Source organism: Rhinopithecus roxellana, chromosome 7 (genome assembly GCF_007565055.1).
Source record: "Rhinopithecus roxellana isolate Shanxi Qingling chromosome 7, ASM756505v1, whole genome shotgun sequence".
NCBI classification, from domain to species: domain Eukaryota; kingdom Metazoa; phylum Chordata; class Mammalia; order Primates; family Cercopithecidae; genus Rhinopithecus; species Rhinopithecus roxellana.
This window is the reverse complement of record NC_044555.1, coordinates 18,120,423-18,192,511: the sequence shown is the minus strand read 5'-3', so window position 1 is coordinate 18,192,511 and position 72,089 is coordinate 18,120,423. Positions and strand designations below refer to the sequence as shown.

The 72,089-nt window shown below is 39.0% G+C and overlaps 1 protein-coding gene and 1 pseudogene across 1 annotated transcript; both read right to left on the bottom strand.

Annotated features, from left to right (window-relative positions):
* Positions 1 to 1,645: 1,645 nt before the first annotated feature.
* LOC104660729 lies at positions 1,646 to 2,349 on the bottom strand (annotated as a pseudogene).
* A 37,517-nt stretch (positions 2,350 to 39,866) lies between these two features.
* On the bottom strand, positions 39,867 to 44,884 carry LOC115898793 (zinc finger X-linked protein ZXDB-like). Its single transcript, XM_030934813.1, is given in 2 exon segments — positions 39,867 to 42,550; positions 42,552 to 44,884. Coding segments are annotated over 2 exon segments (2,397 nt in total). The 5' UTR covers positions 44,828 to 44,884; the 3' UTR covers positions 39,867 to 42,429.
* Between the last annotated feature and the right edge of the window lie 27,205 nt (positions 44,885 to 72,089).

Below are 72,089 nucleotides of genomic sequence, written 5' to 3'. Positions count from 1 at the left end.
ACCACGAACAAGTAGTCTTCATCCTTGGGATGCAATGCTGGTTCAACATATGCAAATCAATAAAAGTAATCCATCACATAAACGGAACCAAGGACAAAAACCAAATTTGAAACATCAAACGGAATCAGGAAATTCTTCATAAAGGAGCATTTTGTGATCTGGTTTGGTCAGATCCTGAAGATACGGATACTTGAGCTATCAGTCCCTGAAGAGCGGGTTGGCTTTTTGTAGCAAAAGTCACAAATGAGTCTGGTCATATGAACAACTTAAAACTCACCTCCAGAGCACATCTATTCGTTCATGAAGGCTATAATTTTGTGTTTGATGAGAAACTGGTGACAGTATGGTCTGCTCCTAATTACTGCTATCATTGTGGAAGTATTGGTTTGATCATGGTCTTCGAAGGTATAAGTACAAGAGAACCAATGTTATTCTGGGCAGTTCCAGATTCAGAATGTGTTATTCCTCCAGAATGACCAATGCTGTATTTCCTTTGAGGCCTTTGCTCATCCTGCTGACCCATTTTTCTGCCCTCTTCTTACTCCAGCTTTCTTGTATTACCCTCTACAATATACTTTTTATTGAGCACTTTGCTGCTGAAACGCTGCCTCTTGCCTTTTTTATATTTTAAATTATCTAAATTTATTGTTTGTTGTAGTGTCTATAGCAAAGTTTTTCTATCAATTTTCCCCCCATCCCATCCCCACCCTGGACTCATTTGAGAAGACTTGAGACATGTTAATACACTGCTGCATGTAGCTCTTGCTTATTTACTGGTCTGGGAAACAGGATGTGTTACTTTTTTCTATGCCATCCCACTACTGGGTATATACCCAAAGGATTATAAATTATTCTACTACAAAGACACATGTACACGTATGTTTATTGCGGCACTATTCACAATAGCAAAGAGTTGGAATCAACCCAAATGTCCATCTGTGACAGACTGGATTAAGAAAATGTGGCACATATACACCATGGAATACTATGCAGCCATAAAAAAGGATGAGTTTGCATCCTTTGTAGGGACATGGATGCAGCTGGAAACCATCATTCTTAGCAAACTATCACAAGAACAGAAAACCAAACACCGCATGTTCTCACTCATAGGTGGGAACTGAACAATGAGATCACTTGGACTCAGGAAGGGGAACATCACGCACTGGGGCCTATCATGGGGAGGGGGGAGGGGGGAGGAGGGAGGGATTGCATTGGGGAGTTATACATGATATAAATGATGAATTGATGGGTGCTGACGAGTTGATGGGTGTAGCACACCAACATGGCATAAGTATACATATGTAACAAACCTGCACGTTATGCACATGTACCCTAGAACTTAAAGTATAAAAAAAAAAAAAAGCCAATTGACAGATTACACCTAAATACTCCTCCTTTTGTATCATTCAGCCTTTTGTTTTAGTTTGGTAAGTTTTAAGAAATTTCAGCAGCCAAGTTGTTATTTGGTGGGGACGATGGACTCCAGATGCCTCAAGTTATGTATACCTGTCCCAGATGTAAACTTCATTGTCCTTTGTTGGATGATATTTTAAATGGATATAAAATAAATTAATCTAAATGGCTGCCCTCCTTTTTGTGTTTTGAAATTTTAGTTAAAACCTGCTACAGCTTATGACTTTGTACATTAAGATAATTGTATTGATCTTTTCTCAAGTCTTCTCAAATGAGTCCAGGGTGGGGATGGGATGGGGGAAAATTGATAGAAAAACATCGCTCTTCGGGGACTGATAGCCCAAGTATCCGTATCTTCAGTATCTGACCAAACCAGATCACAAAATGCTCCTTTATGAAGAATTTCCTGATTCCGTGCCATGGTTCGAATTTGATCCAGTGTTTTGAAATCAGGAGATAAACCACCATGAACACAAAAAATCTGCTCATCTATTAAAGTTGCTACTGTGAGCATGTCAAAAACTTTGGTACAGTATCTCTAGGCATTTCCATATTTGGCTTGGCACTCATCATAAAATCCATAAACCTGTGTTATCTGTCTACTTTCATGATTTCATCGCAAAAGTGTAATACGATCAGGCCGTTTAACCTTTAATGCAAGAAGGTAAGACTGCAGGAACCTCTGTCTACAAAATCACTCATAAATATGTAGTTTGTGTCAGGAACCTGACCTTCAGTTCTGAATAGTTCACAAAGGTCATAAAACTATCCATGTATAGCTCCACACACTGTTAGTTGTGCTGATACTGGCTGAACATTTGACTCGTCTAAAAGGAGTTCACAAACATAGTCACATAGCCACTTCATGTCATTCTCTGGCAGGTACTTGTACAGCCGCGCTATCTCCACACACTTATCCAGGTCTAGTGGCGCCATTTTAGGAATAACAAGCCACGGTGACAGTGGTGGTGGCAGTGGCTGTAGTAGTGGTGGCCGCAGCGGAGGAGGCCAAAGCCAGAACTCTCTGCCTGCTTTTTAATGGTGGTGTTTTTTTCTTGTAAATTTGTTTGAGTTTCTTATAGATGCTGGATATTAGACCTTCGTCAGATGCATAGTTCGCAAATATCTTTTCCCATTCTGTAGGTTGTCTGTTTACTCTTTTGGGAGTTTCTTTTGTAGCAGCTTTTTAGTTTAACTAGATCCCATTTGTTAATCTTTGCTTTTGTTGCAATTGCTTTTGTCATCTTCATCATGAAATACGTGGCTGTGCCTATGTCCTGAATGGGTATCACCTAGGTTGTTTTCCGGAGTTTTTATACTTTAGGGTTTTATATTTAAGCCTTTAATCCATCTTGAGTTAATTTTTGTATATGGTGTAAGGAAAGAGTCTAGTTTCAATTTTCTGAATATGGCTAGCCAATTATCTCTGTGCTATTTATTGAATAGTAAATGCTTTCCCCATTGCTTGTTTTTGTCAGCTTTGTCAAAGATCAGATAGCTGTAAGTGTGCAGTGTTATTTCTGGATTCTCTTTTCTGTTCTGTTGGCTTATGTGTCTATTTTTGTACCAGTACCATGCTGTTTTAGTTATTGTAGTCCTGAAATACAGTTTGCAGTTGGGTAGTGTGATGCCTCCAGCTTTGTTATTTTTGCTTAGTATTGTATTGGCTATTCAGTCACTTTTTTGGTTCCATATTAATTTAAAAATAGTGCTTTTATACTTCTGTGAAGTATCTCAATATTTAATAGAAATACTGTTGAATCTATAAATTGCTTTGGACACTATGGCCATTGTAACAATATTGTTTCTTCCTATCCATGAGCATGGAATATTTTTCCATTTGTTTGTGTCATCTCTGATTCATTTGAGCAGTGTTTTGTAGTTCTCCTGGTAGAGATCTTTCACCTCTACAGTTAGATTTATTCCTAGGTATTTTATTCATTTTGTGGAAATTTTGAATGGGAGTAATTTCCTGATTTGGCTCTTGGCTTGTGTGTTTTTGGTGTATAGAAATGTTATTGATTTTGGCACATTGATTTTGTATCCTGAGAATTTCTTGAAGTTGTTTATCAGCTTAAGAAGCTTTTGGGCTGATACTATAGGGTTTTCTAAATATAGGATCATATTATCTGCTAGAGGAAGCAGGGGTGCATGTTTCCCTGCAGGCGTTCACCACAGTGGCAGAGGCAATGCAGCTAGGGGAGATGGGGGTCCCCTGCTGGAGACTGCACAGTTGCACTGAAGATGGTGCTGGCTTTGGGCAGAGTGCTGGCTTGTGCAGATCTGGGTGCCTTTTCTGTGCCCCGCAAACAGGGGTGATCACTCAGGGTGTGGGAGGATCCATTATTCTCTGTGTATTGTTAGCACAAGGGTGGAGGACTGGCGTGGGCAGGGCTTGCTGGCTCTGTGCTCACCAAGGCTCCATATGCAATATCTGTTCTTGCATGACAATGGGGGCTAACTGTTCTCCTGTGTGCTGGCAGAACAAGTAAAGGAAAACCTGCCCATGCAGACACGTGGTAGCAAAGTAATGTGGGAGTGTTGCCCTGGGCCCAGGGAAAGCTGCAGTATGAGGAGTGAGCCTGTGGGCTGGTGCATGGCTATAGGGGCTGCCTTGTTAGAGTTCTGCACCAATCAGACACAGTCTGCCAGTGCAGAAGCTATGGTGTGGGCCTCCACAGCACTGGAGACTGGCCTGTAAGCACACATTACCAGGCTGGGTCCCAGAAGGGGCCATCAGACCAAAGGGTACTCAGGTATGACTAGCTCTGTCGGAAGTGCAAGATCACCCTGCACAGATCAGGTCTAACAGGTCTAACCTTTACCTAGGGCTAAGGTATCTTATGGAAGTAAGTTGAGCCTAGGGGGATCACCATCCCACCATCCCTGGGCATGCTTCACTACAGATGCTCCTGCACCACACACCCTCTTAGCTCCAAGTAAGCTGGCTTGCTGCCTCACCACTTCTCTAATCAGCTCTCTCTGTCATCTCAAGTGTCCCTGGTAGTCGAGGGGTTGCCCCTTTTGGGGTTCCAGAGGCCTCTGGCAAGAGTGGGTTTCTCCTTCCCAGTTAAAATTGCCCATTTCCTCAGAGGTGTAGTTAAAAAAATAAGTCCTGGAGCCCAATGAAGGGTTCCCAACTTTCTTCTCCATCAGCCAAGCTTCTGTGACTTCCCTCCATTCACTTTCAGTGTCTTCCCTCTGAAGATCTGTTGCAAGCATACCAGTAGTCTCAGTTCCTCCATCAATAGGGAGAGACTCTCCACTCAAATCATAGAAAGATAATTCAGACAAAAAAAATCAGCAAAAAAAAAAAAAAAAAAAAAATGTGGAAGGTAAGCTACACTGTAAATGAAACAGATCTAACTGACATTTACGGAACATTTTATCCAACTGCTGCAGAAAACACTTTCTGTATTTTTTTTAATTTTGAGGAATACATAGGTGTATACATTTATGGGGTATATGAGATATATTGATACATGCATGCAATGTGAAATAAGCACAGGGGAATGGGGTATCTATCCCCTCAAGCATTTATCCTGTAAGATACCAACAAGCCAATTACATTATTTGAGTTATTTAAAAATATACAATTAAGTTATTATTGACTACAGTCACCCTATTGTGCTATTAAATAGTAGGTCTTATTTATTTATTTATTTATTTATTTATTTATTTATTTATACCCACTAACCACCTCCACCTCCCTTCCAGTCTCACACTACCATTCCCAGCCTCTGGTAACCATCCTTCTACTCACTGTCCCTAAGTCCAACTGTGTTGATTTTTAGATCCCACAAACAAGTGAGACAATGCAATGTTTGTCTTTCTGTGCCTGGCTTATTTCACTTAACATGATCTCCAGTTCCATCCATGTTGTTGCAAATAATTGGATCTCATTTTTTATGGCTAAATAATATTCCATTGTGTATGTGTACCACATTTTCTTTATCCATTCATCTGTTGATGGAAAGTTAGGTTGCTTCCAAATCTTAGGTATTGTAAACAGTGCTGCAACAAACATTGGAGTGCAAATGTCTCTTGACTATACGGGTTTTCTTTCTTTTGGGTATATACCCCACAGTGAGATTTCTGGACCATATGGCAGTTAAATTTTAAGTTCTTTGAGGAACCTCCAAACTGTTCTCCATACTGGTTGCACTACTTTACATTACCACCAACAGTGTACAAGAGTTCTTTTTACTCCACATCTTCAACAGCATTTGTTATTGCCTGTCTTTTAAATACATACCATTTTAACTGGGTTGAGATGATAATCTCATAGTTTTGATTTGCATTACTCTGATAATCAATGATGCTGAGCATCTTTTCAAATGCCTGCTGCGCCACTTGCATGTCTTCTTATGAGAAATGTCTATTAAAATCTTTTGCCCAGTTTTTGATTGGATTGTTATATTTATTTCCTATAGAGTTGTTTGAGCTCCTTATATACTCTGGTTAATCCCATGTCAGATTGGTAGTTTGCAAATATTTTCTCCCATTCTGTAGGTTGTCTCTTCACTTTGTTCATTGTATCTTTTGCTATGCAGAAGCTTTTAAACTTAATGTCATCCAATTTGTCCATTTTTGCTTTGGTTGCCTGTGCTTTTGGGATATTGCTCAAGAAATATTTGCCCAAAACCAATATCCTGGAGATTGTCACCAAGGCAGTAATAGATTCATTGTTTAAGATCTTAGATTTAAATATGTAATCCATTTTGATTTGATTTTTGTATATGACAAGAGGGGTCTACTTTCATTTCACATTTTTTCTTCTTTTTTTTTTGTTTTGCTTATGGATATTCAGTTTTCCCAGCACCATTTACTGAAGAGACTGTCTTTTCCCCAGTGTATGTTCTTGGTACCTTTGTCAAAAGTGAGTTCACTGTAGGTGTGTGAAATTTTTTCTGAGTTCTCTATTCCCTTCCATTGGTCTATATGTCTTTTTTACGTCACTATCATGCTGTTTTAGTTACTATAGCTCTGTAGTATAATTTGAAATCAGGTAATGTAATTCTTCCAGTTTTGTTCCTTTTGTTTAAAATAGCTTTGGCTATTCTGGTTTTTTTTCTGGTTCCATGCACATTTTAGTATACCTTCTCTATTTCTGTGAAGAATATCATTGGTATTTTGATAAAGATTGCATTCAATCTGTAGATTGCTTTGCGTAGTATAAATATTTTAACAATATTGATTCTTCCAATCCATGAACATGGAATATCTTTCCATATTTTGGTGTCCTCTTCCGTTTCCTTCATTAGTGTTTTATAATTTTGATTATAGAGATCTTTCAATTCTTTGGTTAATTCTTAGGTGTTTAGTTTTATGGGCAGATACTGTAAATGGGATTTTAAATTTCTTTTTCATATTGTTCACTGTTTTTACATAGAAATGCTACTGATTTTTGTACGTTGATTTGGTATCCTGAAACTTTACTGAATTTGGTTATCAGTTTTAATAGTTTTTCCTGAAGTCTTTAGGTTTTTCCAAATATAAGATAACATCATCTGCAAACAAATATAATTTGAACTTCTTCCTTTCCAATTTGGATGCCCTTTGTTCTCTTGTCTAATTGCTCTAGCTAAAACTTCCAGTTCAATATTAAAGAGGTAACAGGGCGCATCCTTCTTATATTCCAGATCTTAGAAAACAGGGTTTCTTTACCATTCAGTATAATACTAGCTGTGTGTCTGTCATATATGGCTTTTATTATGTTGAGGTATGTTCCTCCTATACACAGTTTTTTGAGGGTTTTTATCATGAAGGGATGTTGAATTTTATCAAACCTTTTAGCATCAATTGAAATAATTATATGTATTTTATTCTTCATTCTGTTGATATAATGTATCATGTTAATTGATTTGTGTATGGGTAACCACCCTTGCATCCCAGGAATAAATCCCACCTGGTCATGATGATTGATCATTTTAATGTATTATTTTTATTCAGTTTGCTAGTATTTCATTAAGGAGTTTTAAAAAATCAATATTGATCAGAAATATTGGCCTGCAGTTTTCTCTTTTTTAATATATATATATATATATATATATATATATATATATATATACGTCTTTGGTTTTTGCATCTGGGTAACACTGACCTTGTAGAAATAGCATGGAAATTTTCCATCTTTCTCTATTTTTCAGAATAGTTTGAATAGGATTGGTATTAGTTCTTTTTTAATGTTTGGTAGAATTAGCCATGAAGCCATCAGGTCTCGGGCTTTTCTTTACTGGAAGACTTTTGATAATGGCTTCGATCATATTATTTGTTATTGGTCTGTTTAGGTTTTAGATTTATTCCTGGTTCAAACTTAGTAGGTTGTATGTATCTAAAAATTTGTCCACGTGTCAAATAGCTTCTCTTAGTAGCTAATAATGATCCTTTGAATTTCTGTCATATCATTTGTAATGTTTCCTTTTTTATTTGAATCTTTTCTCTTTTGTTCTTAGTCTGGCTAAAAGTTTGTCAATTTTGTTTAACTTTTCAAAAAAATCTTTTAGTTTCATTGACTTTTTGTATTTTTAAATTACAATTTCATTTTTTCTCTGCTCTGATATTATTTGTCATATACTAGTTTTGGGTTTGATTGCTCTGTATTTTTTTAAATTTCAATTTCATTTTTCTCTGCTCTGCTCTTTATTATTTATTGTATACTAGTCTTGGGTTTGGTTGCTCTTGTTTTTCTAATTCTTTAAGATGCATTACTACATTGTTTATTTGAAGTTTTTCCTCCTTTTTGATGTAGGCACTTGTAGCCATAACTTCCATCTGGATATAGGTTTTTCTGTATTCCCTAGGTTTTGGTGTGTTGTACTTCCATTATCATTTGTTTCAAGGAATTTTAAAATTTCCTTCTTAATTTATTCATTGACCCACTGGTCATTCAGGAGCACATTGTTTAATATCCATGTATTTTTATAGTTTCCAAAATTCCTGTTATTTACTTTTAGTTTTATTCTATTACAGTCAGAGATGTTTTAAGACTTCTTTTGTGACATAACACATGGTCTATCCTTGAGAATAATCCATATGCCAAGAGAAAAAAATGTGCATTCTGCAGCTCTTGGATAAAATGTTCTGTAAATACATTTAACTCCAGTTGGTCTATACTGTAGATTATGTCTCATATTTCTTTGTTGATTTTCTATCTAGAAGATTTGTCCAGTGCTTATAATGGGGCATTGAAGTTTCCAGCTATTATTGTGTTGGGGCCTATCTCTCTTTTAGTGCTAATAATATTTCCTTTATACGTCTGGGTGCTCCAGTATTTGGTGCATACATATTTAAAATTGCTATATTATCTTGCTTAATTGACCCTTTTATCATTATATAGTGAACTTATTTGTCTGTTCTTGTATTTTTTGTCTTAAAACATGTTTTGTCCAATATAAGTATAGTGACTTCTGACCTTTTTTGGTTTCCATTGGCATGGAATATGATTTTCACCTCTTTATTTTCAGTCTATGTATGTCTTTATAGATAAAGTGTGTTTGGGTTAGGCAGCAGATCAATGGGTTTTTCTTTTACATCCATTCAGCCAGTCTATGTTTTTAAATTAAAGAGATTAGTCCATTTACATTCAACGTTATTATTGATAAGTTAAGACTTACTCCTGCCATTTTGTTGCTTCTTTTCTGGTTCTTTTGTGGCCTTCTCCTCCTTGTTTCTTTCCTTCCTGTCTTCCTCTAGTGAAGGTAATTTTCTCTAGTGATATGATTTAGTTTCTTGCTTTTCTTTTTTTTTTTTTTTTTTTTTTTTGAGGCGGAGTCTCGCTCTGTCGCCCGGACTGGAGTGCAGTGGCCAGATCTCAGCTCACTGCAAGCTCCGCCTCCCGGGTTTACGCCATTCTCCTGCCTCAGCCTCCCGAGTAGCTGGGACTACAGGCGCCCGCCACCTCGCCCGGCTAGTTTTTGTATTTTTAGTAGAGACGGGGTTTCACCGTGTTAGCCAGGATGGTCTCGATCTCCTGACCTCGTGATCCGCCCGTCTCGGCCTCCCAAAGTGCTGGGATTACAGGCTTGAGCCACCGCGCCCGGCCAGTTTCTTGCTTTTCATTTTTGTGTGCATGTGTATCAAAAAATACATTCTTCTCATCAGTACATGGGACATTCTCCAAGATAGGTCATATGTTAAGCCAAAGAACAAGTCTGAACAAATTCAAAACATTTAAAATTATATCAAGTGTCTTTTGTGAATACAACGGACAAATACAATAAAATAATAATATAAACTTTTGATTCACAACAAATACATGAAAATTGCATAACATGCTTGCAAATGATAAATGAATTAATGAATAAATTAAGAAGAAAACTTAAAATGTTTTGAAACAAATAAAAATGGAAACAACAAATCCTATGGGATACAGTAAAAGTAGTATTAAAAAGGGTACTCTCTAGCAAAAAAAGATTATATTACAAAGTAAAACACTTTTAAATAAACAACCTAACAATGCACCTCCAAAAACTAGAAAAGTAAAAGCAAATGAATCCTAAATTACTAGAAGAAAATAAATAATAAAGTTCAGAGCAGAAATAAATGAAATTGAGTAAAAATAAATACAAAAGATTAAAGAAAAATGTTTTCTTTAAAAATATAAATAACAAACTATTAGCTAGACTAATTAAGAAAATGAGAGAAGATCCAAATAAATAAAATTAGAAATAAAAAAGGAGACATTATTACTAATACCAAATAAACATAGCGTATTATTAGGGACTATTATGAACAATTGTATGCCAATAAATTGGAAAACCTAGAAAATATGAATAAATCCCTACACACATACAACCTACCAAGATTGAACCATGAAGAAATAGTAGTCCAGAATAAACCAATAACAAGTAATAACATTGAAACAGTAATAATCATTCTCCCATTGAAGAAAAACTGAGAACCAGATTATTTCATTCCTGAATTTTTCCAAACATTAAAAAAGTACCAATCCCAATTCAACTCAACTATTCCAAATAACTGAAAACAAAATAATACTTTAAAACTCATTCTACATGTCAGCATTACCAGGATAACAAAACAAGATAAGGACACAACAAAAAATTACAGGCTAATATCCCTGATGAACATACACACAAAAATCCTCAGTAAAATACTTCCAAACTGAAACTAACAACACATGAAAAATTCATTCACCGTGGTGCAGTGAAATTCGTCCTATGGGTACAAGGATGGTTCAACATATGCAAATCAATAAACATGATGTATCACATTAATACAATCAAGGACAAAAATCATACCATATAAATTTCAATATGATGAAAAACCACATGATAAAATTTAACATTCCTTTATGATACAAACTCTTAACAAACCAGTAATAGAAGGAAAATACTGCAAAACAATAAAGGCTATATACGGCAAACCCACAGCTAATAGCCTACTGTATGGGAAAAAATTTAAATCCTTTCCTCTAAGATCAGGTAAAAGACAAGAATGCCCACTTTCACCACTTTTATTCAACACAGTATTAGAAGTCCTATCCAAAGTGATCCAGCAACAGAAAAAAAGAGCATCCAAATTGAAAAGAAATAAATCAAATTATCCTTGTTCACAAATGGCATAATCTTATAATTAGAAAAACCCTAAAGACTCAACCAAAAAACAATCAGGACTGGTAGATTCATTAAAGTTGCAGGATACAAAATCAAAACAAAATCTGGTCAAAAGAGAAAATCTCAAAAAGAAATCAGGAAACCATTCCATCTGCAATGGCTGCCAGATAAAATAAAATACCTAAGAACAAATTTAACCAAGGAATTGAACGATCTACACAAAGAAAATTATATAACATTAATGAAAAAACTGAGGTCTAAATAAAATATGGAAAGATATCCCATGCTCAAAGATTGAAATAATGTTATTATTTTTTCATGTGTCTGTTGGCTGTATGAATATCTTCTTTTGAGAAATGTCTGTTCATATCCTTTCCCCACTTTTTGATGGGGTTGTTTGTTTTTTTCTTGTATATTTGTTTGAGTTCTTTGTAGATTCTGGATATTAGCCCTTTGTCAGATGAGTAGGTTGCAAAAATTTTCTCCCATTCTGTAGGTTGCCTGTTCACTCTGATGGTAGTTTCTTTTGCTGTGCAAAAGCTCTTTAGTTTAATTAGATCCCATTTGTCAATTTTGGCTTTTGCTGCCGTTGCTTTTGGTGTTTTAGACATGAAGTCCTTGCCCATGCCTATGTCCTGAATGGTACTACCTAGATTTTCTTCTAGGGTTTTTATGGTATTAGGTCTAACATTTAAGTCTCTAATCCATCTTGAATTAATCTTCGTATAAGGGGTAAGGAAAGGATCCAGTTTCAGCTTTCTACTTATGGCTAGCCAATTTTCCCAGCACCATTTATTAAATAGGGAATCCTTTCCCCATTTCTTGTTTCTCTCAGGTTTGTCAAAGATCAGATGGCTGTAGATGTGCGGTATTATTTCTGAGGACTCTGTTCTGTTCCATTGGTCTATATCTCTGTTTTGGTACCAGTACCATGCTGTTTTGGTTACTGTAGCCTTGAAAAAATGCTCATCATCACTGGCCATCAGAGAAATGCAAATCAAAACCACAATGAGATACCATCTCACACCAGTTAGAATGGCAATCATTAAGAAGTCAGGAAACAACAGGTGTTGGAGAGGATGTGGAGAAATAGGAACACTTTTACACTGTTGGTGGGATTGTAAACTAGTTCAACCATTATGGAAAACAGTATGGCAATTCCTCAAGGATCTAGAACTAGATGTACCATATGACCCAGCCATCCCACTACTGGGTATATACCCAAAGGATTATAAATTATTCTACTACAAAGACACATGCACACGTATGTTTATTGCGGCACTATTCACAATAGCAAAGACTTGGAATCAACCCAAATGTCCATCTGTGACAGACTGGATTAAGAAAATGTGGCACATATACACCATGGAATACTATGCAGCCATAAAAAAGGATGAGTTTGCGTCCTTTGTAGGGACATGGATGCAGCTGGAAACCATCATTCTTAGCAAACTATCACAAGAAGAGAAAACCAAACACCGCATATTCTCACTCATAGGTGGGAACTGAACAATGAGATCACTTGGACTCGGGAAGGGGAACATCACACACTGGGGTCTATCATGGGGAGGGGGGAGGGGGGGAGGAGGGAGGGATTGCATTGGGGAGTTATACATGATATAAATGATGAATTGATGGGTGCTGACGAGTTGATGGGTGCAGCACAGCAACATGGCATAAGTATACATATGTAACAAACCTGCACGTTATGCACATGTACCCTAGAACTTAAAGTATAATAAAAAAAAAAAAAAAAAAAAAAAAAAAAGAATTTTTGTGTAGTAAATACCATCATGAAAAAAAAAAAAAAAAAGAAATAATGTTATTAAAATAACCATACTACCAAAAGGGATCTATAGATTTAATATAATTCCTATAAAAATATCAATAGCATTCTTCACAAGAAAAGAATAAAGAATCCTCTAATATGTATGGAACCACAAAAGATCCCAGATGGCCAAAGCAATCCTGAGAAAAAGAAGAAAGCTGGAAGCATCACACTACCTAACTTCAAAATACTCTACAAATCCATAGTAAACAAAGCATCATGGTACTGGCATAAAAACATACACATAGTCCAATGGAATAGAACAGAGAACACATAAATAAATCCATATATTTATAAAAAATTCATTTTTGACAAAGGAACCAGAAACATACATTGGGGAAAGAACAGTCTCTTCAATAAATAATTTTGTGAAAAATGAATGTCCACATACAGAAGAATAAAATTAGAACCCTATATCTCACCATATACAGAAAAAAGATAAAAATGAATTAATGACTTAAATGTAATATCTGAAACTCTAAAACTAGGCAAATAAAAGCATAATGCAAAAAAAGCAAAAAAAAAAAAAAAAAAAAGACAAATGGGATTACATCAAGCTACAAAGATTCTGTACGGCAAAGAAAACAATCAATGAGCGAAGAGACAAACCTAAAGCATTGTTGAAAATATTCACAAACTATCCACCCAAGAAGGTATTAATAACCTGAATGCATAAAAACTCAAACAACTCAGTAATAATAGTCATCAAATATAAATGGGCAAAGGTTCTGAATATATATTTATCACTAAAAAGAACCACAACATGTCAGCAATATGATCAAATAGCAGCCACTAGTGCTCATACTTTCTACAAAGGCAGCCAAAACAACAAATAAACAACTGTTAATGTAAATAACCAAATAAGAGTGCTGGAATACGTTAAAAGTGTATCAGAAACCTTAGTGGGCACATAAACTTAGGGTAGCCAGAATGGAAGGAAACATGTGGAGTTCACCACCCCATCCCTGAAATGGTATCAGCCAAGAATCAGAAGGAACTTCTCTCTATGCCAAAATGCCAGGCCAAAGGATCACAGCAACTGCAACCAACACCTTGGACACCTACACTTATCACTACTGGGATCCCTTGCAGTCCTCAAAGGCACTAAGACCAGCTGAAGATGCTGCCTAGAGACAACAGAGCTGAGCTCTCCCCAGAGAAGAAGATGAAACTATTCTTCCACCTGTGACCCATGTGGCTACTGTACTACAGCATACTAAAACTGCAAGTACTGAAAAAGTGTGTGTTGCTCTCGGGGCAAGTAGCCATGGCACCCCTTATCCTTGCAGCTAAGCCACTGCCAAACCACCCCCACTTGGTGGTCTGACATTCCCAAGCCATGCTGCTGGGAGATGCTTCACCCTTCCCCATGAGACCAAGCAGAAGTAAAACTGTTTCACCTACCTCTCATTCTGCCCCATCGGGAGAACTTGGAAACTACAGTCCTTACCACTGGGATCCTCTGCAATCCTCACAGACACTAAATAGAACAAAGAGAGTTGCCTATAGGCTACACAGCTGTCCCTACCCCAGAGAATGAGCCAATGCTGTGCATTGCACCTTGTCCACACAGCTACTATGTCAGGTAGGAATTAGAACATATTCTGGAGTGTCTATTGCTCTAGAGATAAGTAATCACAGCAGTGCTACATTTTGAAGCTAAATCATCATTAAGCCACCCCTGCCTGATGGCCTAACATCCCCAAGCTGAGGTGCAAGCAGCCATTACCCTTTTCCCATTAGGACCAAACAATGGTGGAACTGCTCAACCTATGTTTCTTCTCCCCACTCAGACCAAAGCTAAAATTTTCACTCCCTCCTATGAAAACAGTGCTTTGGCAGAACAACTCAATCGACCCCTCTCAGTCATAGCTGAATTTTGAACCTAGGTGCCTGAACAAAAACTGTGCGTTGCCACCAAAAGCTATGCTGCTGAATTTGGCCTTACAATTTAGTATATTGTCAAGTCTCACCATCCCAGGGTCAATAGCACCAAAGGATATGGTACTTTGACAAAGTCCTGCTTCACTGAAAAACAATGTCTGGGATTTCCAGAACAGTTACACAGCTGAGACTGAACTGAAGCAGCACAAAACTCCCCTGGGTAATTAGATGTAAGCCAAGATGAGCGGTTGTGCATCCCCAGGCTGGGCTGACATAGTACTCCATATCTCAGGAAAAGCGAGTAGTGTCTGAGCAGAGACACCCCATTGTACAGTCCAAACAATTCTAGTACTCTGCTTCACTGGAGCTGAAGTAGCCCTGTAGAGTGTAAGCTACTGAAACACCCCTCTCTCTGAGGAGTGGGATCATCTCTATATTGTTCCTCACTCCCAAGGGCCCAAAGGACAACTATGCTCAGCCAGTCTGGGGTACTTGCTGAGGCTGAGGCTGAATTTGGCCTTGCAATTTAGTATATTGTCAAGTCTTACTATTCCAGGGTCTACAGCACCCTACATGGTGCCTCATCCTCAAGTACCTGAGTTGCCCCGAGTCCTATTGGCCCACACGCCTTAATATAGCTGTATCCTGTGTCCCAGGCTCAAACCTCCAGAGCACCCTTTTTTCTATAGAGTCAGACCAGAGCTGTACCCTGCCCCCAGGTGTGAAATTACAGCTAAAATCCAACCTTCTAGACCCAAGCCACTAGGGTGTGCCTCAGAGTCACAGATCTTGGTTCTGTGGTCAACCGACATATAACCCTGCCACAGAGAGAAAACTCGAACTCTAAGACCCAGGTGCCACAATATGTTCAGGAGACCCTGAGCCTAGAACCTAATCCCACAGGCTGCCACAAGCATCTGCATCTGAACCCAGTTATGAGATATCTATATGTAGGCCATGTCAGACCTAATACCAAGAAAGATTCACTCAACTAAGTCTCAGCTTAGGCCACTGAATACAAAATTATTGCTGACATTGAACACAGCCAAAGAACCTACATGGGTACCATACCACTGCACCTACCCAAAAACAAAGTCACCAACACTTCCTAAACAGTACACAAAGACCCAACTGCAGGTGAAAGTCTCTGTCTATAAAAGCAACCCTAGAAATCTTGGAAGAGGCAATTATTCCACCAGATGCACAGGTATCAATGCAGGGGCACAAGATAAAACAGCAATAAAATATGATATCATCAATGGAAAAATAATGCTGTAGTAACAGACCTCAATGAAAAGTAAACAAATTGCCAGAAAAAAATTTGAAAATAATAATCTTAAGGAAACTCAATTAGTTACAATAAATGAAGATACTTCAACAAAATCAGAACCATTCAAAATATAAGTGAGAAATCAAACACAGAGATAGATATCATGAAAAAGAATCAAACACATCCCACAGCTGAATAATTCAATGAATGAAGTAAAAATGCAATTGCAAGATTCAACTTTGGGCTTAAATAGAAGAAAGAATCTCTGAACTTGAAGATAGATTGTTTGAAATTACCCAGTTAGGGATTTTTAAAAAATGGGAATAGGAAAGAATGAAGAAAAGCTACAAAATTATGGGACACAATTAAGTGAACAAATTAAGTTTTATATTATGAGAATTCCAGAGGAATAAGAGATGAAAAAGGGCATAGAAAACCAATTTTATAAAATAATACATGAAAACGTCCCATGTCTGGGAAGAGATATAAGCATCCAGATACAAGAAGCTTAATCATTGTGAAATTGATTCAACCAAAAAAAGTTCCTCCCTGAAGCACGTTATTTTCAAAATGTCAAAAGTAAAAGACTAAGAGATAGTTCTAAAAACAGAAAGAGAAAAATGTCAAGTCACATATGAGAGAATCCCCATCAGACTAATAGTGGCTTTCTGAGCAGAACCCTTGTATGGAAGAAGAGAATGGGATAATATATTCAAATAAACCAAAGAAAAAAATGCATTCAACAATACTATATCTGGCCTGGGTATCCTTACTATATGAGAGATAAATTGTTATTTAATGATAAGTAAAACCTGAGAGAATAGATCATAACTCAACTGGCCTTAAAATAAATGCTCAAGTGAGTCTTGCATATGGAATTGAAAAAATAATAATCATCACCATGAAAATATGATGAGGTATAAAATGCACTCATAGAACAGATACACAAAGGAGAAAAAGAAACAAACCTTATCACTATAGCAAACCACTAAACCATAATTACAAACAGTAAGGGAGGAACAAACAAAAAATATACCAAAAAAACACACACAAAAAAATTTATAAAATGATAGAAATAAGTCCTATCCTATCAATAATAACCTTGAATGTTAATGTATTATATTCCCCAATTAAAAGATATAGACTGGTTTAATGAATTAAAAACATGATCCAACTATATGCTGCTCACAAGAAAGTCATTTGACCTGTAAAGACACATATAGATTGAAACTGAAAAGATGGAAAAAGATATTACAGCACCCATGACGAGTTGATGGGTGCAGCACACCAACATGGCATAAGTATACATATGTAACAAACCTGCACGTTATGCACATGTACCCTAGAACTTAAAGTATAATAAAAAAAAAAAAGAAAAAAAAAAGATATTACATACAAACACAAAGTAAATGCAAGCAGAAGTAGCTATACTTATAGCACATAAAACAAATTTTAAGTTAAAAAACTGTAAAAAGAAATGTTATTATATAATGACAATGAACTTAATTCAGTAAGAGAACCTATTAATTTTAAATATATATGCACCCAACACAGGAACAGAAAGACATATAAAAATATTAGAGATCTAAAGGAAAAGATAAACTTCAATACAACAGTAGTTGGGGGCCTTACACCCCATTCTGAACATTGGACAGATCATCTAGACAAAAAAAAAAAAAAAAAAAAAAAAAAAAAAAAAAAAAACACCATAAAACATTGGATTTAAACAGAAATGTGGTCTAAAGAATCCTAACAGACATTTATAGAACATTTTTAGCATTTCATCTAACAGCTATAGGATACACATTATTTTCATCAGCACATGAAACAGTCTTCAAGATAAACCGAATGTTAGATGACAAAACGAGTGTGAACATATTTTTTTAAATGAAAACACAGCAAGTACCTTTCTGAACAAAATGGAATAAAACTAGAAATCAGTAACATGAGGTGTTTAAAACTGTACAAATACATGAAAATAAAACTACATGATTCTGAACTACCAATGGATCAACAAAGAAATTAAAAAGAAAATTTAAAATTTTATTAAAACAAATAAAAATAGAAACAAAATATAGCAAAAGCCACAGAATGCAGCAAAAGCAGTGTTAAGGGGGAATTTTATAGCAATAAATGCCTACATCAAAATATAGAGAAGGGAGACAAGATGGCTGACTAGACACAGCCAGGAAACACCTCTCTAAATGGGAGAAACCAAAATATTGAGTAACCCATCACACTTCAAAAATGTATTTTGAAAGAAAACACTGAAATACAATAAAGAGTTGACACAGACACCAAGGCGGAAGAGGTAGGAAGCTAGAAACCTTGCACCTAGAAAAGTTGCCAAGTGCGAGGACTAGCTCCTGGCCTTGAACAGGTACTAAGGAAGACATGAGTGAAGGAACTTCAGGGCAACATACGCCTGTCATGGTCCTCTGGGATCCTGACTACTATGGATCCCATGTCCCCATAGGCATTTGAATTGGCAAGGGGAACAGCCTGGAAAGTAGGCAGAGGCAGAATTCGAGCCCAGAAGGTTGGAGCACAGAACAGCTGCAGCAAAATGTAACCATAGATGCCCGTCTCCCAAGGCTCTCTATTTTGCTCTGAGTGGCTTTTGCCCCTGCTAACTGCTAGGCCGGGACAGAGAAAGACTGTCTTTCCCATGAGACTAGAGTGCATCTGATCTGAATTCCACCCACCTGCCCTCTGGCCCCTCTCAAGGCCATGCTGCCTGCTACTTCAAGAGCAGGCACAAATTACAGCCTCCACTGACTGCCCCACCTGAGTCCTTTGCTGGCAGCCTGGGAGGATTTTGCCCCCACCAGAACAGCCAGCCCTTGACCCTAAGTGGTTAAAGGAAAAAACTGACTGGGCCTGCTCCCAGGGCAGATGTCAGAGAAAGAACAGCCAAGTTACGGAAACATGAGCTGGGGGCCCCCAAAGCAGTCTGCTGGGCAAAAAATAAAATAAATAAATAAATAAATAAATAAATAAATAAATAAATAAATAAACAAACAAATTAAAAACAAACATAAAAACCTCGGAAGCATGGGTACTAAGCCAGTTCCACACCCATGGCAACACCACCCCATTCAGTAATCCTCCACCCTTGCCCCACTGCATCAACAGATCACCCACAGACATACCCATACACCACAACCCACTCTAACTCTGCCAATTACAAAGTACCAGTGAGTCACAGGTGACTTGTGTCTCCTGTTGATCTAACCTTCAGTTGGAACTGCTCCTAAGCAAGGGGGGAGTGCAGCCTTCGAGGCCCCTATTGGGTCTAAAACAAAGGCATGACACCAGCAACTGGAGGGGGTTCCATCAAGACCTGGGAATGGACTTGGTGAGGGATCATCTCTCCCTCACCAATCTCTTGCATCCCAGAGCACTACTATAAATGCACTGAAATACAAAAGAGGTGCACTGCTGAGTAACAACATTTCTATCAGACCTCACTTGTTAAGGAAATTCAGGATTGCAGCCTGAATTTCCCCACGTCCAAAAAATTATCTCAGTACACTTGGCCAGTAAAACCCAATGAAGGAACTAGCCACAAATGAAGATCCTGCACAGAGCCTTGGCCATCTGAAGGCACCCAGAAATGAAGCCAATCAAGTATACTTAACATCCACCACAGCCAAATCCTCAACGGAAATAAAAAAATATAAAAAGTAAAAGTCCCATCCAAACAGCAACAACTTCAAAAAAAATAAAAGGACAGCAGCCGTCTCAGATGAGAAAAAAATTAGCACACAAACCCTGGCAATTCAAAAACCCTCAGTCACCCTAGTTCCCCAGCAATGGTTCATAACCACATTGAAATGATTGAAATAAAATCGAACTCAGAATCTGGAAGGCAAGAAAGATCAAGATTCACAAAGAAGTTGAAACCCAATCTCAAAAGGCCAGAAAAATTATCAAAGAGTTAAAAGATGGGCCAGGCACGGTGGCTCATGTCTGTAATCCCAGCACTTTGGGAGGCCAAGGCGGGCGGATAACGAGGTTAGGAGTTCGACACCACTGTGACCAATATGGTGAAACCCCGTCTCTACTAAAAAATTCAAAAATTAGCCGTGCATGGTGGCGCATGCCTGTAGTCCCAGCTACTCAGGAGACTGAGGCAGGCGAATCGCTGGAACTCGGGAGGCGGAGGTTGTAGTGAGCCAAGATCTCGCCACTGCACTCCAGCCAGGTGACAGAGCGAGACTTCATCCCCAAAACAAAACAAAACAAAACAAAAAAACCTCACAGGCTCAAAGTGAAAAAATGGAGACAGATCTCTCTAGGAAATATAAATTTTTGAAAAGCAGAGGCCACGATCCTTGTATCAAATAAAACAATCTTTAAACCAACAACAATCAAAAACGTCAAAAAAAAAAAAAAAAAGTCATTACAGTCCGGGATCCCCCAACAAATGTGTCTGCAACTCAGGCAAGGCAGGAGGTCTGTACATACCCATAGGAAGAGGGTGGACTCCAGGAACCCAAGCAGCGTCCTTCTGCAAGCCCCACTTCTAAGAAACCTCACGAGAAAAGACCCACTGGCTTGGAATTCCAGCCAGCCACTGGCAACAGGATGGAGAGACCAGGTGGAGCCCCGGAATGAGGGGCAAGGACAATCTTTGCTGTTGGTTGACTCAGATGTTCCATCCTTGGGCTTCAGAGAATCCAAATGATCTGGACAAGGAAGGGCCCACCCCCCTGCCCTCAGCAGCGCAGCACAGTGGCTTTTCCACATCATGGCCAGATTGCTTCTTTAAGCAGGGCCCCGATCTATTCCTCCTCAATGGGTGGGACCTCCAGCTGGACCCTCCAGCCACATCTGCCTGCACATATTAGGGACAGAACTCTGACCTCTCTCTTGGGATACAGTGCCTGGGCGAGGGGAGGGCTACCACCTGGGTTAGTTAGAAAACAATCATTAGAGTAAAAAGACAATGTACAGAACAAGAGAAAAATTTTGCCATCTATCCATTTGACAAAGGTCTAATAACCAGCATCTACAAGGAACTTAAACAAATTTACAAAGAAACCACAAACAACCCCATTTAAAAGTGGGCAAAGGACATAAACAGACACTTCTTAAAGAAGACATACACGTGGCCAACACACATATGAAAAAAAGGTCAACATCACTGATCATTAGGAAATACAAGTCAAAACTACAATGAGATACCATCTCATACCAGTCAGAATGGCTATTAAAGAGTGAAAAAAAAACAACAGATGCTAGCGATGTTGTGGATAAAAAGGAATGCTTTTACACTGTTGGTGGAAATGTAAATTAGTTCAACCATTGTGGAAGAGACTGTGGTGACTCCTCAAATAGCTCGATGCAGAAATGCCATTTGACTCAGCAATCCCATTACTGAGTATATACCCAAAGCAATATAAATCATTTTATTATAAAGATACATGTACATGTATATTCCTTGCAGCACTATTCACAATAGCAAAGACATGGAATCAACCTAAATCCCATCAATGATAGACTGAATTACAAAATGTGGTAGATATACACCATGGAATACTATGCAGCCATAATAAGGAACAAGATCCCATCTATTGCAGGGACATAGATGGAGCTACAGGCCATTATCCTCAGCAAATTAATGCAGGAACAAAAATCAAATACCGCACATTTTCATGTACAAGTGGGAGCTGAATGATGAGAACACATGGACTCACAGAGGGGAACAACACACACTGGGGCCTGTCAGAGGGCAGAGGAGGAAGAGAAAGACCATCAGAAAGAATAGCTAATGAATGCTGGGCTTAATACCTGGGTGACTGAATGATCTGTGCAGCAAACCAACATGGCAAACTTTTACCTATATAATAAGCCTGCACATCCTGCACATGTACCCCTGAACTTAAAATTAAAAAAATAAAAATACACATCATTCCTAATGCTATAGGCTAGTGAAGCAACATTGAGGAAAAATAAAAGAAAGTCATTACGTACTGATAGATGGTTCAATTAAATAAGAACAATTAACTACCCTAAATATATGTACCCAATATTGTAAAACAAAGATTCATAAAAGAAATATTGTCAGACCTACAAAAAGATTTAGACAGCCACACAATAGTGGGGAACTTCAACATGACACTGACAATGTTGGAAAGATTATCAAGGTAGAACACTAACAAAAAATTCTGGACAAAAATGGGACAATGAATAAAAAAAACCTAATGGATATGTACAGAATACTCCATCCAATAACAACATAATGCACATTCTTCTTATCTACATACCCAACATACTCTGAGATTGAGTGCACACTTGGAAATTAACCACATATCAATAAATAAAATCAAAATTATATAAACTATATTCTCAGACCAAAGTGCAATAGCAATAAAAATCAACCAAAAAGAAACCACACTATAGCATGGAAATTAAGCAACTTACTGCTGTATGACCTTTGAGTAAACAATAAAATTCAGACAGAAATTAAAAAAAAAAACTTTGTTAATAAAAACAGAGACACAACATACCAAAACCTGTGGAATTATATGGAATGTTTATAGTGCTAAATACCTAAATCAGGAAGTTAGAATGATCACTTTTTTTTTTTTAAATTTCACAACTGTCTTTTTCTTTCTTTTCTTCTGCGTTCTTCTTATGGTTCTGCTTGCTGCGTTCTTTCTTAGAGGTGTCTGGGGAGTTGTGTTCTGATGTCTCGTTCGTTGCTAGGTAGGAGGGATTGAGGCGTGCTTCTTTATGGATTTCGGTCTTGCTGTCGGTGATTTCGTACATCCGATCCTCCTCATCCTCACTCCTCCTCCTCCTCTCCTCCTTCTTCTCTCCTTCTTCTTCTTTCTCTTCTTGTCTTCCTTCCTTCTTTCGTCTTATTTTTTTTTTTTTTTTGAGATTCCAACTTATAAGTTCAGGGGTACATGTGCAGGATGTGCAAGTTTGTTACATAGGTAAATGTGTGCCATGGTGGTTTACTGTACAGATCCTACCATCACCCAAGTATTAAGCCCAGCATCCATTAACTATTCTGCCTGATATTCTCCTTCTTCACACCCCTGCCCTTGACAGACCCCAGTGTGTGTTGTTGCCCCCAATGTGTCCATGTGTTCTCATCATTTAGCTCCCACTTATGAATGAAAACATTCAGCATTTGTTTTTCTGTTCCTGCATTCGTTTGCTAAGGATAATGGCCTCCAGCTCCATCCATATCTGTGCAAAGGATATTATCTTGTTCTTTTTATGTCTGCGTAATATTCCATGGTGTATATGTACCACATTTACTTTATCCAGTCTATCACTGATGGTCATTTAGGTTGATTCCATGTCTTTGCTATTGTGGATAGTGCTGCAATGAGCATAAACATGCATGTGTCTTTATAACAGAATGATTTATGTTCCTTTGGGTATATACCCAGTAATAGGATTGCTGGGTGGAATGATATTTCTGTCTTTAGGTCTTAGAGGAATCACCACACTGTCCTCCACAATGGTTGAACTAATTTACAATCCCACCAGCAGTGTGTAAGTGCTCCCTTTTCTCCACAATCCCACCAGCATCTGTAACTTTTTTGACATTTTAATAATAGCCATTCTGACTGATGTGAAATGGTATCTCATCATGGGTTCTATTTGCATTTCTCAAATGGTTAATGATGTTAAGCATTTTTTTCATGATTGTTGACCATATGTATGTCTTCCTTTGAAAAATGTCTGTTTATGTCCTTTGCCCACTTTTTAATGGTGTTTTTTTCTTGTAAGTTTGTTTAAGTTCCTTACAGATGCTGAACATTAGACCTTTGTCAGATGCAGAGTTTACAAATATTTTCTCCCATTCTGTAGGTTGTCTGCTTACTCTTTTGAGAGTTTCTTTTGCAGCAGCTCTTTAGTTTAATTAGATCCAATTTGTTAACTTTTCCTTTTGTCAAAATGGCTTTTGGTGTCTTCATCATGAAATCTTTGTCCATGCCTATATTCTAAATGGTGTTTCCTAGGTTTTCTTCTAGGGTTTTTATAGTTTTAGGTTTCACATTTTTTAATCCATCTTGAGATGATTTTTGTATAAGGTGCAAGGAAAGGTTCCAGTTTCAATTTTCTTCATATTCCTAGTCAGTTCTCCCAGCATTGGTTATTAAATAGGGAATCCTTTCCCTGTTGCTTGTTTTTGTCAGCTTTGTCAAAGGTCAGATGGCTCTAGGTATACAGTCTTATTTCTGGGTTCTGTATTCTGTTCCATTGGTCTATGTGTCTGTTTTGGGGCCAGTACCGTGCTGTTTTGGTTACTGTAGCCATGGAGCATAGTTTGAAGTCGACTAGCATGATGCATGCAGCTTTGTTCAGTTTTCTTAGTATTGTCTTGGCTATTCAGGCTCTTCTTTGGTTCCATATAAATTTCAAAATAGGTTTTTCTAATTCTATGAAGAATATCAATGGTAATATAATGGGAATCACATTGAATCTATAAATTACTTTTGGCAGTATGACCATTGTAATGGTCTTCCTATCTGTGAGCTTCTTCCTATCTGTAAGCATGGAATGTTTTTCCATTTGTTTGTGTAATCGCTGATTTCTTGAGCAGTGGTTTGTAGCTCTCCTTGAAAAGGTCCTTTACTTCCCTTGTTAGCTGTATTCCTAGAATTTTATTCCTTTTGTAGCAATTATCAATGGAAGTTCATTTGTGATTTGGCTCTTCGCTTGCCTGTTTTCTGTGTATAGAAATGCTAGTGATTTTTACACAATGAATTTGTATCCTGAGACTTTGCTGTAGTTGCTTATCAGCTTAAGAAGCTTTTGGGCTGAGACAGCAGGGTTTACTACATATAGGATCATGTCATCTACAAACAATGATAGTTTGACTTCCTCTCTTCCTATTGGAATACCTTTCTTTCTTTCTCTTGCCTCACTGCCCTGGCCAGAACTTCCAGTACTATGTTGAACAGGAGTGGTAAGAGAGGGCAACCTTATCTTGTGCCAGTTTTCAAGGGGGGTGCTTCCAGCTTTTGCCCATTCAGTATGATATTGGCTGTAGTTTGTCATACATGGCTCTTACTATTTGAGGTATGTTCCTTCAATACATAGTTTACTGAGAGTTTTTAAAATGAAGGGTGTTGAATTTTATCCAAGGCCTTTTCTGCATCTATTGAAATAATCATGTGGTTTTTGTCTTTAGATATGGTTATGTGATGAAACACATTTATTGATGTGTGTATGTTGAACCAACCTTGCATGTGGGGATGAAGCCTACTTGATCATGGTGGATGAGCTTTATAATGTGCTGCTGGACTTGGTTTACCAGTATTTTGCTAAGGATTCTTGCATTGATGTTCATTACGTATAAAATACTGATTTATTTCTTTCTTTTTTCTTTCTTTCTTTCTTTCTTTCTTTCTTTCTTTCTTTCTTTCTTTCTTTCTTTCTTTCTTTCTTTCTTCTTTTTCTTTCTTTCTTTTTCTTTCCTTCTTTCTTTTCCTTCTTCCTTCCTTCCTTCCATTATCTTTCTTTCTTTCTCTTTCTTTCTTTCTTTCTTTCTTTCTTTCTTTCTTTCTTTCTTTCTTTCTTTCTTTCTTTCTTTCTTTCTTTCTTTCTTTCTTTCTTTCTTTCTTTCTTTCTTTCTTTCTTTCTTTCTTTCTTTCTTTCTTTCTTCTCTCTCTCTCTCTCTCTCTTTCTTTTTTCTTTTATCTCTCCAGATTTGGGTATGAGGATGATGCATGGCCTCAGAATGAGTTAGAGAGAAGTCATTCATTTTCAATTATATGGAATAGTTTCAGTAGAAATGGTACCAGTTCTTTTTTGTACCTCTGGTAGAATTCAGCTGTGAATCCTTCTGGTCCTGAGCTTTTTTTTTGGATGATAGACTATTTATTACTGCTTCAATTTCAGAATTTGTTATTGATGTATTCAGTGATTGAAATTCTTTGTGGTTCAGTCTCGGGAAGATGTATGTTTCCAGAAGTTTATCCATTTCATCTAGATTTTCTAGTTAATGTGCATAGAGGTGTTCATAATATTTTCTCATGGTTTTTTGTATTTCTGTGGGGTCAGTGGTGACATACCCCCTTATCATTTCTGATTGTATTTATTTGACTCTTATCTCTTTTCCTCTATTAGTCTAGCTAGTGGTCTATCTATTTTATTATTTTATTAAAAAATCATCTCCTAGATTCATTGATTTTTTTGAAAGATTTTCATGTCTCTAGCTCCTTCAGTTCAGATCTGATCTTGGTTACTTCTTGTCTACTGCTAGCTTTGGGGTTTTTTTGCTCTTGGTTCTCTAGTTCTTTTAATTTGATGTAAGATTGTTCACTTGGGATCTTTCTACCTTTTTGATGTGGTCATTTAGTGTTATAAATTTCCTTCTTAACACTGCTGCAGCTGTGTCCCAGAGATCCTGGTATATTGTATGTTTGTTCTTATTAGTTTCAAAGAATTTGAATTCTACCTAAATTTCATTGTTTACCCAAAAGTAATTTAGGAGCACGTGTTCAGTTTCCATGTAGTTGTATGGTTTCAAGTGAACTTCTTAATCTTGAGCTCTAATTTGATTTTGCTGTGGTCTGAAATACTGTCTGTTGTGATTTCAGTTCTGTTGCATTTGCTCAGGTGTGTTTTACTTCCGATTATGGGACCAATATTTGGGTAAGTGGCATGTGGTGATGAGAAGAATGTATATTCTGTTGTTTTTACGTGGAGACTTTTGTAGATATCTATCAGATCCACTTGATCAAGAGCTGAGTTCAGGTCCCGCATATCTTTGTTAATTTTTTGACCCAATGATCTTAAGAACTTGCTTTATAAATGTGTGTGCTCTTGTATTGGGTGCATATATATTTAGGACAGTTAGCTCTTCTTGTTGAATTGAACTTTACCATTATGTAATTCCTTCTTTGTCTTTGAACTTTGTTGGTTTAAAGTCTGTTTTGTCAGAAACTAGGATTGCAACCCCTGCCTTTTTCCATTTTGCATTTGCATAGTAAATGGAATCCCTTTATTTTCAGCCTATGTGAGAAGGGTATCTTGAAGAATGCATACAGATGGGTCTTGATTCTGTATCTGTCTTGCTATTCTGTGTTCTTTAATTGGGGCATTTAGCCCATTTACATTTAAGGTTAGTATGTGGATTTGATCCTGTCATCATGACGTTGGTTATTTTTGCAGACTTGTTTAGGTAGTTGCTTCATAGTGTCACCAGTCTTTGTACTTAAGTGTGTTTTTGTAGTGGCTGGTCATCTTTTTTTTCTTTCCATATTCAGTGTTTCCTTCAGTAGTTCTAGTAAGGTAGGTCCGGTGGTAACTATTTCCCTCAGCATTTGCTTTTCTGTAAAGAATCTTCTTTCTCCTTCACATATGAAGCTTACTTTAGCCAGATGTGAAATTCTGGGTTGAAAAAAGTCTTATAAAAATGTTGAATATTGGCTCCGAATCTCTTCTGGCTTGTAGAGTTTCCACAGAGAGGTTCATTGTCACTGTGATGGGCTTCCCTTTGTAGGTTACCTGGGCTTTCTCTCTGACTGTCCTTTACATTTTTTCTTTCATCTGGACCTTGGATAATCTGATGAATATGTGTCTCAGTGATGATCTTCTCTGGGCATATCTTACTGGGATTCTCTGCCTTTCCTGAATTTGAATGTTGGCCTGTCTAGCTGAGTTGAAAAAGTTCTCCTGGATAATATCCTGAAATACGTTTTCCAAATTGGTTCCATTCTGCCCATCTTTTCAGGTACCCCAGTCAGTCTTAGGTTTTGTCTCTTTACATAATCTCATATTTCTTGGAGCTTTTGTGGATCCCTTTTCATTGCTTTTTCTCTATTCTTGTCTGTCTCTCTTGTTTCAAAAAGACAGTCTTCAAGCTCTGAGACTTTCCTCTGCTTGGTCTATTCTGGTATCAATACTTGTAATTGCACTGTGAGGTTCTTGTACTGCATTCTTCAGCTCTATCAGGTCATTTAGGTTTCTCTCTATTCTGGCTATTCTGGCTGTCTGCTCCTGTACTGTTTTATCATGATCCACCAAAGAAACATAATAATTGCCTATCAATAAAAAATAATTCTTCAAAATGCCAGATAAAGAATTTGAAATAGTGATTTTAAAGAAGCTCAATAAGATGCAAGAGAAATCTGAAATCAAATATAAAGAAATCAGACATAAAATTCAGGATATAAATGAGAAATTTACCAAGGAAATAGAGATATTTAAAAAAACAAGCAGAAATTCTGGAAACAAAAATGAATTGAAGAAAATACAAAACACATTTAAAAGCTTCAAAAACAGACTGAACCAAGCAGAGGAATCTCAGAGCTAGAAGACAGGCCTTTTGAAATAATGCAGTTAGACAACATTTTTTTTTTTTTTAAAAAAGGAATAAAAAATAATAAACAAAGTTTTTAAGGTGTTTGAACCTACATAAAATGACCAAGCTTGCAAATTATCTGTATTCCCAAGAGAGAAGAAAAATTAAAAGTTTAGAAAATATATTTAGGTTAATAATGTGTAAAAATGTCCCAAGTCTAGCAAGGGAGTTAGACATGAAGCTATAGGAGACCAAGTGATCCCCTAAGGCAAATATATTGCAAAAAGTATTTCATCATGGCATATTATATTCAGAATGTCTAAAGCCAATGTGAACAAAATGATTTTAAAATTAGTAAGATAAAAGCATCTAATCATCTATAAAAGAAAGCCCATCAGACTAACAGTGGACTTTAAAGCAGAAATCTTATGAGCCAGAAGAGAATAAGATGGTATTTACAAAGTGCTGGAAGAAAAAAAGTCAGCAAAAATGTTTATGTCTTTGCAGAATACACTTCATAAATGAGAGAGTAATAAAGACATTCTCAGACAAGCAAAAGCTGAGGTAATCCATCACCACTGGATCAGCCCTACAGCAAGTGCTGAAAGGAATATTAAACACAGAAGTGAAAGTTCAGTAGTCACTATCATGAAAATATATGGAAATATAAAACTCAAGTCGTATAAAACAACCACACAAAGGAAGAATAGAAAGGAATCAAATGGCAACATGACAGAATTTCATCAAATCACAAAGACAAAAAGAGAAAAATTTAAAAAACAAATATTTGCAAACAACAATATGGTGGGAACAAAGCCTTACACATCAATTTTAACTTTGAATGTAAATGGATTATGTCCTTTGCATAAAAGATACAGATCAGGAGAATGAATTTAAAAAATGCTGCCTAAAAGAAACTTGCCTTGCCCATAAAGACACATATAGACTGAAAATAAAGAAGTGGATAAAATATTCAACACAAACAGAAACTGAAAGTGAGCAGAAATAGTTACACTTTCTTAGATTAAAACAGACTTTCAATGAAAAATGGTAAAAAGTAGAAAGACAAAAAATGTCATCATAAATGATAAGTGGATCAGTTCAGCAAGAGGATATAACAATTCTAAACATATCCAGCACTGGACCACCGAGATTCATAAAACAATTACTAGACATAAGGAGAGATATACACAGCAATACAATAATACTGGGGACTTTAACACTTTACTTTCAGCATTAGACAGATCACCCAGACAGAAAATTAACGAAGAAACATTGGACTTAAATCAGACTTTTGACCAAATGGACTTAACAGACACGTACAGGACATTCTACCAAACACCTGCAGAATGTACATTTTTTTCATTAGCACGCAGAACATTCTCCAAGATAGATCACGTTAGGCCACAAAACACATCTCAACAAATTTTAAAATACTAAAATGAATATCAGCTATCTTTTCAGACTGCAGTAAAATAAAAATAAAATAAAAATACCAAGAGGAACTATACAAGTCATAAAAATTAAACAAAGTGTTCCTGAATGGTCATTTGATCAACAAAGAAATGAAGAAAAAAATTAAAAAATTTTGAAACAAACGAATATGGAAACCCAAGATAACAAAACCTGTAGGATGTAGAAAAGGCAGTGTTAAGATGGAAGTTTATAGCATTAATGGTCTACATCAAAAATATAGAAATATCTCAAATCAACAACCTAACATCATACCACAAAGAATGAGAAAAGCAAGAACAAACCAAAACCAAAATAAGCAGAAGAAAAGAAATAATGAAGATCAAAGGAGAACCGAATGAGAGACCAAAAAAAAAAAAAAAAAAAAAAAAAAAAGAAATCACAAACACAAAAAAAGAGAAGATCAACGATATGAATAGTTGAGTCTTCAAAAAGATAAAATTGATAAACCACTATCTAGAATGGCCATGAAAAGAAGAGAGAAGATCCAAATAAATAAATCTGATATGAAAAAGAAGACATTACAATTGATAATACAGAAATAAAATAGGTCATTAGAGACTATTATGAACAACTATATACTCACAAACTATAAAATCTATAGGAAATGGATACATTTCTAGACACATACAACCTTCCAAAAATGAAGGATAAAAAGTCTGAACAGACCAATAATAACTAGGATGAATGAATCTCCAATAAAACATATCCCACCAAGGAAAGGCCAAAGACTGTATGAATTAGCAGTTGAATACTACCAAATATACAAAGAAGAATTAATATCAATTCTCCTGAAACAGTTCCAAAAAATTATCCTTAACTCATTCCACAAGGCCCGTATCACCCTGACACCAAAACCAGACAAAAACAGAAGAAAAAGATTAAACTGCAGACCAATATCCCTGATTAACATAGACACATAAATTATCAACAAAATAATAGCAAATTGAATCCAACAGCACATCATTAAGATGAAACACCATTTTAAAAATGGGTTTTATACCAGGGATGCAAGGATGGTTCAACCTATGTAAATCAATAAATGTGATATATCACATAAACATAATTAAGGACAAAATACCTGTAATCATCTCAATAAAGTAAAGAAAAAGCATTCAATAAAATTCAGGATCTCTTCATGATAAAAAAAAAAAAAAAAACTGTTAACGAACTAGGCATAGAAGGAACAAACTTCAAAATAATAATAATGGCCATATATGACAAACCCATAGCTAACATCATACTGAATGGGGAAAAGTTGAAACATTTCATCTGGAACTGGAACAAGAGAAGGATGTCCACGCTCAACACTCCTAATCAGCATAGTACTAGAAACCCTAGACAGAGCAATCAGTCAAGGGAAAGAAATAAAAGGCAGCCGAATTGGAAAAGAGGAAGTTAAATGATCCCTGTTTTCTGATGACATGATCGCATATCCAGGCAAACCTAAAGATTCCACCCCAAAAACTCTTAAGTTTTATAAATGAATTTAGAAGAATTGCAGGATGCAAAATCAACATACAAAAATCAGTAACTTTTCTGTACATCAATAATGATCTAGCTGAGAAAAAAACAATAAGGCAATCCCATTTACAATAACTACAAAAAAAGTACCTAGGAATACATTTTAGAAAGAAGCAAATGATCTCTCCAAAAAAAAAAAAAAAAAAAAAAAAAAACCCTACAAACCACTGATGAAAGAAATTGAAGATGACACAAATAGAAAAACATTCCACGCTCACAGATCTCAAGAACCAATAGCATTAAAATTACCATACTGCCTAAAACAGTCTACAGATTCAATGCAACCCCTATCAAAATGACAATGTCATTTTTAACAGAATTAGCAAACATAATCCCAAATTTCATATGAGACCCCCCCTAAAAAGTCTGAAGAGCAAAAGCAATTCTAGCAAAAAGAACAAAGCTGGAGACATCACTTTACCTTACTTAAAAATATACTAGAAGGCTATAGTAACCCAAACAGCATGATACTCTTATTAAAATAGACACATGGATCAATGGGACAGGATAGAGAACCCAAAACAAAAAGCTATATATTTACAGACAAGTTATCTTTGAAAATATCAAAAAGAACACACATTGGAGAAACAACACTTTCAGCAAATGGTGCTGGGAAAATTTGATTTTCATAAGCATGGGAATGTAACTGGATACCTGTCTCTTACCATACAGAAAAATCAACTCAAGATGGATTGAAGATTTAAATGTAAGTCTGAAACAAATATTCTACAACAAAGCCTAGGGAAAACTCTTTTGGGCCTTCGTTTATGTCAATAATTTATGACTAAGATCTCAAAGGCAAAGGCAAGAAAAACTGAAATAGACAAATGAGACTTCAACTAAAAAGCTTCTGCACAGCACAGGAAATAATAAACAAAGTGAACAGACAACCTGTAGAATGGGAGCAAATATGTGTAAAGTATACATCCAACAGGGTACTAGTATTCAGAGTATACAATGAACTCAACCAACTCAACAAAGAAAGAAAATCCCATTAAAAAATGGATAAACAACATGTATGGAGATTTTTTAAAAGACCTACAAATGCCCAACAGATATGTGAAAAAGGTATGCAACATCACTAGTCATCAGAAAAAAATGCAAATTAAAATCACAATGAGATATTATCTTACCCCAGTCAGAATGGCATAATTAAAAAGTCAAAGAATAACAAATGTTGACAAGGATGTGGAGAAAAGGGAACTTTTATACATTGTTGATGAGAATTTAAATTAGTAAAACCTTTATGAAAAATGAAGTATGGAGATTTCCCGAAGAACTAAAAATAGAACTACCACTTTATCCAGCAATCTCACTACTGGATATCTACCCAAAGGGAAAAATAAATCATTATATTAAAAAGATAGCTGCACTTGTATGTTTATTTCAGCTCTATTCACAATAGCAAAAATATGGAATAAACCTAAGTGTTCATCAATAGATGATTGGATAAAGAAAATGTGGTATGCATACACAATGAAATACTATTCAGCCATAAAAAGAATGAAATCACATATTTTGTAGCAACATGGATGAAACTGGATGTCATTATCTTAAGTGAAACAAATCAGACACAGAAAGACAAATATTTCACATTTTCACTCATAAGAACTCTCGTATCTGATGGTGAATGTGTAAATTAGTACAAACACCTTGGAAAACTGTTTGGCAGTACTTACTAAAATTTAACATACCTAGTTACACTCCCATTTATTTATTAGATTGTTCATAGCAGCATAATTAGCACTTGCCAATAAATGGAAACAATCTAAATACCTATAAGTGGAATCTAAAAAATTATGGGTGAGGGATACACTATAATTCTACAACAAAAATAAATGAACAAGCCAGGTGTGGTGTCCTATGCCTGTAGTCCCAGATATTAGGTGGGAGGATACCTTGAGTGCAGAAGATCAAGGCTGCAATGAGCTATGATAGTGCCATTGCATTCTAGCCTGGATGACAAAGAGAGACCTTCTCTCTTAAAATAAAAATGAATAAATGAATTGTTTATACATACTAAATCATGGCTGAAGTTCACAAACAAAATGTTGAGTAAAAGAAGTCAAAAACGAAAAGAATATAAACTTTCCATAAAGTTTAAAAATAAAACTAATCTGTAGTTAAATATATTAACACAAAAACTTGTACACAAATATTGATAGCAAAAAGTAATCATATCTAAAGGTGGAAACAACTCAAATGTCCATTAATTAGTTAACAAATAAAGTGCAGTATATTTATATAATGCGATATATTTCAGCCACGAAAAGAGTGAAGTACTGATATGTGCTAAAACATGAACTTTAATAACATCATACTAAGAAAAGCCAGATACAAAAGCATATATTGTACAATTCCATTCATATGAAATATGCATAATAGATAAATTCATAGAAACAGAAACTAAATTAGTGGTTTCCTGGAGATGATGGAATGGAGAATGATTACGGGATTTCTTTTCAGAGTGGCAGAGGTGTTCCGGAATTATCCAGTTGTGATGACTCAGCAACATTATTAATGTTTTAAAAATGACTTGACTTGTATATTTTAAAATGGTGAATTTTATATTATGTGAATTTTATCTCAATAATAATAATAAATGAAGAGAAATAAGCAAATAAAAGCATCTAATTTTTGGTTTTGAAAGTCAAGTTATTTATTTTGGTACAGGATGGCAGTGACTAGCAGAGGATATGAGGGAGCTTTGAGGTTCTGGTAATCCTTTCATCTGAGTAGTGGCTTTATAGGTGTATTCATTTTTTGAAAATTAATAAAGCAATTTTGTAATGTAAGTTATATTTTTAAAGTATGTTATATTTCAATAAAAGTTATAAAAATAAAATTTACAAATAAAAAAATGTTTTAGGGCCAGTTAGAATTCAATACATGGTAACTTAAAATTACATCAAAGAATGATTAAAATACACAATATAGCCTCACAACTAACAATCTATAGGTTGCTATCTGGAAGTGTATTGGATAATTCAATAATCTTGAAAATAAAAATCAATTAGCAATTTTAAAGACATGAATCAAAGATTCACATTTAGTTTAAAAATACTTTATAAAATACTTGGAGTGTAAATACTTAAAAACACCAACTACTAAAATTATCATGTAAAATAATCAATAGCCTCCAATTTGATAACATTTTGGCATTTCATAGTCAGGGCCCAAATTTGTAACTTTTCTTCTTACTTTTTACTGTCTTCAAGAAACTTTCAAAAGATAGATTGTATTAGACAGACAGATTACCAATGTTGCAATAATAGCTCTTTGATTTTTTTTATGTCTAACTGTAACTGGAAAATTCTGGACATGCTTCAAAATTGTCATTGTGCTTTTATCCAGATGTTTTCAACCAAAGACACTTAGACTGAAACACTTGGCTAGAGATCAAACTTAAGTATTTGATTGTTTCAATTTTATTTTCTCATTTCTATTTTTGGGAAGAATCCTCAATAATTTTTATAAATATAGGCAACATTTTATCTTCAAGAATTTTTTAAAGAATCTATGGTGAATGACAACAAGAATCACTTTGCAAATAATTTTCTATCCAGTGTATTTTTGCAATATTCAGTAGATTTGTTACATAGATTTAGCAGTGAACATAACTATCCAGTGCCTGCTGTAAAAATGAAATATAATACAAGTTAGTCAAATTTTTAGATTTCACATAAGACTTACTGCTCTAGATAAACTATTCTAAAAATGAACTGAGTAAAAATATGCTGAATAATATACAAGAGTGGATTTATCAGCAAAATTTATAAATACAGAATTAATAAAAAATTAATCTCCTTTTTCCAATTGAATTTGCCTTTCATTCATTTTGATAAGTTTTCCCTGTTATTTAAAAAAGTAGTACAGCTAGTCCAGGTTTCTCCATTTTCAAAGTAGCCACATTTCTAAAGTTATAAACACTTATTTTAACAATGTTCTTAAATCCTATTGCTTCTTAAGTACATAAATAAAAGTGACATACCCAAATGGCAAAATGAGCCCACACATAAAAAAAAGAAAAGCAAGTTTTACTTAATCAACAATATTTTAGGAAGTGAGGCAAAAATAATGAATATTGGCTTATTCCCTCTTCTACTAGCATGTCATAACATTTGATGCAATTCCTATTATTATTAATAATTTAAAATAAAATACGCTCCAGAAAGCACAAGAACATAAAATGACTTTGAAGGGGAAGCTGTTGCATCTCTTTGGAAATATCAAGGGCCAAGTTTAGCATTAACCAACTAATGCCAACACAAATTGGGAGGAAAAATAGTTCTCACTCTGCCTAGCAGCACATTCTAAAATTGGACCTCGCCTGGAATGAACTGCTACTCTATTCACTGAGTCATTGCCTGTGGAATTTCCATTTAGCTCTCTAATTTGGCTAATTTCCCCACAAATAGACATGAGAGAAGCTTCCTTCTTCCACATGCAGTATTACATTGTTTCACACTACAGTTATATCCCTCTACTGTGTACACAGGAAAGGGAAATAAGTCTTGAAAAAGATTAATCATTTCTTGACTTTATTCCAAGGAAAGACTGGCTGAGAATTGAAATGTTTTCATTTTGGCTACCATTTGTAATTTTTATTGTTAAATGTACTTATTTTTTAAACTGACAAAAATTGTGTATATTTATCATGTACAATATGTTTGAAAATATGTACAACACTGTGGAATGACTAGATAGAGTTAATTAACAAATGCATTACCTCGTATACTTACTTTTTGTAGTGAGAACACAAAATATTATTTATCACTATAGTGAGCTTTATTTTTTTATAATGGGCTTTGTTTCCTTTCCAAATGTATTCAGTTAGTTATACTTTATTCAGAATGTGAGATACTTGCTTGATGATTAACCCTATACCTCACTACATGATTGGTGAAGTTTCAGGATTCTTCATGTTAAACTCCAGTAGTTGTCATTCCCAAGTATCAAAGTCTTTATAGCCTTACTTTCTTATTATGAAGTCTTTATAGCCTTATTTTCAGCTAGCATACCTATATAAAATACTTACCTTCTAATTAAAGTCTTTTTTTGTTTCAGAAAATTAAAATTTGCTTGTGTATCCGGTATAAGGAAAGTAAAAATTATTTCAAAAATTACAGGTGTAAAATCATTTATTTATATGCTATGGTTTTCTCATTTGGAAACAAAATGTTTGTTTTATATAATTTTCAAAAGATCACTCTCAGGTTTTATACTTAATATATCCGAGATTACAATCTAGAACAAATCAAAATATAACATAATTTACAAATTATTTTCCATAGTATTTTGCTATAATCAAAGCTACCAGTCACAATTCTGTTTAAATTTAAATTTAGGACACTTTATCGTAATTGCTGTATTACAGCTTAAATTTTAGATTCTTAGAACTTTTTGAAAAACCTTTTGATAATCTGCACATTGAAATGCTCCTCATTATAATTTTCTGTCCGTACTGTGAAAATAACAACCACCGTTATATTTGAATCTGTATAATTCTAATATATAACCATCTAGAAATTGATTATATATTATTTTTCATTGCTTGCTGAATTTTTGTTTCTGTCTAGCTTGTAATGTGTGTGCGTAAAGGGCAGAATTTGTCAAATATGTGCTGAAAATGTTTGTTTGAATAAAGTAATGCAAACATACTTTTGTGTTATACTTCATAGTGCCTCACACAGAGTAGGCACTCAATAACCACCAGCTGCTTAATAAGCTGGTAATGATAAGACGTAGTCTAAGGATTCACAGTTAGTGCTCATAAGAATAATTATCTCCTTTGTTTAAAATACTGAGTTAAGATATTTTCCATAGGCAGAATGATGTTTAATGTGTTTTGCATGTGCATAAATGTCAGTAGAAAAGTAGAATGAGATGTATTGTTCTGTTGACAATGCAGGACAGCAAAGTCACCATAGAACAAAATGTATTTGCTAGGTAACTATACTATTTATTTACTCTATTATTTTGCACTCCATGCTCATTGAGTTATCACCATTAGTAGTCAGGGTAACTATAAAATGTGTTACATTAGGGTGTAAAGAGAAAAGAGGATGTGACTTCTGTGACTGAGTTTCCATACAACATCACTTGCCATGTTAGCTAATGAAAGAGAGGATTATGAGTAAGAAGCCCCAAGAATCACACCAAAGTTGGTTTTTGGACAATCTTAGTCCTGTCTCTTCCAGTTTAAGAGAAATACAGTTAAAACTCAATCTAACACAGTTTATCATGAGAAACTATTGAAATTAACGACTAAGGAGTATCCTCCAAATTATGGAGATCTGATTAGTTATATTAATAAGCACCAAATAAAAAATACCTGTTGAATATCTGTAGTAGCAGAAAGTAGTAGTAAGAAAGAAATGGAAGCCAGAGATGACATACCTCATTTTGATACAGAGTGCTCTGGGCTTATATTGTACAAGGTTGAAGAGTCCTGCAAATTCTCAAAGGGAAATAACATCATAAACATCAAATATGAATCTAAGAACATATGAGGGAGCCAAACAAGATAAAGTCATCTCACTAACAGTGTGGACAATCTAGAATAAGCATGATTTATTCAGAGATAGCCATAGTTTATCACTTCCTGATAAATTAAGCATGTCCTAATCATCTTTCCATAAATAGTCCTGAAAATATTTTATTACACAACTTTGTTCATATTAATCAAGTGTAATTTTTATAGTATCCAAGAAATCCTTAGGGACATTTTTAATCTTCCTTTCTCTTTCTGATGGGTGTCCTATATATTCAATAAGTTACCAAATTATATTCATTTTCTCAATTAGGACACATCTCCTGTATCTCTGTTTCTTCTCGTCACCACTCCAGTCCAAGCCTTCATCACAACACTCCAGAATTACTACAACAGACTCCTAAGTGATTGCACTATTTCCCCCATCAAATCCATATTATGCATGTCCACTATATTAATATTTTTATATAATCACATTTGACTTCCCTTCTCAAATATCTTCACTGGCTGTCAATCATATCCATAATAAAGTCCTATCTACTCTGACTGGTTTGTATTGCCTTCCAGAATTTGGCTCCATACTGGCAGTCTAACTCTAACACCCAGCAGTTACCAAATATGAGCCCTGAATTTGAGTTAGGCTGTTTTTCACAGTGTTGTGTGGCTAATTCCATTTTGAGTTCTTTCTTTGTGCTTTTCTCCCAGGCTGGAATTCACCAACACTCTTCTTCATATAACTAAAAGTAACCACCCATTAAACTCCAGCTCCTGCCCCTCCTTTCACTCCAAGCCATTCATTTGGTGCCTGAAAACATGTTTGTTGATTTTGTTTAGTTGTAAAATGGCTAATAGGTGAAATTTTACGTCCTCTCCAAAATTAAGATATGGCTCATATTTTACTCCTCTTATCTATATCCCTAGTATTCTACCTTGCATTCTGTCAGGAGTCAGTAAATTAACTTGAAATATACAGAGGGGACCATAGCTTAAATATTGTTACCAAAGGTCCCATCTATTTAGATTTCATAAACATAAAATTCATTTTTAATGATTGCTTTTTATAGGTTGTTTTGTGCTTAAATAATCTGTTCTCTAAACACTTGGTCCCTAGCCATTTTGGCACCAGAGACCAGTTTAGTGGAAGACAATTTTTCCACGGATGGGGGGATAGTTTTGAATGATTCAGGCACATGACATTTATTGTGCACTTTATATTATTATTACATATTCACCATAATGTAGAATCAGTGGGAGCTCTGAGTTTGTTTTCCTGCAACTAGATGGTCCCATTTTGGGGTGATGGGATACAGCGACACATCATTAGGAATTAGATTCTCATCAGGAGTGTGCAATCTAGCTCCCTCTCATGTGCAGTTCACCATAGAATTTGTGCTCCTATATGAGAATCTAATGCCACTGCTGATCTGACAAGAGGTGGAGCTCACTTTTGCTCCCTGGCTGCCACTCACCTCCTGCTGTGCGGACCAGTTTCTAACAGGCCATGGACTAGTACCTGTCCGTGGCCTGGAGGTTGGGGACTCCTGCTTTAAACCCTAGCATACAATTTGACTTTTAAAAAATTATTAAGGAAATCTATCTTTCAAAAAAGTTACATATATATATATATATATATATATATATATATATATATAAATAAGTAAATATATAAATTTCAGTTACATATAAAATATATACAAATTTCAGATATATATATATATATATAAATTTTAGTTCAGCTTTACATTTCAATTGTCACATATTTTGAGTGAGTTGCATTTAATTTAGTTTTTATCATCATGAAGTTATCAAGTGGATCTGTTTGATACCAATAATTACCAAGGGATTATGAATATTTCCATCAGGGAATTAATCATTGCTTTATGTGGAATCAAGGAACAGTCAAAAATACCCTGTTATACTAATGTCTTATCTTATTTTTCCTGGATGGGAATATGAAGCATTTAATCCACAGAGAAAGATGATCTTTGTATTCTAACAAGTTTCACTTTTACTATTCAAGGCTTTAAATTATGTAACACTATAATGAGATAACTGGTAAAAATGTCAAGATTAACATATTTAAACTAATGATAAATATGCTCATCAGGATCCCCCAGAATCAAACCTTCTTGCAAGGCATTTTTTATTGTGTTTTCAATTGGCAAAATGTTAATAAATCAAGGACTGAAGATGAACAAAAGGCAAACGAGATAAAATTAAAGCATGTCCCATTGTTTAAACAAAAAGGTAAGCTTATGCCAACACTAACAGAAACACGAATATATTTACAGTCACACTTCTGTCTGTAATTACATGCCATGTCAACTATCATGCTGGGACAACAGCATTGAAAGAGAAATCTTTTGAAAAAATTGAACAAAAGAAACCATGTGAGCTCACGGACAATCATAAGATTTTTATCTTAAAAAAAAAAAATCTGTCCTTTGAAAATTCTATAGACCATAACAAAAGATAGCTTATGGTAGTTTTCATGGGGAGAAATAGGTCTAAGGGATTAAGGAAACAATGTGACAGAGTTTTAAAATATCTATATGGTTATATATCTTAATGGATGCCTATGACCCTTGTGTTCACCTCAGGCCTCTGCACTTTCTATAGGAAAACAAAAATAATCTATTTAAGAGGACTTAACTAATGACAACACATTCCTAAAATGGGCTTAAAATCTTTCTAAAATACTAAGGGAGAACTGTTAAACGGTTAGACACAAAATTCTATTTCTTTGAATTACAAATGTATGTGTATTTTTTGCTTTTTCATTGAATAAGTACAAACAACTTAAAAATTGTAAAGACAGTAAATCAAGGTGGTAAATATTAAAGTGTACTGTTAAAGTGCCATAATAATTGTTATCCCCAAGTATCCACATGTAAACAGTAGTTGGTTACAATGGTTGAAAGCAACCAATAGTGTTTGCTACCATGACCACATTGTAGAAAAGGAAAAGTAGAACTACTTCTCACTAACGCCTTATATAAAATATCTCCATTATTATCTGATTCATGTATAAACACATTGCCATCTAAATCAAGAAAATAACTTCTCAATGTACGCACATACTTGCAGCAATACTGTGACTGAAAAATGGGCCATAAGAAGAATGGTTGAGAGATGGTGACCGTGAAAGAGACCTGTCTAATTCAAACATAAATAAAAGAGATTCATGGCAAGGACTGGTGTACACCTACAAGGAAATAGGGTGGAGTACAAAGAATGTAAGAGAAATCAATTAAGGTGGGAGGTAGCAAACAGTTATAAACAAAATAGTCGTGAAACTCGAGTCAAATGGCAGAATGGGAAATAATTCCTCTTTGTTTTGAGCCACACACACAATTAATAGTTACTAAGTGAAATGTATTTGTAATCTGAGCTAGGTAAATTTTAATATGAATTGTAGTTCTGACTTTGCCATATTACCTCACAGGATTGTGAGGATCAAATATAATAGTTGTGAAAGTGCTAAACTGTAAAATGCTATACTCATGTAAGATAGATGGTATCTACTTAAAATGCAGACAAAACTCTCTTATTTCAACTCTAAGAGTGAGCCAGCAATGAGCTCTCTAGGGCACAGAGGGGAGAAAAATCTCCCTCTGGTCTATGTCCAGATTGTTTTGGAAGAATAGGCTGAATACTTATTGCATCAGCTTGCTTTGAATGCAGACCAAAGATAGTATGAAATTGATCTAATGGACATGTGGCCAATGCCACAAAAGAACAGTGTGGAGAAAAATCCTTCTTAATCTGTTGAAGAAATAACTTTCTTTTCCTCTTTCTTAACCTTCACAAATGTTTATTTCCTGCATAATCCTAATATTAATTTGTGCTAATTTCTCCCCTTTGAGGAGGGAAAACAAGGGGCAGGAAAGGGAATGAAGATTCACCAAAACATGCTGAAACATATATAACATTTTCCTTTCAATACAACCTACTGGGATAGAAAAAATAAGTCTAGGATGTAACACATATGTTCACATTGCTATGACCATTTTACAGATAGAAAACTGAAGCTAAGAGAGACTAACTTATTAAAGGCCAACTTATTCAAAACCACAAACATTTCACCTTGGGTCTGAGTGATAACAAAAGCCCTTTTATTTTCCACAACAAAAACACACCTTCATCATAAGAAAAAGGTTAGAATGATAAACAGCTAAGAAGAACCAACCCCCATTTTTAGCTCTTTTTTTTTTTTTTTTTTGGAGCTCTATCATTAGATTTTTGTACTGTGTAAAATTTCCATTAAATTTTTAATGTAAAACACCAGTTTCTCAATCTTTCATTATTTAGTGCTACAGGGCTCAAACCGCTTTTCATTACAAGTACAAACAATGATTAATAATTGCAAAACGCCGAAATTTTTCAAGAAAAAGCACAAAATCACACACACACACAAATGAAAAGACCTTATGAGCAATGAGTTCAAACCACCACAATTCATAAATAAGGAAATTAAGGCTCAGATAGGTTAAGTGACTTGCTCAGGGTCACACAACTTGTCAGTTCCAGACTCAAGATCAGCATTTAGATCTGCAAACTTGTAGTCCAGGGCTGTGCTCTGTTTGCAAACCAAAGAGAAATGACTGCACTTAAACATTTAGTCCAGAACATCTTCAAAATTGACTGCAATAAAAGTAAGCCACATGGCAAGGAATGAATAGAGTTGGTTCATACCAAAAATGAGCTGCCAGTCACAGTGATAAGATCTGTTTCTTTCTGAGAACCGTGGTTTCTTGCTGCACTGGGGAATCCAAACTGGGTTTCTCCCTCTTGTCCGAAGAAGTCAGTCAGGATGTACGTTCCACTCCGCTTTGGTTGGTGTCAGTAGTTCTGAGACACTGTTTTCACAAAGGGTGCTGGAAGGAGTCAGAGCATCTGTGTCCACTGTTAGCTTACTGCTGGGTGTCAAAGCCTGAGGCTCTGCACTGGAGTTTTTCATGGCCAAAGAGCCCAGAGATCCCAACGGCCCCACACTTACACTTGAGACCTCATCCATATCTAAGGGGCTCTGCTGAAAACCAGTGGCCGCCGTTCCAAAAAAGAGAGAGGTATCCAGAGTTTGAGGAGGGTCGCTAGTGGCCTTCAACGCCGCAGGGTCCACAGCCTGCCCTACGGAATTACTATTAGCAGGGAGGTGTCCTGCCAGAGTCGAGCTCACAGAAGCCACATCAATAGTCAAGATTCCAGAGTTCACCAATGCTGTGTCCAACACTGCAGCAGAAGTACTGTCTGGTACATCAGAAAACAGAGACACCATCTCTGCATCTCTGAGACCATCCTGTCCCTGGCTGGTAAGTTCACTGCTGGGTGTAAGAGAATTTGCTGCTTCTAGCTGAGCTAAGAGATCCTGGCCCACCTTGTGCCTTTTGGTCATGTGCATCTTCATGCTGTGCTTGGATGTGAAGAGTTTATTACAAGTGGGGATCGGGCAACGGCTTTTCCAAGTGTCCACATCCTGCAGGTGTTTCTTGGAGTGAATGTAGAGGCTACTGCGAGCAGAGAACCTGGCACAGCAGCCTTCCACAGGACACACGAAAGGCTTTGTGCCCAGGTGGGTTATGCTGTGGCCTTTCAGATGTTCAGCCCTCGTGAAAGATTTCCCACAGCCTTCCACAGGGCACATGAACCTCCGGTCATCGTCGTGCTTCCTTTTGTGCCTTAAGAGTTTGGACATGCTGGTGAAGTTCCAGCCACAGCCATCAAAGTCACAAAGGAAAGGTCTCTCGCCGGTGTGACTCCGCAGGTGAATTTTCAGCCTACAAGCCTTGTCATATTGCTTGCTGCAGCCAGGAAAAGAGCAGGAAAACAGTTCCTGTTCCCTGAAATGGGCGCGGTTATGGGAAAACAGAGCACTCACTGTGATAAATGTCTTCTTGCAGCCAGAAAACGCGCACTGGTAAGGCCTCTCGGGTTCGAAGTGGCTGCGCTGGTGGGCGCTGAGTTTGGCCTGCGTGGGGAAGCTCTCTTCGCACACCTCGCATTTGAATGAGTTCTCCTGCTCATGGCCCTTCATGTGCGCCTTGAGGTTGTACACTGTGGTGAAGCTCTTGCCACAGCCCTCCGCCGGGCAGCCAAAGGGCCGCAGTTTGTCGTGAGACTGCAGGTGCCTCTTGAGCTTGTAAGAGGTGGTGAAGGTCCAGCCACAGTCACCCAGGGGGCATTTGAAGGGCCTCTGGCCCTGGCTGCTGCTGTGCGTCAGCAGGTGCACCTTCAGCTGGTGCTTCTTGGGGAAGGTTTGCCCGCACAGCGCCTCCGGGCACAGGTACAGCACCACGCCTGGGGCAGAGCCCAGCTGTCCCCGGGGGCCCAGGGCGGCGGCCAGGCCCTCCGCCTCCTCCTGAGGCGCCGGAGCTGGCGCGGGTTCGGCCGGCTGGGCTAGCAGGAGGTCTGGCTGCAGCTCTGGGCAGTCACCCGGCTGCGCGGCATGCGGGAACCCGGCTTGGGGGGCGATCAGACACCTTGGGGGCTGCTGGGCAGGAGCGGCCCCTGGCTTCCAGGCGTGTGATGGGGGCGTGGTCAGGGTGAGGACGCTGTTTTCAAAGCGCAACAGCAGGTCCTGGTTGTGGGTAGTGACTGTACCGGTGAAGGCCGCGGCGGGGCTGGGGGCAGAGATCGGGGCCTGAGTGGGAATCGCGGACAGGCAGTGGGGGCCCAGTGTAGAGCAGCCCGCGGGGTTCGCGCCGCTGTCGTCCCCCTGGAGCCCCGGGCCTGCCTCGGCCTCTTCCCTCAACACAGGCCCTGCGGCCTGACCCGAGCCCAGGGTGTCCACGTCGCAACCCACCGGGTCAAGCAGCACCAGGAGGAAGTCGTCGCCGCCGTCGCCGCTAGGTTGATCAGGCCTCGGCGCCAACAGGCTTGGGCCAGGGCCCCGTGATGCCGTGCGGGCCTCCTCGCGCCGCCGCCCGGGCCCGCCATCTTGGAGGTCCCGGAGCAGCAGGAGGCGGCGCGTGGAGACCTGGTCAGCCGGCGGGTCAGGGCCTCGGTGGACCCGGCCGCCACCCGCGGGCATATCGCCGCCGCCGCCCTGTAGTGTCCCGCGAGCCGGGAGCAGCTTCGGGATTTCCATCTCTGTGTCCCAGAGGCTCGGCTGGAACCAGAGCCGAGGAGGCGCGACCCCGCCCCCTGCCGCGGGTCTGAATAGGTTCCTAAAAGGGGGAAAAAAAGTGCAATGCGGGGAAACTGGCCCTATCAGATATTAAAACGTATTTAACGCCACAGTGATTTAAATATTCTGGTACTGGGTCTCTGGAACAGAATAGAAAGCCCAGAGGTAGAGCCTGGTATGCATAAATACGTTCTACAGTTAATATAAGTAATTAAGGAGGTCTTCTGAGGTGATGGGGAAATGACGACAGCTTGTTCAGTAATGCTGTGGAATACCTAGGCATCTATCCGCTAAAAGCAATTTTAATCCGTGACTCATTGTATATACCCAAATAAACACACCCCAGCCCCTCCCTGTGTTAGACATGTTGCTTCGTACTTTTTGTGTGTTAAAATTTGTTTACCGGCTGGCTGCCTGCCTGGATTGATGGATGAAAGACAATTCCTGAGAGAATAAACTGTCTCTGTGTCAGCATTAAACGATCATAGTGCTGGCATTTCTGCCAAAAATGTCCTTCCCCTTCCCACCTCCCCGCGGGACAACTTCCATAGTCACAATTGTCTTGAGCAAAGTCCTCGGTACAATTTGCTGCATAGTTCAATTTTTGTCTGCTGATACAGAGATTAGAATGAGTGAGAGATGCGGCCAAAACAGATCAGCATTGTTCAGCCTAGAAATGCAGTCTGGAGGATGAAACAATTTATATTGAAATCTGGAAAAAACCCAACCCACTCCTGGCTTCTCCCTATACAGTGCACAACCTAAACCAACTCTTTGCCCTTCCGCCATCGGTTGTACCATAATAAATTTCATGTCCACTCTCATAGCACAATGAGGGCATTCCTCAGTTTATTCTGCATTCTCCAGCACATTCTCTGGACAGGAATTCCAGTTAAATGTGTTAAGGTTAAACCCTCAGTCACTGAAATGGACTCTGCCAAGTAAGGTGCACAGACGATCTTGTCCAATCACCCTGGTGTACCTGCTAGCATTTAAGTGTGGTGGCCCAGTTTTGCTGGGCCTGTGGTGCCTAATGACCTTATTAATGATGACGACAATTCTCCAATTTGTCTGTCACGAATGAGTTTGGAATTGACACAAATATAGGGTGAAATATCTGAGATGAGAAGGCTTAGAGTGATGAATAGATTGGTGGGGGGGGTGGGAGGTGTAACCTGTTGTTTAAATACTCCCAGCTCTCTCGCCCTCTTTTAATGACAGTGGACACTTGATCTCTTGACTGGAGGATCAAGTTTTTCATCCATAACTATTTGAACCTCATCAAAATTTCTACTCCACATACTTTTCTTTCTATCACCTTTTCTAGAGGAAGAATTTTTCAAATCTGAAATTTGAAGAGTGCATAAAACTTATCTGTATGGTTTAGATTATTTTACAAAAGCAAACACCTATTTAGCTAGGACCAAGGTCAAGCAATAGACCACTGCCAGCCTTCCAGAATACAGCCGCTGTACTCCTCCCAATGACAACCCACACTCTCCTATATGGATATAGTTATTGCTCTGACTTTGTAATAATCATTTCACCGCTTTCCTTTATAGCTTTATCACTTTTGTATGCATCCCTAAACAATAGAGTTGATACAAAATTGTATAAATGGAATCATACAGCATCCTTCCTTTTATAGCTTCCTTTTTTCACTGTGTATTATACTTGAGAGACTCATCCATGTTGTTCATAATAGCTATAAGTAAGTAGATACTTTGTCTCCATCGACTGTCATTCCAGCATATGCTTATAGCAAAGTGATTATGGTATGATTATACTACTCCATTCTCAGCAGATGGAGATTAGGATTGCTTTAACTTTTCAATGATTATTATGAACATTCTTGCACATTTCTAATTGGACACATGTGTAAAAATCTCTCTAGGATATATATCCAAGAATAGAATCACAGGGCCATAGGGAATGGATATCCTGAGCTTTACTAGATGATGCCAAATTGTTCTCTGTTGTGATTGGGACAGTTGTCAATCCCATCAGCAGCACAGAGTGTCCTTCCTGATCCACATCTTCACCTACACAAAGTACTGTCAGAATTTAAATTTTGCCGGTCTACTGGTGGGTAATACCCAAATTACTATTAAGCTTTAGCACATTTTCGTGATAATGAGCCTTTTAGAGTTTCTATTTCGAGGAAGATCTATTCAAATTTACCTCTTTTAACCCATGTTTCTATTCTATTGTTCATCAGTCTGTTAAATATTTTAAATACTCGTTCATACCTGTGACCAAAACACTCCCTTGCTCTGTTTGTATTTTCACTTGTTTGTCCTCTGTTTTGTGAACAGAAGCTATTAATTATAATATAGTCAACTTCATCATTCTTTTCCTGATGGTTAGTGCTTTTTTGTTTTAAGAAATATTTTCTGTTTTAAGGAAACCTGGGACATGAAAGCATTCTCTATATTTTCTTCTAAAATATGTATGCTATTGCCCTTCATAGTCAGTTCTTAATCTGCCTGCAATTGATGTTTGTGTATTGTGTTATGTAGAGTTCCATTTATATATGTTTGTATGTATGTAAGTGAATATCCAGTTTTCTCAGTAAACCAGTTATTGAAAAGTCTGCCTTTTGCTAATTGATTTACAGTGCCATAAATCAAGTATCTACACATATGTGGGTTAGTTCCTATACTCTCTATTAAGCACTTATCCATTTGAAATACCACACTGTCTTAATTACTACAGATCCATAGTCAATTCTGATATTTGGATTAGGCAAGTCAATACTACTTTGTTCTTCAAAAGTGTCTTGGCTACTTTTGGTCCATTTCAATTCCATTTAAATTATAAACTAATCATACAAATTTCAACTAACAGCTAGTTTGGGGTTCTAATTTGGATTGTGCTGATATTTTAGATTTGACTTCTCAATCTTCAATGTTCCATTCATGGTTATGGTCAATCTCTTCTTTTAATAAGATCACCTTTAATGTGCCCAAATAATATCTTATATTTTTCCCACGAGGCAAGTTTTTTATTCTAGGCATTTCATATCTTGCAAATCGTATGTTTGAAATTTTTATTGTGTAAATGTATAACTCTAAATAAGATGCAATTGGCTTTTGTTTTTTAAGATTTTATCCTACAAGCATATAATCTCTTCTATCAATTCTAATAATTTGTCTGCAATACCTTGTAGAATTTTATATATACTGTCATATCATCTGAAAATAGTGCCAGTCTTTCTTTTTCCTTTCCAAATATGTTATTCCTTTTTCTTTCCCTACTGCACTGTCTGGGACCCCACCCCCACCCCCAGTAAACTATTGCATAGAAATGGTGATAGTGGACATCCTTACTTGATGCAGCTCTTAAAGAGGAAGCTTTCAGTGATTCTCCATTAAGAATGATGCTTGCTGTATATATTGTGTTCTGTAGCAATATGGATTCTATCAGGAGATAGAAACACACAGTGATCTAGAAGGGGAAAATTTAGTATAAAGAATCATTAACCGATGATAAAAGATGTTATATAGGATACAAGACAACTCTATGTGGGGTTTTCTGGGGCTGGGGGAGAGTACCCAAGGAAAGACAAACTTAGAATGAAAGCTTCTCCCCAAGGCTGGATTTCATATCACATTGGAGAAGAACCTACTGGATGGCAGAGAAGTTCCGCTGGTTTGCCGGTACCTAAGCTAGTCTACAGAGGCAGAACTGGTCCATGGTCGCAGAGGAAGCAAGAAGGCACCCTTTGGAGCATGGTAGTGTGGACAAGCCATAGCTGGTGGCTAGAATGTAGTGTGAAGTAGGGGTGGGGAGTCCTGTCTCAGTTGGAGGCCTGGAGTAAACAATGCCCCTTGCACAGGATCAGGGTGGGGGCTCGGTGCTGAGAGGGCTGCAGTATTGAAAGGACTACATGAACCTGGCTGTGTGTGTGTGTGTTTGTGTGGCTGCGGAGCAAGTGAGCAGAGGGAAGCAGTGGGCAGATGACTTGGAGTACAGGATATCCCTATCAAGAGGGCCACAAGAAGCTGATCATCAGGGCACACCAGGACTGCAGATTTGCTGAGGGACAGTTGTTCTGGGCCCAGGCCTGGGACAAAGCATCCTGAATGTCCTTACCTCCACACCTCTGAAAGCCAGAAATCATAGAAATACCACTTCCTTTTTCAGTGTCTATCCCTCCAGAGCCCTCTATTAAGTAAATGTAACATCGTGCTTTTTGATGTTACTTTAAAGGAGAGATGCTTAAAGAATCACCCCATTATCAAAGAATATACATTGAAGGGTGAATTTGGAGCTAAGAGGTAATAAATTGATAACTGGTTTCATATCCTTTTTCAGGTTAGAGGCGTTCATGCTCTCTGTAGTCGGTATGAATAGTACGCACCCTATCTGCCAGAGTTATAGTTGTTGACTGCACAAGGGAGATTATCTGTTGTGCAGTCATCCTGTTGTTGCTCTGGTAAGCCTAGACTTCACCACTGGCTAATATATCCATGTGACAAAACTGGACTTGTACCTCCTAAAGGTATACAAATAATACTAATGTTTAAAGGAACAGGCCTGGCTATTTCAGGGGTTTTAATTGACTATTTAGGATTCTTGGTGGGCCCAGTGTTCCCAGGCCTGAGCTGAGTTTGCTGCAAAACCCAGCCTCTGGCACAAAGGGGCATCAGTAGCTTAGAGCATAGAGCCTATAAGCCCTGTAGTCTGGCTCTACCTAGGATTGGCCTGCTCCACTCACAAGGAGAGCTTTGTTGTGTTGTGAGATTTCTTCTTCCACCATAAATGTGAGTAGCAAATGTTCTCTTCAGGAATAGACTAATTTAGTTTACACCGTAAATGCTGCTCTGTTCTCCTGCACCAGAGTTAAACAGATAAAATATGCTTGGATTTCATTTCAAGTCATGCCTTACAGAGCCTTATCCTTGCAGAAGCAGGGCAGTAGTTTCCCGAGTTAGTCTCACAAAGTGTATAACTCTAACTGTATTGGCAGTTTGAGTGTTTTAGTCATGCTTTTTTCAATTTGATTTAAGGCCCAAAATAGGCAAAAATTCATGGGAGAAAATAGCCCATGGTTTTGTTTTCTTGTGTGAAATTTGAAATTCGTTCACTACCAGGAGGTGTTGCTATTTAAGCCTGCCACCTGGGCAGCTGTCACCACTAGGCTTCCAATCAGTCACTGTCGCTTGCTAGAAATGGCTTAGAACTAGGTTTTGTGGAAAACAGACCTCCAATCTGCAGTCTCTGAAGGAGGGTGACACAGCTGTGGTGTCTTTCCTTGCAGGAGAAAGGGGAATTGGGAGCCTCCTATGTTGAGCTGACTGGGAGGAACCCACCAGGGGTCGCATCCTCCCACTGACAACCTTAGTGACCCCTGCCTGGTAACGTCTGACCCCACACACAAGAGAAAAAGGGGGAAAGAGGAAGTGCGAGCAGCTCAAGGATGCAGTTTTTGTTCACCATGTCCCTCACCCCAATCTTCCATGCTCTGACAAAGGATGCCGAGCTAGAGCCAAGGTTTGGTAGTTTCTGAAAACTCAAGTAGTTGTTTCTCTCTCTGGTCCAGGTGGAGGATGAGGGTAGGGGTTAGGAGTAATTCCGCATTTCTGCCAAGGGTAATTCCGTGATTCTGTCACACTTTTGGCGAGCTTGACTGCACCACGGAAAGCAGCACAAACACAAAGCCCTGCGACCCCTCCAGAAAATGTAATAAAATTTCCTAGTATGACCAGTCTCTGTTACATTAAGCTCCAGTATTCCCTCAAAGTTTGTATGGGTGCAGGAATTTTCCTTCTCCCACTGTTTTGTCTTAGTGAAAACACTCTGAACCACATGCAGGGATCGCTCAGCCACTAAAGACATCACCCAGATTCTGATTCCCTTCCATCTGCAAGCTTGTCATCTTCTGACTGGCTTAGAAGAATTTCTAAAAAGGGAATCACTTGTGCAATGCTCTCCCTGTGGAAGGTGTTCTGATCAGCATCTCTGTGGGGCCAGAAGATGGACCAGGGACTGATGGCCTGAGCCTTCTCCAGGAAAATTTCACACTGTCTGCCAGCAGAGTGCATCACTGGGAAGTACTGTCTCAGTTATCTGGTCAGTGGGGTATTTTACAGGTCTTGAGCCCCTGCCTTCCATGTCTGTGGAACAATCAACCATCTTTGTGTTCTGACTATCAGCTTTAACTTCTCGAAAATATATGTGCTGCCTTTCTATTACCTTTCATCCATGTGACCTAATGAAGATAGAATATTCACATGTATCTTCACCTTCTGGCCATTTCACTGTCATCCTCACCTCCACCCTCCTGACTCCGGGAGTATTCTCCCTAGGCCCTCAAGCAGCAGTCAGACAGCCTGACTTGGGCCTGGGCTTTGACTCTGAGTTCTCCATCAGGTGAACTGTGGACTCAGGCTCAGCTCAGGGATCAGGACCTGGTGCAAAATGAGGTCCACCAGCCAGATAATCACCTTGATCAGAGGAAAAGCTTTTCCCTGCAGCTGGATCAGCAGCATAGTTAATGGTTTTCACATCATTTATCCCACATGTACAGATGCAAAACCCCTGCCTCAAAGCCCAGTGGACTCAGATTGTTGGCTTTTCTTCCTAAGCTTCTCCCAAACTCTCAAGGCCCAGGTGGAGGAGAGGTCTTTAGGTCCTGACCACTGACTGTATTTTGCGTCACTCTGTCCCGCACATGACTTAACTTTTAATTTAAAAATAAAAGCACTTCCCCAAAGGTCTGACAAGCTATGAGACCTTTGATTGGGACTTTGAAGGATGAGGAGGCATTGGGAATGACAGTTTACAAACTGTCCATAGGAATTGAATGGAATATTTTGGTAATAGAATAGTCTAAACCCAGTTAGCATGTTTTGAGTACTTGATTAATTACGTGTTGTTTGGAAAAAGTGCCCATCGCTTTTTTATTTTCTCACCAGTGGGAAACTAATCCAGAGTGTTCCTTAACTATCAGATTTCTCATCCATAAAGCTGCCTGCAAGTGGTTCATATCTGAGTAAAACATGCTCCTATACCATAGTATAAAGCAGGACCTTGCTTGAGATGCTCTTTACCAATAGTGAAAAAAAACAAAACATACATTTACACAATGTGAAACAATACTTTGAAAATATGACCCAGAATGTGAAAAAGCATCAGCACACTAAAATAAACAAATAGAAACAAGTAAGTCTTGACAATTTTTATTTATTATTGATGTTTAAAGATAAGTTAACTGGCAAATACATAGTCAAAGACTTTGCAGTACTTGAGGTGTTGTTTTGAGGGTTCTTTGACTCAAGACATGTTGCCATTCCTTACATTTAAAATTAAATGAAATTATATGTAATTTATATAATTCATAAAATATAAATTATTTATATTTTATAAGCATAACTCCTTACCAATAATCATAAGCCCTTACCACATTCAAAATGACAATCATTTTCATCACTTCCAAAGGCTTTCACATGCCTCTTTATGTTCCTTACCTCCCTACCCATCCCCATCCCTGTCCCTAGGCAACCACTGATCTGCTTGCTCTCACTATAGATTAGTTTGTGCTTTATAGAATTCTATATAAATAGAATTATACACTGTATACTCTTTTTTGTCTTCTTACAATCAGCATAGTTATTTTCAGATTCACCCATGCTGTTATTTCTATCAATAGTTCATTAGTATTTGTCACAGTATAATATTTCATTTTATGGTATTTTGGATTGTTTCCAGGTTTTCACTAGTACAAGTGAAGCTGCTCTAAACATTCATGTACACGTCTTTATGTGGATCTATGCTTTCATTTCCCTTAGATAAAATCTCAGGAGCAGTAGTACTGTACGTGTGCGCTTAACGTTTTAAGTTCGGGTGAACATTGCAGATTGATCTCACCTTGCTGCTTAGAGTCCTGTTGATAGTACAGATTGAATGGATTTGATCTCAGACTACGCCAGTCAGATTAATCAGAGTGGCTGACTAAGTGGCATGTTATTATATCAGTGGGTTAAAGATGACTTCCATATATTGGCCTCTATATTGCCATTATACTTCCTCACAGCAGGCTGAAAGCCTGCCAACGCCACACTCGACATTTTTTTACACATGCAATTGCTTTAAGTGTAGCTCAGGTAAGCATATATGTAGCCACTTGGGGCTTGCCTGCCTTGCATGCCCCACAAAACTGCACTGACATCTGCTAGCCACAGTTAAGGCAAACGCAGAGGCTATAAAAGACCCCATGCCAATGCTTGCCTCCAGAGCTCTCTGACCCAGAGACTCCCTCTCCTGCTGCTGAGTCATATAGCCCAGACATATAAGGCCCTCTCCTATTCTTCTCTACCCCAGGAGTTGCCTTGCCCTCTTCCCCTTCTGGGCAGTGGTCCTCTGCTACTGCCTCTGGAAGGTCTGATGTGAAAGACTTTCCCTCTCTGGCAACCTGTCAAAGCACCGCCGAAATAAAAAGCTTCTTGACTGGGCGCGGTGGCTCACGCCTGTAATCCCAGCACTTTGGGAGGCCGAGGCGAGTGGATCACCTGAGGTCAGGTGTTTGAGACCAGCCTGGCCAACAGGGTGAAACCTCGTCTCTACTAAAAAATACAAAACTTAGCTGGGCATTGTGGCAGGCACCTGTAATCACAGCTACATGGGAGACTGAGGCTGGAGAATCACTTGAACCCGGGAGGCGGAGGTTGCAATGAGCGGAGGTCCCACCACTGTATTCCAGCTTGGGCAACAGAGTGAGACTCCTTCTCCCTTCTCAAAAACAAAAACAAACAACAACAACAACAACAACAAAGGTTCTTGGGCGCTACTGCCATCTCGTAGTCATGTCTTCTTCATTGATCAGCCAAGAAATCATGGCACTCACCGCAAGTGGTGAGGAGGATGGGATTTTCTTGAACAAGAAATTGGCATAGTGTCTACCCAGTCAGTAGGACAATCAATTGAAAAATCAGTCCTAGGCAGCCTTAAGTGCTCAGACTCTACATTTAGAATGCCTCTGTAGCAGTTTTGTGCAGCATCGCTCATTGCTGTACTGCAACAATATACTTTTTGCAGTCTTCTTCTATACCTCATTGACCTGGCCTGGAGGTAGCACCAGTAGTTGAGTGAACCCACACCATTAGAACTAGATTTGGAGTTTGAGATGCCAAGGTACTGGGGAAGGAGGTCAGCCCACTCGCCTGGGTCCCCCCCTCAGTTGACATTGGACACTGTGCACCTGAATAGAAAAAGAGAGGGCGTGCATGCCTCTGGAACAAGGGTAAGCCACCCTGTACTGCATAACAGGCTATGGTGGGAAATGCTCCCTGTGGCTGAGTTGAGGATTTGGGGTAGTCTGAGATGTGAGGATGTCCTCCTCCCCAGAGACAGCTAGGCAAGTAAATGAGCCAATAAGGCAGAGACATCGGGCCAAGGTTGGTCTCCTAAGGGCGGCTGGTGGAGAGGCCTTTGAAAGCAGGCAGCATGCCTCTACTGTTGTTACACTCAATTATGATGTTGCAGTTGTCATCATGCTATCCCCTCTCCAGAGGGATATTAATATCTCAATCTTTGGGCTGAGCTAGCTAGTGTTACTTAAAGTGACTGAAGGCAAAAAGTTTGTATTCTTACTCCTCCCGGAACTCTACAGGAGGTTGCTGTCAGGTTGAACAGGCAATCCTAACCATGAGGCATGTGCTGACCTTGCTGGCAGCAATGTATCACCAGGATGCCACCCAGAGAATATGTAAGAGCCCAAACTCCTGGGAGAGACAGTTTGGACAAGAGGTCCCTGGAGAGGAGAATAGGTGCTCTCCAGAAGAAAAAGCAGCAAGTGTCACCATGCAGGGACTGGGATAATTTACCCTCTGCTGTGTCTATAGCCACCCAGAAAGTAATAAAAATGGAAAAGACAAAAAGGGAGAGCCAAGAAGGAAGAATCAGTTCTTGCTCAGAGGAGGAGTCCCATCCTCTCTCTTACCGGAGCCCCAGTCTCTCCTTAAGTACCGAGGCCAATAACCAAATAAACAAAGGGCTGCTTGGCTCTATAGAATCTATCTAGCAGGAGACAGATTCTACTTAATGGGGAATTAAATTAAACAATTGGGGGCGATAGTACATGATGGAAAAATTGTGTCCCCACTAAAGTATCCTGTATAATTAGAGTAGAATTTGGGAAGAAGCCACACAGAGGCATTGGACCTCTGTTCACATCTGTATTGCTGATGTGTATTTTTGTGGATTAGAAGGCTGCCCACCCTACATTAGACCTCATAATGGCCTGGGAAGACTGTCCAGGGAAAAGGTTAGCCAAGGCCAAAGATCTCCTCCACCAGTTGGACATGTTGGAGTGGAGGCAACAAATGAGGTGTGGCAGGATGGCTTGACAAGACTGGAGGAGTCTGAATCGAGTCCTGAGTCCACTCAATTGTTTCTCGGGGTGTGGGGCTTCTGGGAAAATCTTCTTTACTGGGCATGGTGGCTAGTGCTAAAACAATTCAAGAGGCCATAGCTGCATTGGATTTAATAGAAACTCATGAAAGACAAACTCAGAGTCAGGTGTTGCCTGCTAACACTACAATACCCTACCTGGCCTAAATCAAAGTTATTATCAACACTCAGGCTGTCCCCTCCTGGGCCAAACAAACTGCCTATGGCTAGGCTCCCATGTATGCATCAACCATAAGATAAACAAAAGAGGTTATGTTAGACCCTAAGGCACAAGAAAGTCCCAAGTTGGATGATCTCTGGTGAATCTTGGAGCAATTGCAATACTTACTAGGATTAGATTACGGCCCCACCCCCCACCCCAGCTGGCTTTCCCTTTGGAGGCAGCCTTATCTTCCACACCTGTCTCTGATGCCTGTCAAATGGCTAAGAATCTTCTCTCACATAGGGATTCTGCAGTGTCGGAAGGCCCCTTCTGACAGCTCTCTTACCATATTAACTGTGGCTTGGGCTCTGACAAACAACACTGGCTATGTCAGTCAGGGGTGCCCAATTCTCCCTTATGGCAAGACACACACATGCTTTAAAAGGAACCCCCTCCCCCTAAGTAGGTTATCTGCTTGGGAGGGGGTTAATTAAAGGAATTAATTAAAGGGATAATTCCCCTCTTAACTATTAAAATTGGCCCAGTTTTGCTGAAAATATGCTTCTGTCCTGCTTGCCTCCCCTCCAAGATTATCTGTTTCCCCATTATTGGAACAGACCTTCTGAGGCAGCAGATAAGCTCATGACACAAGACTAAGGTTTTTATGCTACTGGTGGGTACTTCCTGGTGGGAACCAGTTAACCTGCCCCTCCTGGTTCTGATGGTTCATACACCACAGCAGAAGCTGAGGCAGGATACTGAAGGATTATGGCCTGTCACAGGTGACATAGATAAACAAGGAGCACAGACTCCTACTACTTCACCTATCAACTCCCCAAATGGCCTGCACTAAGAGACACTACAAATGAGTAGAGACTATAGACCATAGAGAGTTCAACAGGGCTGTTCCCTTTATTAGAGCACCTCTATAGGACATTGTTGCCTTAATGGGTGTCATTCAAAATATCAGTGCTAAGCTTATATTAATCCAGGGCATCTAAGGCCTCAGAATTTGAATCTGGAGTTATAGACTTGGCTAACATGTTCTATTTAGTAAAAATTTCACTGTTGAGTCAAACAGATTTCACTTCCACCTTTGAGAGACAATAGTATACCTTCACCCGCTTGCTTTTGGGTTATTTGTTTCCCCTTGTATTCATTGTGATGCTAGCTTTTTGGGGGTTACTTAAATAGCCCTCCAATTGCACAGTCATTGCCAACAGGACATAGAAACCTGCCCCACAATTTCACCAGAAACTACGCTTTGGCATTATATCGGTGACATCCTCCTCACAGAACCTGACCAGGACTCTGTTTCACAGTTCATCACAACCCTCAGTAAACCACCTCTCACTGAGAGTGGATTGGCAATTATACCATGTAAGGTATAAGTCTGTAAAATTTGAGGGCTACACTAGGAACTCGGAAGGGTGTTTTTCCACTCTGCCTGTTCGGACTTCAGAATACTACACTCCCCTCCTGCCTGTTCCCAAGCCAAGGACCAAGGACTACAGGCCAGTACAGGACTTGTGCTTGGTCAATCAAGCTACAGTGACTTTACATCCAAAAGTACCTAACCGTACACGTTGTTAGGGTTGCTGTCAGCTGAGGACAGCTGGTTCACCTGCTTGGACGTGAAAGACTCTTTCTTTGGCATCAGACTGGCCCCTAAGAGCCAGAAGCTGTTTGCCTTTCAGTGGGAAGATCCGGGGTCAGGTGTCACCACTCTTGAAACCGGCTTCCCCAAAGGTTCAAGAACTCCCCCACCGTCTTCGAGGAAGGACTGGTTCGGGACTTCCCGAAGTTTCCTGCCAGAGACCTAGGCTGCATGTTGCTCCAGTACATTGATGACTTTCTGCTAGGACACCCCACAGCAGTCAGGTTTGCAAAGGGAACGGATGTCCTACTTTGGCACCTGGAGGACTGTGGGTATAAGGTGTCCAAGAAGAAAGCCTAGATCTGCCGACAACAGGTACATTACCTGGGATTTACTCTCCGACAGGGGGAGTGCAGCCTGAGTTATCCGGTCTTGGTCTTGCCTCCTAAGTTTCAGGCGCTGCAGGTTTTACATGGCTGTGGTGGATCCAGGCTGGGATTCCTTCTACCTTCACAGCAGTGGGAGTGGTCAGGATGACAGGCTGGGGTCCTTTCCACCGTGCATGCAAAGGGGCTATGTTTCAGTCCTTGATCCACACTCGGTCACCTTTCCGGAACTTTGAGGCTGGTAGGCAGCATGCAGTTTCCATGTGATCCTCAATACCTTTGCTATTTTCTGTACCAAGTCAGCCACAAACGCTCGCCCATTATCTGAGCTGATTCATAAGGGCAGTCTAAATCTATGAATAAGATCTCTACACTTTGGCAGGACAGAAATAGTGTTCAGACTGTTTCCAATCTGATAAAAGACAAGCTCCTCATGCTTAAACTGCCCACATCAGTAAAGAACCCCCAACATTCATTAGGAATGATAGCACAATGCATTCCTCACCTCCAACATTTGTTGACCCTTGCTGAATTGTCTATCGAGACACCTGTAATGCTTCCCTTTTTCAGTAGGGACCTAAGCAACAACAGGCACTGGGTGAGCTAAAGGAGGCTAATACTTTGGCTTTCCCTCTAGTGCTCCCAAGGACAAGATTTGCAATTATAAGTTTCCACTCCTCCCAAATTTGCTTCCTGGAGCCTCTGGACCAAATGGACAGGTAAATGCTTACCCATGGGCTTTTGGTGTAAGCAGCTCTCAGCCTCAGCCTAAAGTATTCACTAGACAGGCACCCACTGGCAGCATACAGGGCACATATCAAAACTGAAGCCCTGGTGGGGCAGAAACAATTACCCTATGGACCGAGATTCCTATTACGCCGTGGGTAACGGACAGAGCTGCCTGTAAAATTGGATCAGCAACACAAGCTTCTTTATTAAAATGAAAATGGTATCTATAGGATCAAACTACACCTGGCCCTCCTGGAGTGTCACTACTGTGTGAGGAAATGGCCACATACTCTGTCAGTGAGGTTAACTTGCCAAAACCCTTGGAAATGTCCCTGGCTCTTGCTCATTGGGGAATGGAGGGAGGATGGACAGCAGTCTTAAAACAAGAAAATTAATGTTTTTCTTTACCAATGGAGTGAGCACAAGGTATAAGGGAATCAGATAAAGGACACCAACATCCTACCACCCTTATTCAAATACTCCAACTTCCAGAGCGGATGAGCCAAAGTCTCCAATGGGCCCGGCTGTGTGCAACACCCCTAGAAATAGAGAAGGCCTTCGATAAACATTTTACTAAGCTTCACATTTTTGGCAACTCCTGGTCAGTGGCTAATGGGCTATTGGGTTGGGACTTGGGCAAAATCAAGGCTGGAACACACAAGGCTGAGACATTGTGGGTAAGGAGATGTGGGGGAAAATATCAGCACATTGGCCTCCACTCTGCACATCTTTGTACACCATACCTCAGCTCACAACAAACAATACAATCTGGAAGCTGACAAACTAGCTAAACTACCAAAGCAGTTAATCCTTTTGAAAAGAGGGGAGACACCAGGACTTTGGTAAGAGCTACCCTACACCCTACACAGGAGAGGTCAGGGCATTTGGGCATCATGAGATCGTGAAAATCAACTGCTAATGAGAAATAGACCTAGCAGAGAGACATTTACACAAAGCCGTTAGGGACTGTACCACAGGCCAGAAATCTAGAGACTTGGACCTACTGTACAGGAGGAGAAGGGCTATATCAGAGCTGGCAAATCCAGTCAATTTCATTGGGCCTCTCTCTGAAGCAGCAGGAACTATTACATATGCCACAACAGTGTAGTAATACCGACACAGGCTTACTCTTGGCTTACCCACGAAACACACCAATCTCTGCTAATGTTATTGAAGAGTTGAAAAAATAGTTTGTATGGCCTTTGGGAGTACAAACGTTACACAAACTTATCCAGTCAGATCAAGACTCTCACTTCTCTGCAAAGAAGATTCAACCGTAGGCATTACCAAAGAACACTGCTTGGATTTCTCATTTATTCTCTGATCGTACAGTAGCAGGTATCACAGAATGACCCAATGGGTTTTTTAAAACAAGGGATATTGAAAGAACCTGCAGGACAGTAGTACTCCCAGTAGCCAAAAATACTACCACAGTCATGCTTACATTAAACCCATACCTCTCTGGCATAACCACACTATATTTTAATTCACAGCAAAAGAAGAGACCACCAACAGAGATTCTGCAACCTCTGCTGATGTATGTACCCACTGGACACAACATGATTTACCAGTATTCAAGAATATGGGGCCCTGAAGTGACCACCCACAGCAAAGGAACTGGGCTCTTTCACCTCTTCCTTCTTCCTCATAGAAAATCCAGAGCCTGGTCATTTCATTTCCCCTCAATCCTGACAAGGACCTGGCATGGACCACTCACTCTGGGTGCATTCTCAGTCTTAGTCTGTTCATTACCCAGCATAAACCTAGCAAACCACCCACCACTATCTGGAGAGGGAAGAATCCTCATTTTCTGCCCATCTACTTTGCTCCACTAAGGGCACTATGGAACAAACGTTGACCTGCTCCCTACACCCAGGAGATTGAACAAACAACTCTTGTATCTGGTAACACCATATGGGTGACTTCCAGAGGACAATCAGATTCCCTACTGCTGACTGCAAATGACCTCCAACATTTACGCCTATGCTGTTGCTCTGACCTTCCTTACCTGAGAAAGTTCCTACCCTCACCAATGTCAATTATACCTCGATTGGTGGATCACCCTATCCGTGGTAATCCACACCCTACTGCTAGCAAAGTATGTATGGAAACAGCATGCCACATACACCCCACAGGGAGACCCAACATAGGTCAGACTGGGAACCAAGGGAAACATGCTCCCATTTCACTGGGTCAGTCCACAGACATCAGCACTGAGGTTAGCACTTCTCCTTCTCTCTCTACTACCACTTAGTAACATCCTTCCAGCTAAGTCAGATTCTACAATTTCACTTGTGATTCATAGATGCTTTCTAAACTCTGTGGGCCACCTTTTCCTTCACATTAGATGAAACCCACTATTATTAACTCATGTGCCATTAAACAAATGAAGTAATGGGCCACTACCAATGGAGCCTCATTTAAGGAATGCCCAGAGATAGTATGCATCAAATATTACAACCAGGATGCTTGTGATTGGTGCTGTTATTAATGCTATAATCCAGATACAATACCCACAAGCCCTAAGGGATTGTATAGATAAAATGATAGCTTTTTCTTATCCCTGGAATTATAATAAGTGCAATCAACACCCACAGTGTATACCTTTACAGTTACTGGTTTCTTTTCATATTAATCGTAATGATCTTTCTCTCCCTCCATTAGAATCCCCACTATTGAGATGGAAAGAAAGTGTATTAGCCAAGCGGCCAAGTGAACCTTACCATGGACTTCTTCTCTGGTTGCTAATCAATGCATACAAGGAAGGCAATGCATACTACATGACATTACCTGGGCCAAGACATTTCTTAAAAAAAAATCTCTCTCTCTCTCTCTCACACACACACACACACACACACACACACACACACAGTCACTACAACCAGCTTGAGAATTCTTCCCTAACATAATCTCAATATACTAACTGCAAGTTTTACATAACACTCAGTGGAAGTGGACTCTACAGCAATTGCAATGCTGGCTACCCACAGTGAACAAATCATAGCTTGTGGGTGTCACAGCACAGACAATTCTTAGAAAAACCATATTTGATCTCAGGGAGAAATCTAACTACTCTTCGCATGGAAGTTTCTCCACCCACATTGATAACGATTTCCTTATAGCTATTATGAAATTTGTCCAAAACCACAATTATTAAAAACTTAGAAAATATTTGAGGGCAGTTGTTGCCCAATGTTAGTTTTCTGAGGGCTCCTTGAAAATCCCTACACACTCCAAACCAACAGAAGATATAAACGATAATGAGAAGACATGTAATGAAATTAACTTGAGAGGAATGTTTTCATTTGCATTAACACATTTTTATGCCTTGTCGTTTCTTTTTCAACTTTAATTTAGATTCAGTGGGCACATGTGCAGATTTGTTACCCGGGTATATTGCATGATGCTGAGGTTTGGGGTACAAATGATCCCATCACCCAGGTATTGAGCATAGTACCGAACAGTTTGTTTTTCAACCCTTGCTCCCCTCCCCGGCCCCCTTCTAGTAGTCTCCAGTGTCTCAATAGACACTTTATGTCCATGAGTACTTGGGAGGAAATTTATTGGTGTAGTCACACTGCCACCTCCCAAGGGGCCACTCCTGCGGTTATTAAAGGTATACAAACCTTTTCCTTATGAAAGTTTCCCCTAAAATGAAGTCCATAAAGCATTTGGTCCCCCACTGAAACACAACACAATAATGTTGCAATACAAGGGAACATAAATGGGACCTATGTCTTGATACAATTGTTATTTTTTTTTTTTTTTTTTTTTTTGATGGAGTCTTGATCTGTCACCCAGGCTGGAGTGCAGTGGCGCTATCTCGGCTCACTGAAACCTCTGCCTCCTGGGTTCAAGTGATTCTCCTGCCTCAACCTCCCAAGTAGCTGGGACTACAGGAGAGTGCCACCACACCTGGCTAATTTGTGTGTGTGTGTGTTTGTGTCTGTGTGTGTGTATTTTTAGTAGAGACGGGGTTTCACCATATTGGCCAGGCTGGTCTGGAACTCCTGACCTTGTCATCTGCCCACCTCAGCCTCCCAAAGTGCTGGGATTACAGGCATGAGCCACCGTGCCCTGCCGATACGTATTTTTTAAAAAGTACTTGGTTCACCTGTTTTGTTCACTCATATGTGAGTGCCTCATAATTCAGGATCTAATTTGGTGTGTGGCTAGACTAACAACTTTCTTCTTGGACTGTCAGGAGCACCTGCAAAACCTATCCCACACTCATGGGAACACATCAGTGCTATTTACTATTGGCAATCAGCAGGAAACTCAAGCACAACACACAACAGTCACAGCAAGGAGGAACATACAATTGCCGACTACACCAAACTTGCCTACAGCCTTAGCCACAGCAACATATAAAATGGTAAATCTAACCTAGTGCAGGGCTTGCTTCTGCCCACCTGATTTTAGAAAACATAGTGTAATACTTCTTCCCTGGAAACGCTGCATCATATACCTCACTTATTTAGATGAGCCTATTCCCCTAACCACTGACATTCAACAACTTTATCCAGAGGCTTATCTCATGTCAATGTATAGACCATGGTAGGCTGAACCCACAACAAATTTAGTTAACCCAGGTGCTGAATGCATGGTGGATAACTCGTGCTTGTTTGACCATACCATTTTCTGCTCCTATTAACACAATCTGGAACTTCTGGAACTTCACGAAGCCACTTGAACTTCCCTTCAGTGGAACACAGAACATAGGCAGCAGAGGGAGCCTGGTTGTCCTGTAAAGGAATAAAATGGCTTCCCTATTATAATATTATCCTCATCCAACCCTGAAGAATATTTCCTGCACTTGGGTTTGGTGCAAAATTCCAGTAGAATTTTATTCAACAGTGGAACCCCTTCCCCAAGTATGTGCCACCACCAAACCACACTAGCTGTGACTGCCCAATGCCACAAATGAGCTTTCCAAATAGTTTCTCATGGTACTAACTTCCCTAGGATCACTAATTTTGGAGACAGTAGGAACAGCATATGTGTGGAACAGCACACCACAATTAATAGAAACACATAGCCATGTTGCAGGAATCACCCACACAAATTAGATAAACAGTCCAAAGACTGAAATTCTTTGCTGAATCTCACTGTACTTTAGGGGCCATGGTGTGAGATAACTGCATAGCCCTAGGTCAGGCTGCTGGAGGGGTCGGAGGGCACAGGGGCTGTGTGCTTGCTAAAATTATCTTGCTGCATGTGTGTAGATAACACCAAGTTTTACAGATATCTGGGGTCATGTACCAAAGGGGATATAAATGCCACTCTATTGACTAAACAGATTGGTCAAAACAGAATTGTCTCCTTTTTGAATCTATTCTACTGGCTGCCCAAGTGGGCATACTGGCTGAGAACTGGCTTTAAAATCCTTATTTGTAGCCTTATAGCGTTCTGGGTCTTGAGGTCGCTTCATCACTGGCTCCCAACTGATACTCCATGAAATAGCATACAACTTGGATTGTAGAACAACATGGGGCCAAGGCATGGACTGTTAAATAAATGGGTTAATATCTTTAGATGGTGCCGTGTATCTTGTTCCGTATATTCAGAGAAAGCTAAAACCATTAGCTCAAAGCTCATTGGAACTAAAATCAAATGTTTACACATCCAATTGCTTTAAATAGGGCCCTCAATAAGCATATTTTTAGTCATTTAGAACCCACTCACATTGCACCTTCTGTAAAACTAGGCACAACATCTGCTAGCCATAGATAGGACATACTGGGACTGGAAAAGAGCCCCAAGTCTCTGATGCCCATGGGAGCTCTCTGACACACACTCCACACCTGGCTGCTGAGTAACATCCCATAGACATGTAAGCCTCCTGTCCAATTCTTCTCTGCCTTGAAAGTAGTTTCCTTGAACTCTTCCTCTTCTGGGTGATGGCCTCTTGCTGCTTCCCTGGAAGGTCTCCTGCTGTGAGGAAAGTTCCGCTCTCCTGAAACCTTTCAAAGGGCCACCCAAATAAAGCATGTTGTGTGCTACTGCCATCTCATGGTCATGACTTTTTTCTTGCTCAGCCCTGACATCCAGAAAATCACCACACATACTTAATTGCAAACTTTGTCAGAAGCCAAGATAGTGGAGAAACAATGGTCAGATATTGTTGAGATAATTCTCCATGGCCTTTCTACATTTATTGTAACAGCTTTTGTCTCTAACTATAGTTTGAAGAATACTTGCATGTCAACATTTCACTGGCTGCTCCTCATTTCTCCTGTGGGATTTGGGGCAGGGAGCAAGGGGAACTAATGCAAACATGAACCAAAAACAAACTGTAACTCAAGAATCTCATATATTCTGCCAACATCTATGAAACTGAGGTATGCTGGTTTGTGAGCTAGCAAGTAGGGTACAGTCTCAAACTCTTCATATTTCTTGCCAATTTTGGTAATGAAGATGAAACATAGCATTCTGGAAATTGATAAAACAAGGGTACTTCACTGGCCTGGTTAGGGGATATGAGAAGACTCCTCAGGATTGGAGAGCAAATGCTTTTTCTCAAACGGATTGGCACTAAGTGCAGTAAGGGCCCTTCCCTGCTCACTCTCCTACCTATTAATGAAGCTGAGGGGCAGGATGTAGAATTAAAACAAGCTGTTTGAATCATGGTTTAGTTGTTGTTCACTTTCCTCTGGGTGGGAAGAAGAAGGGATGGTGTCATGTTGCTGAGTCAATGACTTGCCAAACCTGAATAAATGGTGTCAGCAGTGAAGTTATAGAGTTTTCAGTGGAACAAAACCATCTGAAGTTTGTTTGGTTGAACCACACTGCTGGCTACTGGAAACCAAATGCAAACATGCCTTGCTTACTAGTATAGACAGAGTCTTTTCTCTCTCTCTCTCTCTCATTCTCTCTCTCTGTCTCTCTCTCTCTCTCTCTCTGCATTTCCTAATTCCTGGTTCTCTTCCTTTTCTCACTTCAGGTGCTATAAGAAGAAAGATGATTAGTGGTGAGCCTGAAGTCTCTCTGTCCTCAAGAGAGAGGTAAAAAGCATATGCATGGTAGGGCACTTCAGGAAAGGGAGGGACATACATGTTCACAGAGATGTTAGATATAAGCTCCCATGACACTATCTTATCCGATTTTCTGGGGAGTGGGAGGAAGGGGTAATAGATATGAGGTAGATGAAAGCACCAAGACTGTGGAGCAGAGCTGCTGGGGAAATAAAGGGACAGAATGGAAGAATCCCTGAGCCTATACAGTTCTACACAAATGGAGGTACACAGGAGAGGATTTAGCATACAACCTGAAGCAAAGAACCAGAGGGATTACAAAAAAGGCTTACAGTCCCCGCCCCCCCCCCCCCCCCCCCCCCGCCTCATCCCAAGACTCCCCTGCAATCCCTACATTCTGACCCGGACATAGGGAAATCCCCTAACAGCACTTGCTGTAATCCCTGAAATGCCCATAGTGAACTCTAGGTCTGAGTTCATTTAAGGGAAAAAAGTCCAGAAAAGCAATTGTTGGGGTTTGGGCATGGTTCACAGTGGGATTTGAAAGCCAATATGATTTTGTATGGGGGCACCTTTGGGAAAGTTGAATAAACTGTTCTTGTTGCTTCTACATATAAATGGCAGGATTTGATGGGTCATATGCTTGTAATTTCTCATTCTACAGGTCTCAGATAAAGTCCTCCCCATCGCAGAGAGACAGAGGTAGAGGGAAGTATTAGTGGAACAAACTCCAATGAGATTTTTCACCAGTGGTTGGCTCAGGATTTAGCATTACTGTCTCTACCTTCTAATATTCAACATTTTCACTATATAAGTAATGGGCCGGCTAGAAGTCTCATCTCAAGGGTCCTCAATGCAGTGTTATTACATATCTGTCAGCAAGGGTGGCTGACTTATGCTCCCAAATACAGGGACCTGCTTGCCAAGTAATCTCTTGGGACGAAGTGGGCACATTCACAACATTTGATCATTCTGACAGGAAATAATTGACGTCTCTTCATACAACCTGCCACCGAAAAAGAGGTCAGAACCTCAATCAACTCCTTGGATATTACATACAGGACAAATCTGTGTGACTGATGATTTTGCTGATGGGGGCAGCTGGCAAAGGGAAGCAGTCAACACCCAGAAAGATCCCTTGGGGAACTGGACTTGTTGTCTCCCTGATATGGCTACAGGGTACATCTCTTTTGAAAAGCAGCTAATAGCTTGCAATTGGGATTCTGTCAAAACTGAACAATTGATTCATGGAGGATTTGTGACCATCTGGCTCGATATTTCCATCTTTGAGTTGGTCAACTCAGACTCAATGACTAGGAGGTAGGAAGGGGTCAATAAGCTTGGCTTATCAAATGGAAATGGTAAAATCAAGAACAGTCATCTGATCCCACAAACATTGCTTTTTTATTTTATTATATTTATTTTATTCATGTTTGAGAAATATTTTATGTCAAGATGTCCCAGAAGGCAACATTTTAAAATTGGGCAATCAATAATACAAAATTTCAGATAAACTTGCCTTTCAAATTAAATCAGACCCTTGAAACAGAAGAAGCACCCAAGGGTTTTTTTTTTTTTTTTCCTTTTACAATACAGTTAACTCCACTTTGCAAAATGCGTACAAAATTACAATATATTAAAAAGACTGCCCCAACATAATACCCACCAGCAGCTTATAAATTCAAACGATGGAGTGGTTCCAAGATGGCCAAATAGGAACAGCTCCAGTCTACAGCTCCTGGCATGAGTGACACAGAAGATGGGTGATTTCTGCATTTCCAAATGAGGTACTGGGTTCATCTCACTGGGGCTTGTCGAACAGAGGGTACAGGACAGTGGGTGCAGCGCACTGAGCATGAGCTGAAGCAGGATGAGGCATCACCTCACCCGTGAAGCACAAGGGGTCAGGGAATTCCCTTTCCTAGTCAAGGGAAGCTGTGACAGATGGCACCTGCAAAATCGGGTCACTAATACTGTGCTTCTCCAATGGTCTTAGCAAAAGGCACCCCAGGAGATTATATCCTGCACCTGGCTGGGAGGGTCCCACGCACACCAAGTCTTGCTCATTGCTAGCACAGCAGCTGAGATTGAACTGCAAAGGTGACAGCAAGACTGAGGGAGGGGTGCCTGCCATTGCTGAGGCTTGAGTAGGTAAATAAAGAGGCCAGGAAGCTTGAACTGGGTGGAGCCCACTGCAGCTCAAGGAGGCCAGCCTGCCTCTGTAGACCCCACCTTGGGAGGCAGGGCATAGCAGAAAAAAAGGCAGCAGAAACCTCTGCAGACTTAAATGTCCCCGTCTGACAGCTTTAAAGAGAGTAGTGGTTCTCCCAGCATGGAGTTTGACATCTGAGAATGGACAGACTGCCTCCTCAAGTGAGTCCCTGACCCCTGAGTAGCCTAACTGGGAGGCACCCCCCAGTAGGGGCAGATGACACCTCACACGGCCGGGTACCCCTCTGAGATGAAGCTTCCAGAGGAACGATCAGGCAGCGACATTTGCTGTTGAGCAATATTAGCTGTTCTGCAGCCTCTGCTGCTGATACCCTGGCAAACAGGGTCTGGAGTGGAACTCCAGCAAACTCCAATAGACTTGCAGCTGAGGGTCCTGACTGTTAGAAGGAAAACTAACAAACAGAAAGGATATCCATACCTACCATACGTAAACCCCATGTTTACGTCACCATCATCAAAGACCAAAGGTGGATAAAACCACAAAGATGGGGAAAAAACAGAGCAGAAAAGCTGAAAATTTTCTAGTTTATTTGCATAGAGGTGTTTATAGTATTCTCTGATGGTAGTTTGTATTTCTGTGGGATTGGTGGTGATATCCCCTTTATCATTTTTTATTGCATCTATTTGATTCTTCTCTCTCCATACTACAGTTTTAGGTGGTTTACATCCCACAATTTCAGTAGTAGAATTACAATTATGTAACATTCTTTTATTTTAGTTTGAGAAACTGCCTTTAAATTTTTTTTTCTTTCTTACTCTACTTTAAGTTTTTTTTTTTTTTTTTTGAGATGGAGTCTCGCTCTGTCGCCCAGGCTGGAGTGCAGAGGCCGGATCTCAGCTCACTGCAAGCTCCGCCTCCCGGGTTTACGCCATTCTCCTGCCTCAGCCTCCCGAGTAGCTGGGACTACAGGCGCCCGCCACCTCGCCCAGCTAGTTTTTTTTTTTTTTTTGTATTTTTAGTAGAGACGGGGTTTCACCAGGTTAGACAGGATGGTCTCGATCTCCTGACCTCGTGATCCGCCCGTCTCGGCCTCCCAAAGTGCTGGGATTACAGGCTTGAGCCACCGTGCCCGGCCTACTTTAAGTTTTAGGATACATGTGCACAACGTACAGGTTTGTTACACATGTATACATGTGCCATGTTGGTGTGCTGCATCCATTAACTCGTCATTTGCATTAGGTGTGTCTCTTTATGCTATCTTTCACCCCTCCCCCAACCACACAACAGGACCCATTGTGTGATGTTCCTCTTCCTGTGCCCAAGTGTTCTCATTGTTGAATTCCCACCTGTGAGTGAGAACATGCAGTGTTTGGTTTCCTGTTCTTGTGATACTTTGCTGAAAATGTTGATTTCCAACTGCATCCATGTCCCTACAAAGGACATGAACGCATCCTTTTTTATGGCTGCATAGTATTCCATGGTGTATATGTGCCACATTTTCTTAATCCAGTCTGTCATTGATGGACATTTGGGTTGATTCCAAGTCTTTGCTATTGTGAATAGTGCTGCAATAAACATGTGTGTGCATGTGTCTTTATAGCAGCATGATTTATAATCCTTTGGGTATATACCCCATAATGGGATGGCTGAGTCACATGGTATTTCTAGTTCTAGATCCATGAGGAATTGCCACACTGTTTTCCACAATGGTTGAACTAGTTTACAGTCCCACCAGCAGTGTAAAAGTGTTCCTATTTCTCCACATCCTCTCTAGCATCTGTTTCCCGACTTTTTAATGATTGCCATTCTGAATGGTGTGAAATGGTATCCCATTGTGGTTTTGATTTGCATTTCTCTGATGGCTAGTGATGAGTATTTTTTCATGTGTCTGTTGGATGCATAAATGTCTTCTTTTGAGAAGTGTCTGTTTATTTCCTTTGCTCATTTTTGATGGGATTGTTTGTCTTTTTCTGGAAATTTGTTTGAGTTCTTTATAGGTTCTGTATATTAGCCGTTTTCCAGATAAATAGATTGCAAAAATTTTCTCCAATTCTGTAGGTTGCCTGTTCACTCTGATGGTAGTTTCTTTTGCTGTGCAGAAGCTCTTTAGTTTAATTATATCCCATTTGTCAATGCTGGGTTTTGGTACCCTTGGTTTTGGTGTTTTAGACATGAAGTCCTTGCCCATGACTATGTTCTGAGTGGCATTACCAGGTTTTTCTTCTAGGGTTTTTGTGGGTTGAGGTCTAACATTTAAGTCTCGAATCCATCTTGTATTAATTTTTGTATAAGATGTGAGGAAGGGATCCAGTCTCAGCTTTCTACTTATGGCTAGCCAGTTTTCCCAGCACCATTTATTAAATAGGAAATCATTTCCCCATTTCTTGTTTTTATCAGGTTTGTCAAAGATCAGATGGTTGTAGATGTGTGGTTTTACTTCTGAGGGCTCTGCTCTGTTCCATTGGTCTATATCTCTGTTTTGGTACCAGTGCCATGCTCTTTTGGTTACTGTAGCCTTGTAGTATAGTGTAGGTTTGTTCTTTTGTCTTAGGATTGTCTTGGCAATGGGGGCTCTTTTTTGGTTCCATATGAACTTTAACGTAGTTGTTTCCAATTCTTTGCAGAAAGCCATTGGTAGCTTGATGAGGATGGCATTGAATCCATAAATCACCTTGGGCAGTACAGCCATTTTCACGATATTGATTCTTCCTATCCATGAGCATGGAATGTTCTTCCATTTGTTTGTGTCCTGTTTAATTTCATTAAGCAGAGGTTTGTAGTTCTCCTTAAAGATGTTCTTCATATCCCTTTTAAGTTGAATTCCTTGATATTTTATTCTCTTTGAAACAATTTTGAATGGGAGTTCGCTAATGATTTGGCTCTCTGTTATTGGTGTATAAGAATGCTAGTGACTTTAGCACATTGATTTTGTATCCTGAGACTTTGCTGAAGTTGCTTATCAGCTTAAGGAGATTTTAGGCTGAGATGATGGAGTTTTCTAAGTAGATAATCATGTCATCTTTAAACAGGAAAAATTTGATTTCTTCTTTTCCTAATTGAATACCCTTTATTTCTTTCTCTTGCCTGATTGCCCTGGCCAGAACTTCCAACACTATGTTGACTAGGGGTGGTGAGAGAGGGCATCCCTGACTTGTGCCAGTTTTCAAAGGGAATGCTTCCAGTTTTTGTGCATTCAGTATGATATTGGCTGTGGGTTTGTCACAAATAGCTCTTATTATTTTGAGATATGTTCTATCGATATTGAATTTTTTGAGAGTTTTTAGCATGAAGTTCTGTTGAATTTTGTCAAAGGCCTTTTCTGTATCTATTGAGATAATCATGTCGTTTTTTCTTTGGTTCTGTTTATATGCTGGATGACATTTATTGGTTTGTGTATGTTGAACCACCCTTACATACCAGGGTTGAAGCTAACTTGATCATGGTGGATAAGCTTTTTGATGTGCTGCTGGATTTGGTTTGCCAGTATTTTATTGAGGATTATTGCATCGATGTTCATCAAGGATATTGGTCTAAAATTCTCTTTTTTTGTTGTGTCTCTGCCAGGCTTTGGTATCAGGAGGATGTTGGCCTCATAAAATGAGTTAGGGAGGATACCCTCTTTTTCTATTGATTGAAATAGTTTCAGAAGGAATGGTACCAGCTCCTCCTTGTACCTCTGGTAGAATTTGGCTGTGAATCCGTCTGGTCTTGGACTTTTTTTGGTTGGTAGCCTATTAATTATTGCCTCAGTTTCAGAGTCCGTTATTGGTCTATTCAGGGTTTCAACTTCTTCTTGGTTTAGTCTTGGGAGAGTGTCTCTGTTCAGGAATTTATCCATTTCTTCTAGGATTTCTAGTTTATTTGCATAGTGGTGTGTATAGTATTTTCTGATGGTAGTTTGTATTTCTGTGGGGTCGGTAGTGATAACCCCTTTATCATTTTTTATTACGTCTATTTGATTCTTCTCTCTTTTCTTATTAGTCTTGCTAATAGTCTTGCTAATTAGTCTTGTTAGTCTTGCTCAGGGCCTATCCATATTGTTGATCTTTTCAAAAAACCAGCTCCTGTATTCATTGATTTTTTGAAGGGTTTTTTGTGTCTCTATCTCCTTCAGTTTTACTCTGATCTTAATTATTTCTTGCCTTCTGCTAGTTTTTCAATGTGTTTGCTCTTGCTTCTCTAGTTCTTTTAACTGTGATGTTAGGATTTCAATTTTAGATCTTTCCTGCTTACTCTTGTGGACCTTTGGTGCTATAAATTTCTCTCTACTCACTGCTTTAAATGTGTCCCAGAGATTCTGGTATGTTGTATCTTGGTTTTCACTGGTTTCAAAGAACATCTTTATTTCTGCCTTCATTTCATTATGTACCCAGTAATCATTCATGAGCAGGTTGTTCCATTTTCACATAATTGAGTTGTTTTGAGTGAATTTCTTAATCCTGAATTCTAGTTTGATTGCACTGTGGTCTGAGAGACAGTTTCTTATAATTTCTGCTCTTTTACATTTGCTGAGGAGTGCTTTACTTCCAACTATGTGGTCAATTTTGGAATACATGTGATGTGGTGCAGAGAAGATTGTATATTCTGTTGATTTGGAGTGGAGAGTTCTGTTGCTGTCTAGTAGGTCTGCTTGGTGCAGAGTTGAGTTCAATTCCTGGATATCCTTCTGAACTTTCTGTCTTGTTGATCTGTCTAATGTTGACAGTGGGGTTTTAAAGTCTCCCATTATTATTGTGTCAGAGTCTAAGTCTCTTGGTAGGTCTCTAAGGACGTGCATGATTAATCGGGGTGCTCCTATATTAGGTGCAT